The 70,827-nt window shown below is 52.2% G+C and overlaps 4 protein-coding genes and 1 pseudogene across 4 annotated transcripts; 3 read left to right on the forward strand and 2 right to left on the reverse strand.

Annotated features, from left to right (window-relative positions):
* Positions 1–7,521: 7,521 nt before the first annotated feature.
* LOC113995811 (olfactory receptor 14J1-like) lies at positions 7,522–8,439 on the forward strand (the record flags this gene model as incomplete). The annotated part of the gene is made up of 1 exon (XM_027736279.2): positions 7,522–8,439. A coding segment is annotated over exon 1 (918 nt), but the record flags the coding sequence as incomplete, so codon positions are not given.
* Positions 8,440–14,657: 6,218 nt separating this feature from the next.
* Positions 14,658–15,679, reverse strand: LOC113984046 (annotated as a pseudogene).
* A 9,660-nt stretch (positions 15,680–25,339) lies between these two features.
* Positions 25,340–26,035, forward strand: LOC120324873 (olfactory receptor 14C36-like; the record flags this gene model as incomplete). The annotated part of the gene is made up of 1 exon (XM_039389528.1): positions 25,340–26,035. A coding segment is annotated over one exon (696 nt), but the record flags the coding sequence as incomplete, so codon positions are not given.
* A 7,638-nt stretch (positions 26,036–33,673) lies between these two features.
* On the reverse strand, positions 33,674–34,294 carry LOC120324871 (olfactory receptor 14J1-like; the record flags this gene model as incomplete). The annotated part of the gene is made up of 2 exons (XM_039389525.1): positions 33,674–33,685; positions 33,830–34,294. Coding segments are annotated over 2 exons (477 nt in total), but the record flags the coding sequence as incomplete, so codon positions are not given.
* A 10,287-nt stretch (positions 34,295–44,581) lies between these two features.
* LOC120324872 (olfactory receptor 14J1-like) lies at positions 44,582–45,541 on the forward strand. Its single transcript, XM_039389526.1, has one exon. The coding sequence runs from the start codon at positions 44,582–44,584 to the stop codon at positions 45,539–45,541; it is 960 nt and encodes a 319-aa protein (XP_039245460.1).
* The last annotated feature ends 25,286 nt before the right edge of the window (positions 45,542–70,827 follow it).

Genomic DNA, 70,827 nt, shown 5'->3' on the forward strand with positions numbered 1-70,827 from the left:
GGATGTGGTGCTTAACATTCAAGAAACAATAGAACTGCAGCTCATTTATTAAGGTATCATCTCAAAATGTTCACTCTTGCTCTGTACATACATGCCACAAGGACTGTAGAAAGCTTGCAGTATCCCAGGAAGTACATGTGGTATTTTATCAGTGTAAATATGGATAAGATTTTCAAGATTTCTGCTGGCAATACTCCATAACTAAAGTAAATTTTCCCTTTGGTGCTGCACTAGTTTATGATTTAATTGTTACTGACATTCCACCAGTCACATTATTAGCTTCACCAAAGGAAAGGGAAATAATCCTGTATTAATTAAACAGAGCAACTGAATTCCCTCACTCATCTTATCCTTGGCTGTCTGGGACAGTGATGTACTTCAATGTCCTTGAAAATAAAACAAGGAGAAAATATGGAGTATTTGTTTGAGACCAGATAAACTGAAGGTAGTTCAGTAACATGGAAAGGCAATTGCTGTTATTTCACAGAGACATTTCTTTGTATGCTGGAACTGAGGGGAGCAGCAAAAGCTAAAAGCCTTGCTCTGTGTCTTTGTGAACACACTGTGGGTAAGTTCAAAGGAGCATTCAGAGATTGTGTTGTGTGAGCCTTTTTCCCTCAGATCAAAACAAGGAGTAATTAATGCTAAATCCAGCAGGTGGCTTTCAAGTAACAACTTGGTCCAGTTTGTCCAACTGTGTACAAACAGGTGTGGAAAATTTGGAACTTTAGAAGGGTTAGTTTTTTACCTCATTGGCAGGATATCCAGGGGTGCACCAAGTGCCTACCAGTGAGATTTAGCATTAATTACTCCTTGTTTTGATCCTGGAGGAAAAAAAGCTCACACAACACAATCTCTGTGGACCCAACAGAGAAAACATGCCCAGGGTCTTGTTAGAGCACAAACCTGCAAACAGGGATGACAGGTCAGAGAATCACAGAATCATCAAGGTTGGAAGAGACCTTCCAGATCTTCTAGTCCAGCTGTCAACCCAGCACCACCAGAATCACCCCTAAACCCCATCCCAAAGCGCTACATCCAGATGCCACCTGAATGCTTCCAGAGACTGCACCACCTCCCTGGGCTACTTGTTCCAATGCCTGAACACTCTCTCAGTGGAAAAAGGGTTTTTGAATATCTAATATGAACCTTGCCCAAAGCAATTTAAGGCCGTTTCCGCTCTTCCTGTCACTAAAGGCTTTAAAGAAGAGACCGATTCCCACACCCACTAAAACCTCCTTTCAGGTCATTGCAGAGAGCAATGAGGTGCCCCCTGAACCTCCCCTTCTCCACACTCAACCAGCCCAGTTCCCTCAGCCGTCCCTCAGCAGACATGTTTTCCAGAGCCTTCCCCAGCTCCGTTCCCTTCTCTGGACACGCTCCAGCCCCTCAAGGGCCTTTTGGCACTGAGGGGCCACAACTGGACACAGCACTCCAGGTGGGGCCTCCCCAGTGCCCAGCACAGAGGGGCAATCAGTTCTCTGCTCCTGCTGGCCACACTCTTCTCCACAAAGGCCACCATGCCCTTGGCCTTCTTGCCCCCCTGGGCACACTCTGCCTCATATCCAGCCCCTGTCAAGCAGCACCCCCAAGTCCCTTCCTGCTGAGCAGCTCTCCAGCCCCTCTGCCCCCAGCCTGGAGCGTTCCAGGGGGTTGTTGGGAGCCAAGGGCAGGCCCTGACACTTGGCCTTATTGATCCAGCCTGTCCAGATCCCTCTGCAGAGCCTTCCTGCCCTCCAGCACATCCACACTCACACCCAGTCTCCCAAACAGAACAAAGTCTGACCACCAGCAGTCCAGGGTGTCAGTTCTGCTGCCCCCTCCTTCCTCCACCCAGAATGGAAAACTCCATCATTTTGGGGTCTCTGTGCCCGTCGGCTCCGACCACCACATCCCCCACCAGTCACAGAATCATGGAATGGTTTGGGTTGGAAGGGACCTTAAAGAGCATCTCAGTCCAACCCCCTGCCATGGGCAGGGACACCTTCCACTAGACTCAGAGCTCAGAGCCCCATCCAACCTGGCCGTGAACACTTCCAGGGATGGGGCAGCCAGAACTTCTCTGAGCAACCTGTGCCAGGATCTCACTACCATCACAGTCCAGAAATTCTTCCTAATATCCCATCTAACCCTTCCCTTTCTCAGTGTGAAGCCATTCCCCTTCTCCTGTCACTCCAGGCCCTTGTAAATAGTCTCTCTCCGTCTTTCTTGTTGGCTCCCTTCAGGCACTGGAAGGCCACAATTAGGTCACTCCAAAGCCTTCTTTTCTCCAGACTGAACAATCCCAATTCTCTCAGCCTTTCCTCACAGCAGAGCTGCTCCATCCCTTTGATCCCCTTGCTGGTCCCCTCCAGACTTGCTCCAACAGGTCCATGTCCTTGCTGTGCTGGAGCCCAGACCTGGAGGCAGCTCTGCAGGGGTGACAACATTACAGCCCTGTGTGTTCCAGCAAGGACACTGTGGAACCTCCTGGAGTAAAGGGACCATTGTGACACTGTAGGGCCTTCTGGAGCCAAAGGAACCCTGGGACACTGTGGAATCTCAAAGAATCAAGGGAGCATTGTGACAATGTGAAAACTCATGGAATCAAGGGGCCATTGTGGTGCTCCAGGGCCTCATGAAATCAAAGGAACCCTGGGACACTGTGGAACCTCATGAAACCAAGGGTTCATTGTGCCATGAAGGGCCTCATGGAACCAAGGGAGCCCTGAGACATTTCAGGACCTCATAGAATCAGGGGCCATTGTGACACTGAGGAACCTCGGGGACTCAAAGGCCACTGTGACACTGCAGGGCCTCATGGAACCAAAGGAACCCTGAGACTTTTCAGAACCTCATGGAATCAAGGGGCCATTGTGATATGTGGGGCCTCCTAGAACCAAAGGAGTCCTGAGACATTTTGCAAACCCATGGAATCAAGGGTCCATTATCACACTGCAGAACCTTATGAAGCCAAATGGACCCTGTGACTCTGTGGAACCTCATGGAATCTAGTGGCCATTCCCACACTGTAAAACCTCATGGATACTGTCAGGTTCCCATCATTAAGAGACACCTCTGCCCAAATTCAGCTGCAAAGGAGACCATGTGCCAAAGTCAGCAGTCCAGCTTTGATTTAACAGTAAATAGGAGGGAGAGAGAGAGAAAGAAATAAAAAGAGAGAGAAGAAGGAGGTGGTGGGAAGCCAGTGAGAGAGGGACAGAGATGAAGTAAATGTATCACACCATGGAGATCCCTGAGGCTCCCACCGGTCCTTCTTCACCCTGCTCTGCTCGGTGGAGGGTCCCCAAGTTGTGCTTCTGGGCTATCACTTTTATACAGCCCAAGCCCTGGGTATTCAGGGGGGTAGATACTGTTCCCACAGCTTGGGCTGGCACCTGTACAAGGACTTGCTTCCTTTCCCACAGCTTGCCACGGTGGGAGTTTTCCCAGTGTGCTTCCAGTCTGCAGGTGGGAATCTTTGTCTGGATGGGTTCCCCAGACCTGCCTTACCAGCCCTGGCTTCCTGTTGGGGCTGTCTGCTCTTTCCCCCACTCTGCACAGTGCAATTCTGTCCTGGGGGCTACTTCCAAAGCTTCACCTCCCTTTAGGCCTTGGAATTAAAGGCCTTCCTGTTTGCCACCAGTGCTTATGTCTTGTGGTGCCTTATGGGATTTTCCTGCTTTGACAGTGTTTTGAGACAGTTCATTGTGCCCTTCAAGTCCTTCCATGTGCACACACACCCCACTCTCACCAGTGTCAGGCCCTCCAAAGAACACAAGCCCTGAGGATTTGTAGCTCCCACTCCAGGGGTTGGCACTTGGACCTCCCTCCGTGCCCAGAGCTCAGAGCTCCCTTGTCCCAGAAAGTTTAAAGAGATTGTGCCTCATTCTGCCAAGACAACCCTTGGAAAAAAGGGTCCCTCTGTGTTTCGTGGGATAAGAGCACTCTATTGTCACCTTCCAAAACCTTGGAGAGGTCCCAGAGATCTCCCAGGAAGGAATTTGGGGCCTCAGGCACATGACCCGTATATAGAGGCTGAGGACTCAGGGGTCAGGGGTGCAAAGATTGAGGACAGTAGAGGAGTAGCCTGAGAGGTCTGGAAGGGGGTGTCAGAGCTGGTGGAACTTTTCTTCCTGTCAGAAAACAGCCTAAGAAAGAACTAGTGCCACCAAGGGCAGCTGGGGTGGCCTAGACTGGTGACAAGAAGTCAGAAATTTCCCTCCAAGGTCAATATTGTGGTGCAATATATCACAAAGAAGGAGTCTGGATGAGCCCCAGGCTTTGTGTGTGCAGGAAGAGCCAGGGAGGACGCAGAGATGTCAGTGCAGGAAGGTGCCAGCCAGGTGGGGCAGCCGGGGGGATGACGACAGCCTGCAGGGAAAGGGGCAGGGCATGGACACCGTAGGACAGCCTGGGCTGGAGAGGAGACAGGGATGGGGAGAAGCTGAAAGGCCCTGACAGAGCCACCTTCTGCAGGCCTTTGGCCAGGGCTGCTGTCTGTGCCCCTGATGCCAGGAGGAGGGGAGTGCCCCTTGCAGCCCTGGGGCCTCATGGCCTCCTTGTCCCTGCTCAGCAGCCTGGCAGGTGCCACCCCATGGTCCTGCCCTTGGCATTGCACATCCCACATCCCAGTGCCCCAGGAAGAGCCCTGAGGAATGAGGCAGGGACAGGATCTGCCTTCCCAGGGGCTGGGGTCAGGGCTTGGTCCTCTGGATTAAGGAAACAAGTCAAGGTTTGTTCAGCATTAGAGCCACCTTTGCCTTGCTTGTCCATCCTTGTCATCACTGTCTGCAGTTTTCTGCTCTAACTGGAACCTGGGGACACGTTCTCAGTTGTGTCCCTCAGTGAGACTCATTAGCACTTCAGAAGAAACTTCAGTGTTTCAATCTCACTTTGACTTCCTGAAAAGTTGTTTCATGTAAACAACACCAATCCCCCTGAGGGTCATGAAATGCCTGGGGCTGTTGCTGTGCTGCTGAGCTGGGCCGGGCTCCTGGCACACAGGGAGCTCCTGGCAAGCGGGCAGTGCTGCAGAGAGACAGCTCTGCCCAGGAGCAGCTCCTCTGCACAGCCCAGCAGGGCTGAGGGCACTGCCTGCAGCCAGGAGAGAAGAGAAGCAAGGCAGAGGGAGGTTAAAGGCAGTGGAAAGATGGGAGGTGTTCAGCTGAGACTTCCCTTGGGGACACAATTTCACAGGCTCTACAGAGTGAGTGTACAGATGTAGGGCAATGTCGCTTGTGTGCCTGGAGGACTCTCCTGAAGCTGCACATCCCACAGCCTTGGGCATCTGTCAGGACTCTCCCAGGTTCTCTATTGCAGAGGGGGAGGATGTGCTCCAGGACTGGGCTTCCCTGAGACACCATCAGAGGGACAGGGCAGGACAGCTCTTTCTCCCATGGCTGGCTGTGGGGTGTGAGGGTGGGGGTGCAGCCAGGGGTGCCCAGGGCTGTCCTGCAGAGCAGGGTCCCCGTGCTCCAGGGTTCTTTGTGACAGGGCAGGGACTTTGCTGCCTGCCAGGGTCAGCAATAACCCTACGTGGCCATTTGCCCTCATCTCTACAGGGAGAAGCTGGAAGTGGAGGGAGAGAAGCCCAGCAGGGCCCAGGTAGGGTCTTCCTGCCCTTGAACGAGTGCTGTGTGGGGTCAGGGCTGCTCACAGATCCAGATCACACCAGGACCTTTCCAGGGGAACTTTAAAAGGGGAAGGACAAAGCACAATTATTATGAAGGAAAGGAACTTCTCTGAGTCAGTGTTTTCAGTTTCCAACTCCTGAGGAATCTGGGGCTTGAGAAGTGGAAAAGGAGCTCTCATGTTGGACAAGTCACTGAGACTCCTGAGCTGTAACTTTGAATGAACAGTGGAGCTGAGAGCAGCTTCCTAAAGTGCCTTCAGCCTCTCCTCTGCCTTTGACAGAAGCAGAATCACTTTTGATGGAATCATCAGTTTTTTTCTGACCTATTTTTTTCTACCTGCAAACAAGAAGAAGTGCCCAGTCAGTGCCCTGCAAACAGGCAGGGTTCTGTAGGGCCAAGGTGAGTGCACAGAGGTTGGAATGGGATCTGTGAGTGCTGACAGGGCGAAGTCATGGCACAGGGAAACAACTGAAACACCTCCAGTGTCATGGAATGTTTAGAGATCCCCATATGACCCCTCCAGTGCAGAGCCCTCCCTCTGAACAAGCCCCCTCCCCTCCTCTCCCACCCAGACGAGCCTCTGCCCTCAGGGCCGGGGGGTCCAAGGGCTGAAGCCCCTCCTGTGCAGGCAGAGCTGCAGCAGAGCCGTGGGGCAGCTCTGCAGCCCCGGGCCCAGCTCCCTGAGCAGAGCACAGGGCTGGGAGCAGGTGCCTGGCCCTGCTGGGCTCTGGGAGGTGGCACAGCTGGCTCAGGGTGACCCTGTCCCGAGTGCCTGGTGGGCTCTGCCCCTGCCTCTCCCAGCCCCACCCTCCCTGTGCTGGGCCTTGTTCCTCTCCTGTCTGTGCCAGGGTTCTTGTTCCCTTGGTGGTGCTGTGGGGCTCTCTGGGCAGGGCAGTTTGAGCTGCAGAGTCACCCCCTGCCCTTGTGGGTCCTTTCCTGCAGCCCCATCCATGGGAACAAGTGTCCCAGCTTTCCTCTGCCCTGGGGGCTCTGGGCAATGCTGTCAGTGTATCCAGGGAAGGAGCTGAATCTCCCTGAATCAAATGCCATCATCAGGATACTCGGCTGTCTCCCTAAAGTTTCATTTCAAGCTGGCAGCTTCCCTCCAGGATGAACACCTGTCTGTTGTCTTTGTGTTATCTGAAAGCCCCAGGGTAAAGCACAGAATTCAACAATGTAGAAAATGCTGTTGGGTTGGGGAAATGAGCCATGTGTGTTTTTGGCTACCAGTGTGGTGCTGAGACCTTGAGAAAGGGACAGACATTTGAGGGTCTGTGGTGGATCCATCTGCTTTCATTAGTACCTGGTGTTTTATAAGGGAAACACTGGGGTGTGATCATCATCCCTCTGAGAAAGTGAAAGCCCAGAGAATCCTGGAACACAAAAGAGTGACAGACCACATCCCCTCCCTCCCCACTGATCCCTCTCCCTCACAGAACTCCCTTTGTTTCCCCAAGGGCAGCAGAAATGATGAGATTTCTGACATCCCAGAATAGTCACCAGGGGAGATACAGGGGGAGCTGTAAAACCCTCCCAAACTCTTACCCTGCCTTTACAACTACACTGGGGGTGCAGATGCTGACAGGCCCTTCCACATTGGCAGAGGTTTCACAGGACAGAGTTGAGCATCAGCACAGGTCCCTTCCCCTGCCAATTCTGCAGAGTGGGGCTGAATTCAAGAGCCTGTGGGCAAAGGCCCTGGCCTTCATTGCACACATGGCCAGCATAAACCAGGGCTCCATGCACAGAGCTAAAGGAAGGACTGCTAGAAAAAGAAAACTGTCTGTGTGTGACAGAGGGAGGGGAGTGGTGTGTATGGGAATGGCTTTGATTTTGCTCAGACAGGTCCCCCTTTATTGTCACTGTTTTTTCTCCTGTGACAGTTCCTCATGTCCAGAGGCAGCAAATGTCCAACAGCAGCTCCCTCACCCAGTTCCTCCTCCTGGCATTCGCAGACAGGAGGGAGCTGCAGCTCCTGCACTTCTGGCTCTTCCTGGCCATCTCCCTGGCTGCCCTCCTGGCCAACGGCCTCATCCTCAGCACCGTAGCCTGTGACCACCACCTGCACACCCCCATGGGCTTCTTCCTGCTCAACCTCTCCCTCACAGACCTGGGATCCATCTGCACCACTGTCCCCAAAGCCATGCACAATTCCCTCTGGGGCACCAGAACCATTTCCTACCAGGGATGTGCTGCCCAGGTTTTTCTCCTCATATTCTTTTTTAGAACAGAGTTTTATCTCCTGACTGTCATGTGCTACGACCGCTACGTTGCCATCTGCAAACCCCTGCACTACGGGACCCTCCTGGGCAGCAGAGCTTGTGCCCACATGGCAGCAGCTGCCTGGGCCACTGGCTTTCTCAATGCTCTGCTGCACACAGCCAATACATTTTCTTTGCCCCTGTGCCAAGGCAATGCCCTGGGCCAGTTCTTCTGTGAAATCCCACACATCCTCAAGCTCTCCTGCTCACACTCAGGCTACCTCAGGGAAATTGGGCTTCTTATGGTTAGCGCCTGTTTAGTGGTTGGTTGTTTCATTTTCATTGTTTTCTCCTATGTGCAGATCTTCAGGGCTGTGCTGAGGATCCCCTCTCAACAGGGACGGCACAAAGCCTTTTCCATGTGCCTCCCTCACCTGGCCGTGGTCTCCCTGTTTGTCAGCACTGTCGTTTTTTCCTACCTGAAGCCCCCCTCCCTCTCCTCCCCCTCCCTGGACCTAGTGGCGTCAGTTCTGTACTCGGTGGTGCCTCCAGCAGTGAACCCCTTCATCTACAGCCTCAGGAATCAGCAGATCAAGGATGCCCTGAGAAAAATGATGACTGGATGCTTTTCAGGAGCAATAAAGTGCCATTTTTCTGGTGTGTAGCATTCAGAATGGGACTCTATAATGGACCAACCTTCCTGGTCAGGTTTTTCCTGGAGGTCCTCGGCTTCTTCTTGCAATAATTTCCTGTGCAATTAAATATTATTGTGCATCTGCCTTCTAATTTATTGTCTACCCATTAAATTTGATCCAGAGATGTAAAAATGATGAATTGTGCTCTCTGAGTATTTAAACAAAATAAAGGACCCTGTAGTGCCTTCTTTGTCCAAGACCCTTCTTCTCAGATGTTCCCAGAGGACAGCACACTGCAGGACAGGGTGTATTTGCAAACAGGAAGGGGACAATAATCCCAGCCCAGCAGCACTGCCAGGGAGCATCAGGGCTTGGTCTTTGCAGAGCTGCTCTCTTGCCACTTCCACACTGTCCTCCTGAGCCCCTTTCTCACCGTAAGGCCTGAGTGCTCTCTGAGCACAGTCCTGGGGGCTGGAAGCCCTTGGAGCACAGGCAGGGACAGGCCCTGGGAACTTGTGCAGCAGAGCTGGGCTCCCTTCCAGCATCTCCAGGATGCTGTGGGATCTTCTGAGGCCACTGCATGGACTGGGTCACTTCTTCTGGGACCTTGCTCCAGGGCTGCAACTCTCCTGCAGTGTCACCATGACACTGCTGCTCTCTGCTTTCCAGGTTCCATTTTCAGATCCAGTCTTCCCCTCCTGTTCCCAGGGACATCCTGGGAGTGCTTCAGAGCTGCCATCCTGGGGCAGCTCCTGCCCAGCGTGGGCAGGCACAAGGTCTCTCCAGCTGCTCCTCTCCCCTCCCCAGTGCCACTGTTTTCTGCAGCCTCCTCATCCTTGCCCAGCACAGCCCTCCTGGCACAGTTGGACACAGCCCTTGTTCTACCCCCTCCTCAGGCACCTGCCCAACCCCCTCAGCTCCAGCCTGATGGCCAGAAACCTTCAGGGCAGGGAGGCACTGGGGAAAATGCTGAGGAAACCTTTCAGCTGCACTCTGATCCAATTGGAGGGGTTGGTCTCGAGGAAGAAATCCCTTCTAATGCTCCACAACCACCAGGACAACCTGTTTTGTGTCCTGGGAACTCCTCTAGAAGTGTGGGATGTTGAAAAGGTTTTGGTGTCAGGGCTATTGAGAAGGCTGGGCAGTGTCACTGGGAGACCTCTCCCAAACCCTTGGAAAGGCCAGAGCCAGCCCAGAGCTTCCTGGGGTCTTGGCAAAGGCAGACATGGAACCAGTCTGCAAACAGGGCAGCAAGGAGGGTTGGGAGAGTTCCAGACTGCTCAGACTCAGCAGGGAAGGGGATAGGGCAAGTCCTCCTGCAGCCATTCCCAGGCATGGGAAGGACAAGGCAGGGATTGCAGAACCCCTGTGGGAGGGAATAGAAGAGGATGTTGTGTGCCCATACTGTTTCAAGGCCTTTGACATGGTCTCCTGTGGTCTCCTTATGGCCAGACTGGTGAGAGCTGGGCTGAATACATGGCAGATGTGGTGGGTGGGAAGTTGGCTGAATGACGAGTGTCAAATAAAATCCATGGTACAAAGTCCTCTTGGCAGTAACTTCCTGGTGATATCCCTCAGTGACCAGCCCTTGAACACCACTGTAGAAATTCTTTCTTATCTCTCTGTACAATGGGACAAAATGTATTTTCATTTTGTGGATGATGCCAAATTTTAGGGAGCCCTTGAGCAACCTGTCCTGGTTTAAAGACACATATTGGGGTGGGAACTCCAATAAAATGAACTCACTCCTCTTTTATTCCCCACCACTACAGGGAGACAAAATATAAGGAGGTATAATTGAGAAAATAAGAGTTTACTGACAAGAAATAGAGCAGCAAAACCAGCAATACCAACAGAACAGTTCAAAGCAACAGCAGAGAGAGAAATTGCCTCCTCTCCACCCCCCTGGCCCAACTCCCTTTTGTAAACAGATAAAACCCGGGATCAACACGTGCCTCCCTTCCCCCTTTTCCTCCTGAAAGAATAAAGAACAAAAAACAAATCCACGGGAAAGAGGGGGAAAGCAAAATGTGGGAAACTCTCTTTTCTGAGATCAGTTGTGCTGCCCAAGAACACACTGACACCAGAGGTGTCCAAGCAGGGCAGCGGGGGGGAGGCAGTGGCTCTGCTTGATTCCATGGAGTTCTGGGGAGGCACAGTGGCCCCTTGATTCCATGAGGCTCTGAGATATCTCAGGGTTCCTTTTGTTCCAAAGAGACCCCGCATGTCACAATGGTCCCTTGGTTCCATGAGGTTCCACAGTGTCCCTGCATTCCTTTGGTTCCATGAGGCCCTGCAGTGTCACGGTGCCACTTGATTCCGTGACATTACAAAGAATCAGAATGGCCCCTTGATTTAAGGCCAACTGCACATGGGGCTGCCTTAGGGGGAGTGTGGGCACCCAGAGAAGGGAGTTGTCACCCCCCTGGACTCAGCCCTGGGGTCACCACATCTGGACTGGTCTGTCTGTCTGTGAGGTTCCCCATCCTGGAGGAATGAGGAAGAACCGGAGAGGGTCTAGAGTAGATCTGACAGGATGGAGCTTTTCTCCATATTGAAAATAGAAAGAAATCTCCACAAAGAGCAACACTGATGGTTCAGACTGAAGGTGAGGAAAAAGAACTGTCAGTCAACGGGGACCCTTGTGCTGCAAGAGCTCACCCAGAGGGAGTCAGGATCAGCCCATGGCTTTGTGTTCCAGGGAACAGCCAGAGCTGGTGCAGAGCCATCAGGGAGGGTCTAGAAATGCTGCTGGGAGGGGGTGGGAAAGCAGGAGGGGTGTGTGCAGCCTGCAAGGCCAGAGCAGCAGCAGGGCCAGGGCAGGACAGCCTGCAGGAGAGATGGCCAAGGGCTCTGGCAGGGCTGCAAGGCCCAAAGGCACCCAGGCCTTTGTCCCCTTGCCTCTGGCAGCTGCCTCTGCCACTCAGGCCACCACAAGCCACTTTCCTGGCAGGTTCTGCCCTTGGGTTCTGCCTCGCCCCTCCCTCAGCAGCCTGGCAGGGGTTGCCCAGTTTTGGGCCTTTGTTGTTCCTCCCCCTCCCATCCCAGTGCCCCCCAAACAGCCCTGAGCCAGCCGGGAGGGACAGGATCTGCTGGGCCAGGGCCTGGGGCTCAGGCCTTGGCCTTTGTGCTCCACAAAACCAAGGCAGGCTTTGCTCAGCATTGCAGGGGCCTGCCCAGAGCCTTTGTCTGCCTGCACTCCTGGCCTCCAAGGAGCTGCTCCAAGGAGTCCCTGGGGAGGCTTTGGCAGTGCCTGCCCTCAGTGGGGCCCAGCAATGCTTCAAGGCACTTGGACTTTGGCTTCTGACTTCTTCAGCAGCTGCTTCAATCTTCTCTCAGTACCTCAGGATCATGGGCTGGGCTGCAAACACACCGTGGGGCTCATTAAATTCCAGAAATCCCTCAGGATCTCTTTGTTTTCATTTAATTGTCTTCAAGGCAATTTCAAAACAAGTCTTCCAAGTTTTTACTTTTTTTGCTTTAATTCAAGGATGGATATTTTGTAGTTCAAAGAAGAGGTGATAGAGGTGTTCTCCAAGTGATCTTGATGGTGAGTGTCTCCTCAGGAGATCCAGAGTGACCCTGGATGATCAACATTTCTCCTCACCCCCCAACCTCACCAGTTCTGACATGGCCCATCTTGGACTGACAGCTGATGCAACTCCAAACACACTAGGAGACTCATTAAAAGACTGAAAAACAAATTATTTTCATTCCTTTAATTGTCTTCAAGTCTTCAAGACTTCTGGAGCTAATTGGAGTTGTTTTGTAGTTTAGCTAAGGAGGATGACTTTAAAGTGAAAGACATGAAAAATATATATTTTTTGATGAAAGGGAATGATTTACACAGAGCCTTGGGATGCAAGAGGGTCAGGGCACAAACGAATTGGATCCAAAGATAAGGGGAGAAAAGACATTAGTAGCACTTAATCATTGACCAATTGAACAGTTATCAGGTGATTCAATAGCATGTGCTACAATTTTAACAGTGACTGAATTATAGATTCACAATAACAACCTTCACACCACAGTCAATTCACACCCACACCCAGGCAGAGATGTGTGGACACATCAAGAGCTGGGGGTGGAAAGGTCCCTCTCCCAAATTCTCCTTGTTGTCAGGAAACACTGCCACAAATCCCTTTGTGTTTGCCAACAGACCAGGGTCCCAGCTGGAGGAGTGTTTGTGGAGGGGGATCAGAATTGTCCTGGGCACCAGCGAGGGTCTTTGGAGTGTCACAAACTGGAGGGTTCCCGAGCTGGGAGAGGTTGCCAGAGGTGTCCCACTGAGAGGGAGGTGCTGGGGAGCTGCCAGGGCCTCCCTCAGCCCCGCTGGGTGTGGGCTCCCAAGGGGACTGGCTTTAGTGATCTGCTGAATTTCCATCCTGGTGTCAGGAATGACTGGAGTTTCCAAACTATTTGGGAATTGTATCCAAACTGTTCCATTTGGGTTAGGATTCAGTCAGGGAATGTTTCAAGGCTTTCATGGGGTGACTCATTATTCTGTGTTCCGCAGCTCTTACACCCATCCAAATCTGGCAGGATGCTCTGATAATACCTAAACAATGGTCAGAAAATGCAAACAATGCACACTCTCTGTGATGAGTTACTGCTGGTGTCAAGGTACTGTTTTTAATGCTGAATTATGCTAAACCCAAAATGTTTCATGAAACTTCAAACACACATCCTGCTTTTTCAAGCAGGATTTGACAGAGAAGCTGCTCCCTGGCCTGCAAATATGTCTGGCAGTCAAACCCTTGACAACTGTAAAAGCCCCGTCCAACTTTCCTGTGGCAGATTCTTCCACAGACTTCCTTGAAGTGTGTGGAGCTTCTTCCATGAAGCAGGGACAGCTCTTCATGGTCACTGCCCAGGGGTTAAGTGAAAGAGAGAGAACTACTCCCTGTGGTTGTGGGGTGAGTTACCTCAATCTCTGCTTCAGGATTGTTTCTTTTTGCTGGTTTTGATCCAATTGCTTTAATAGAATGACTTTGATCGACTACAATATCCTATCTTACACTATACTGCTAGGAGTTTTTTGGCTTTTATTCTGTGCAGTAAATAATTCTGATTGAGGTCTTTTGTCTGTTCACTTGTCTGGTAAATTTTCTGTTCTTTTGACATAATAAATAATTCATTTTAAAGAAATATTTCTGATTTGCCATCACTAAAACTTGCAGGACAAAGTGATTGAATCACACCTCTAGAATTCCTTCAATTGAAATGAAAATCTGAGTCTTAGATTGGATCCAGCCACCCCCAGGCTCCTCTCTGAGAAGGAATTTAGAAAGCAAGGGGGTCCTTTGTGCACCTCGTAGCTCAACGAGACGGCTTCTGCCATCAACTTTGTCTAAGCCTTCCACCCCCCAGCCCCAAGCTGTGACACATGGGCATGTCTTGTGCATGCAGTGCAAACATGGACTCCTGAGCTGGTCATTTACTGTCCCTCCTTGGAGGGAAGAACAAGCCCAATGGCCTGGGGTGAGAGGCCAGTGCTGGGAGCGGCGCTGGCTGTGCCAGGGCACTGCTGGGTGCCCCCACCCTGAGCACTCCCCCCCTTGTGCTGGTCACTGCTGGTTTCCTCTGCAGGGCGTTGTGTTGGGCACATCCTGGAGAGCAAAGTGGAAAGCAGAGGGAAGCTTTGAGGCCCTGCCCTGAGGAGATGCCCCTGCAGGATGGCAGTGCTGCTGCAGAGGTCAGCTCTGTGCCAGCAGTGCCCGTGGCTGTCCCTGCCTGCAGTCCCTGGACAGTCCTGCAGCAGGACTGGCACCGACTGCCAGAGCACTGAGGCCTCCACCAACACAGGGCTCTGCAGGACAGTGTGGAAGGGAAGGGAGAGGAGGCCAGGCAGGAGAAGGGCTGCTGCTCCCTGGCAGTGCTGCTCTGCTGGGACTCTTTTCTGACCCAACTCTGCACAGAGGCACCGACCCTGCAGCTGCAGAGAAGTCAGAGAGGAAAGATGTCAGGCAAACAAGTCAAGGCAGCGTTTTTTCTTTATTTGGTTGAAGCAGACAGTGAATACAATTCCCAATTTGTGCAGTCTCTGGGCCAGGCTAGAAAGGCAAACGCTGAATTGAAAATGGTGTATACAGATATATAAATATATATATACTTTTATATATATATATTTATATACATAAAGATTTTTTAGTGTGAACAAATTCTCAGAAAATTAACGCCCCTACCAGGAGTAAAAAATAGAAAAGTTATGGTGGACCTTTAAAGAAGTCCATAACAGAATTGGCCTTTAATGAGACAGATAACATGCAGAAGAAGGAGAGTTTATTGCTTCTGAAAAACACCCAGTTATCAGTTTCTTCAGGGCATCCTTGAGCTCCTGGTTCCTGAGGCTGTAGATGAAGGGGTTCAGTGTTGGAGGAACCACCGAGTATAGAACTGACACCACCAGATCCAGGAATGGGGAGGAGATGGAGGGGGGCTTCAGGTAGGCAAATATGCCAGTGCTGAGGAACAGGGAGAGCACGGCCAGGTGAGGGAGGCACGTGGAAAAGGCTTTGTGCCGTCCCTGCTGAGAGGGGATCCTCAGCACAGCCCTGAAGATCTGCACATAGGAGAAAACAATGAAAATGAAACAACCAAATATTAAAAAGAAACTAACCCCAAGAAGCCCAATTTCCCTGAGGTAGCCTGAGTGTGAGCAGGAGAGCTTGAGGATGTGTGGGATTTCACAGAAGAACTGGCCCAGGGCATTGCCCTGGCACAGGGGCAGGGAAAATGTATTGGCTGTGTGCAGCAGAGCATTGAGAAAGCCAGTGGCCCAGGCAGCTGCTGCCATGTGGGCACAAGCTCTGCTGCCCAGGAGGGTCCCGTAGTGCAGGGGTTTGCAGATGGCAACGTAGCGGTCGTAGCACATGATGGTGAGGAGGGAAAACTCTGCTGCAAATAAGAATATGAGGAGAAAAACCTGTGCAGCACATCCTGCATAGGAGATGGTTGTGGTGTTATGGAGGGAATTGTGCATGGCTTTGGGGACAGTGGTGCAGATGCAGCCCAGGTCTGTGAGGGAGAGGTTGAGCAGGAAGAAGCCCATGGGGGTGTGCAGGTGGTGGTCCCAGGCTACGGCGCTGAGGATGAGGCCGTTGGCCAGGAGGGCAGCCAGGGAGATGGCCAGGAAGAGCCAGAAGTGCAGGAGCTGCAGCTCCCGCCTGTCTGCAAATGCCAGGAGGAGGAACTGGGGCATGGAGCTGCTGTTGGACATTTGCTGCTTTTTAGCACAGGGTCTGTTCAAAAAAGGAAAGGACAGGGAACAGTTAAGACAGAGCTCTCCATTGCTACAAGAAATCAATGTGTAAAATGTCACTCCATTGCTACAAGAAATCAATGTGTCAAATGTCACCAAATGCACTGCCAAGGAGTCAGTTTTGCTGTGCTCCAGGGGGAAATGGAATTTTTTGGTAGAGCTCTCATACAAGGAATGTCAGATGTAACAGACCTTGAGTACAAAAGTTCCATCTCTACTGTAATGACTCAGAAGAGCTGGGGCTGCAGAGCAGAAGCTTAGTCTGTCCTTAGAATAATTGTACCTGTGTTTTCCATTTTTACCATCACACCTGGCAAAGTTCTTTTCCACTGCAGGAATCCTCATTTCTATGGCCCAGCACACAATTCCCAGCAGAGCTGCAGGGAAGGGCCCCCAGATCTGCCTGAATGCCCCCTCCCCCAGGCCTTGGGGGCACTTATCCCCCACTGCCTGCCCAGGGCTCTGCTTCCTGGAGCTGTCCCTGCCAGCAGCTGCTTCCCTGGGCCCAGGGCTGAAAAAGTGACACTGATGCTGTCTATAAGACAGTTTTGATGTCTGACACTCTCAAGTTCAATCTCCTCTAATCTAACGGAGTTCAAGTTTCAGTGTCTCCTCCTGTGCTCAGAGATTGATTTCCCTGTTGCAGTCAGCACCCAGACAACCCAGAGTATAACACTGAAAAAACTGGTTCATTCTCTTTAAGGTACCTCCTGTCTGTCTGTGCCTCTTGCAAATACCTTCTGGGAAATTTCCTGCTTTGATCTGGAGCTGTGACCAGCCCTCATCCCTGCAGCCCACTTTGGAGATCAGAAGGACTCTGCCCTGCTCTGCCCTCCCAGGAGTTGTTCCTTCCCCACAGCCCTTCTCCCCCAGCCCCGTGGCAGCTCCTTGGCCGGGCTGAGAGCTGACCCTGGCAGGCAGCAGAGTCCCTGCCCCAGCACACAGAGCCCTGGGGGCAGGACCCTGCTCTGCCCCACAGCCCTGGGCACCCCTGGCTGCACCCCCACCTTCCCACCCCACAGCCAGCCCTGCCACAGGGAACCTTCTGGCCCTGGGCCTCTGAGGGGGCAGCAGCAAGTCCTGCTCTGCAGCAGCTTCTCCTGCTGCACCCCAGCAAATCCAGCAGAGCCATCCTGACAGCTCCTGCCACTGCTGCCATTTGGCAGCTGGGAGAGGCACTTGCAGGAACTCACCTGCACTGCTCTGCAGCCACAGCCTGACCGTGGCAAAGGGCTGGCAAGGTTCCTGCCCTGAGCAGCTCTGCCCTGTCCTCCCAGCCCAGGATCCCTTGAACCTCCTGCTCCCTTCTCCTCTCTGCCCTTGCTGCCTGCAGCTCCTGCCCTGCTCTGCCATATGGCCACTTCCCCTGCACTGCAGCAACTGGGAGAGTCCTGCTGAAAGATCCTAGAAGCTGTGGGATGTGCCAGCTTTAGGAGATGCCTCCAGGAAGAGAAGTTGAACTTTCCTACAGCCAGAGAATTCTTCGTTCAATACCTGGGAAGGTTTCTGGCATAGTGAGAGCTCAGTCACCTCCCAGCCCAGGCTGCCTCTCATCTCTCTGCCTTCTCTCCTGTGCCCTGGGTGCTGCAGGCAGTGCCCTCAGCCCAGCTGGGCTGTGCAGAGGAGCTGCTCACCAGCAGAGCTGTCTCTTTGAAGCTCTTCTTGCTTGCCAGGAGCTCCCTGTGTGCCAGGAGCCCGGCCCAGCTCAGCAGCACAGCAACAGCCCCAGGCAGCCCTTGCTCTGCCCCTCTGGGCTCCCTCCAGCTGTCCCTGGGGCTCCAGGGGAACCTGCTGGCACACAGCTGAAGGAAATAATGATGTTCCTTCTCTCACCTGGGCACAGACACTTCTTTCAGCACTGTCATTTTACCAAACAGACACAGAGTTAAGTCCAAGAGTCCCCTTTTTCATGTCCCATCATTAGACAGGAAACCCAGACAGTGCCCAGGAGGGATCTCCTTCACCTGCACTGAGGGAAGGGACTCAGCTGAGTCAACAGAGGTGTCTCCTTGTGGCTCTACAGACCTGGGGCCACAAGGACACTCAGCTCCCTCCACAACCCCCCTGGGCTGGGATTCCTCCTGCCCCACTTCAGTGGGCCCAAAACAGGCCCCTGCAGGTGACTCCTTGTCCCAGCTCCCATGGCAATGAATGAAGACCAAAGCCAGGAGTGACCTGCTGGGACACAAAGCCCTGGTTCCTTCTGAGGGGCCAGAGGTGACTGAGATTCCTGCTGGGAACTGCAGGCTCCAATGGAGCAGTTCCTAGGGACAGGGCAGCAGCTGTGGGATCTTCTTGGAGGCTACTGGGACATTGCTTTGGCCAACTTCAGTGGCAGAAGGTGCTTACAGGTAGGACAGGGGAACCTGTCACTGTTCCTTCTGTCCAGGGCAGCCCCTAGAGGTGTTCAGGTGACCAAATGGAGTCAGGTGGCACAGGGAGAGAGGTCTCTCTCCTGTTCTTTAGCAGGGTATTTTCTACATGTCCTCAGAGTACAATGGCCATTGTCTCCTGGACATCCCTTCATTGCTGAACCTAATTCAGGGCAGCTGAGCCTGGATTGAACAGCCAAAGAGGGGCCTGTAGTGCCAGGGGAGGTGCCAGGGCTCTGCAGCACAAGTGCAGCAGCTGCCATGGACAGCACAGGGCCTGTGCAGGGACCCCATCCCCATTCCCAGCAGTTGTGTGACAGGCACCACCCAGGGCTTCTCAGACACATTGGGGGCCTTTGGGGCAGGGAGTGAATCCCAGCCCTGCAGGGACACAAAGGCTGTCCCTTCTCTGCCCAGCCAAGGCCGGGCCAGGCACGAGTCCAAAGCACATCAGCCCAGGCTGTCCACACTTGTTCCCTCCCTCTGCTGGCTCTGCTCTCCCCCAGCATTTCAGCAGCATGTGCTGATCTCCTCAGGGATCAGGCCTGGGATTTTCCCCCTGGGCCTGAGTCCCATCACGTCCACCCCCAAGGCCATTGTCAGCAAAGCCTCTGCACAGCCCAGCTCTCGGGGCTTTCAGAGCAGCTTTCCCCACTGCAAGTCTGTTCTTACCCCGGTGCCCCCGCTGAGGGGCTGCAGCCAGACAGGCCCCAATGCCCTGCGTGTGGGGCACAGGCAGGAGGAGCTGCAGCCCCAAGTCCCTCTTCATTCCACTTGCAGGCAATAACAGCCCAGGCCTGCTGAGACAGTTCCCAGGTTGCAGGGCTGTGATGGGTTGGGAGAGAAGGCCAAGGAGACACAGGACAGAAAGAGCAGGAGAGAGGTGTCCTCAGCGGGAAGGAGCTTCTGGGACCTGTGGAGCTGCTCTAGGGGATGCACAAATTAGGTGAACTTTTTTGGTTGAGGGTGAGAGGAGAGAGTGGTTTGGGTGACCTTGTGGAGTGAGACAAAGAGCCCATTCCAGTTGTCTTTGATAACCCTGGAATTCACTGGAAAGGCACCATGACAGGATGCAAAGAGTCCCAGAGGTTTCTGCAGAGTCTTGGTCAAGACAGCCCTTGGCACACAGGCCTTTAGAGCACAGCTGGCAGGTTGGTGGACAACAGGGAGGCTCATCTGCATCTGCTTCTCTCCAAGAGGAACCAAGAGGTTCCCTTAGAAACTAACCATAGTAATAGGAATGTATGCTGGTTGCCATGGTAACTGACTATAGCAATGGAAATGTATCCTGGTTGCCATGGTAACCAACCATAGCAATGGGAATGTATGATGGTTACCATGGTAACTGACCATGGGAACAGCAATGTATGATGGTTACCATGGTAACAGACTGTACCAAAGGGAAATATGATGGTTGCCATGGTAACTGACCGTAGCAATTTGAATGTATGATGGTTACAATGGTAAACAACCGTAGCAGTGGGAAGTATGATGGTTACCATGGTAACTGACTGTAGAAATGGGAATTTATGCTGGTTTCCATGGTAACCGACCATAGCAGTAAGAATGCATGATGGTTGCCATGGTAAGTGACTGTAGAAAGAAAAATGTGTGCTCGTTGCCATGGTAACCAACCATAGCAATGGGAGTGTATGATGGTTGCCATGGTAACCGATCATAGCAACAGCAATCTATGATGGTTGCCACAGTAACTGACCATAGCAATGGGACTGTATGATGGTTTCCATGGTAACTGACCTTTGCAGTGGGAAATATGTGATGCTTGCCATGGTAACTGACCATAGCAATAAGACTGTATGATGGTTGCCATGGTAACTGACTGTACCAGCGGGAAGTATTATGGTTCCTGTGGTAACTGACCGTAGCAATGAAAATGTATGCTGGTTGCCATGGTAACCAACCATAGCAATAAGAATGTATGATGTTTGCCATGGTAACTGACCCTAGCAACTGGAATGAATGATGGTTGCCATGGTAACAGACCAAAGCAATGGAAATGTGTGATGGTTACCATGGTAACTGACTGCAGCAAGGGGAATGTGTGATGTTTGCCATGGTAAGTGACCCTAGCAACTGGAATGAATGATGGTTACCATGGTAACCAACTATGGCAATGGGAATGTATGCTGTTTGCCATGGTATCTGACCGTAACAGTGGGAAGTATGATGGTTGCCATGGTAACTGACCATAGGAACGACAATGTATGCTGGTTACCATGGTAACGGACTGTACCAGTGGAAAGTATGTTGGTTGCCATGGTAACTGACTGTAGCAAGGGGAATGTGTGATGTTTGCTATGGTAACTGACCCTAGCAACTGGAATGAATGATGGTTGCCATGGTAACAGACCATAGCAATGGGAATGTATGCTGTTTGCCATGGTATCTGACCATAGCAGTGGGAAGTATGATGTTTGCAATGGTAACTGACTGTAGCAACGGGAATGAATGATGGTTGCCATGGTAACTGACTATAGAAAAGGCAATGTATACTGGTTGCCATGGTAACGGACTGTACCAGTGGAAAGTATGTTGGTTGCCATGGTAACTGACTGTAGCAATGGGAATGTATGGTGTTTTCTGTGGGAACTGACCGTAGCAATGGGAATGTATGTTAGTTGCCATGGGAACTGACCGTAGCAACGAGAATGTATGTTAGTTGCCATGGTAAACGACTATAGCGACGTGATTGTATGATGGTGGCCATGGTAACCTGCTGTAGCAATGGGAATATATGGTGGTTCTTATAGTAACTGACCATGGGAATGGGAATGTATGCTGGTTGCCATAGTAACTGACCATAGCAGTGGGAACTATGATGATTGCCACGGTAACTGACCATAGGAATGGGAATGAATGATGCAATGTAGCATGTAGCAATGGGAATGTATGATGTTGACATGGTAACTGGCAGTAGGAACGGGAATGTATGATGGTTGCCATGGTAACTGACCATAGAAACTGGAATTCAGATGGTTGCCATGCTAACTGATCATAGCAACGCCGCTGTATGATGGTTGCCATGGTAAGTGATTGTTTCAGTGGGCCATATGATGGTTGCCATAGTAACCGACCACAGCAATGGGATGTGTGATGGTTCCCACAGTAACCAACCGTAACAGTGGGAATGTATGGTGGTTTCCGTGGTAACTGACCATAGCAACAGGAGTGTATGATGATTGCCTTGGTAACTGACCACAGCAATGGGACTTTACAATGATTGCCTTGGTAACTGACTGTAGGAATGGGAATGTATGATGGTTTCCATGGTAACAGACCGTAGCAATTGGATTGTATGCTGTTTGCCATAGTGACCGACCGTAGCAACGCGACTGTATGATGGTTGCCATGGTAACTGACAGTAGCAATGGGACTGTATGATGGGTGCCAGGGTAACTGACCGTAGAAATGGCAATGTATGATGTTTGCTATGGTAACTGACAGTAGGAATAGGAATGTGTGATGGTTGCCATGGTAACTGACCATAGCAACGAGAATGTATGATGGTTGCCATGGTAACCAAGCATAGCAATAGGAATGTGTGACGGTTGCCATGGTACCTGTGTGTAGCAATGGGAATGTATGATGGTTGCCATGGTAACTGACCGTACAAACAAGAATGTATGATGTTTGCCATGGTAACTGACTGTAGGAACGGGAATGTGTGACGGTTGCCATGGTAACCAATTGTACCAGTGTGAAGTATGATGGTTGCTGTAGTAACTGACCGTAGAAACGGGAATGTATGATAGTTGCCAAGGTAACTGTACCAATGGGAATGTGTGATGGTTACCATGGTAACTGACTATGGCAATGAGAATGCATGCTGGTTGCCATGGTAACCAAGCATACCAGTGGGAATGTACATATGTTGCCACGGTAACTGACTGTAACAATGGGAATGTGTGATGGTTGCCATGGTAACTGACCTTAGCAATGGGAATGTATGGTAGTTGCTGTGGTAACTGACCGTGGCAATGAGAATATATTTTTGCCATGGTAACTGGCCATAGCAGTGGGAATGTATGATGGTTGCCATGGTAACTGACCATATCAACGCGACTGTGTGATGGTTGCCATGGTAACTCACTGTAGCAATGGGAATGTGTGATGGTTACCATGGTCACGAACCGTAGTGACAGGCATGTGTGATGGTTGCCATGGTAACCAACTGTAGCAATGGGAATGTGTGATGGTTGCCATGGTCACTGAGCATAGCAATTGGAATGTATGATGTTTGCCATGGTAACTGACTAGAGCAATGGGAATGTATTATGGTTGCCATGGTAACTGACTGTGGCAATGAGAATGTATTCCGTTTACCATGGTAAGTGACTATAGCAATGGGAATGCATGCTGGTTGTCATGGCAACTGTGATTTCCTTAGACTATGAGCACAATATTTTCATCTGCAAAAACATTAGTGAGTGCCCAGAGATCTCACAAGATGGGGTTTAAATGTCTCAAGCACATGAGCACTAGAGAGGGGCTAAGGAGCTGTGGCCTCAATGGTGTGGAGACTGAGGACAGCACAGGACAGCCCTCAAGGGGCTTGAAGGGAGGATTTAGAGATGGTGGATCCTTTTGATATAGCAGAAAAGAGCATGAGAAAGAAAGAATTAATGCCAAGTGCAGCTGGGGAGGTCCCAAGTGGATGTGAGGAAAAAGGAATTTCACTCCATGGAAAATGCTGTGCTGCAACACGTCAGCCAGGAGGAGTCTGGATGAGCCCAAGGCTTTGTGTGTGCAGGAAGAGCCAGGGAGGACGCAGAGATGTCAGTGCAGGAAGGTGCCAGCCAGGTGGGGCAGCCGGGGGGATGACGACAGCCTGCAGGGAAAGGGGCAGGGCATGGACACCGTAGGACAGCCTGGGCTGGAGAGGAGACAGGGAGGGGGAGAAGCTGAAAGGCCCTGACAGAGCCACCTTCTGCAGGCCTTTGGCCATGGCTGCTGTCTGTGCCCCTGAGGCCAGGAGGAGGGGAGTGCCCCTTGCAGCCCTGGGGCCTCATGGCCTCCTTGTCCCTGCTCAGCAGCCTGGCAGGTGCCACCCCATGGGCCTGCCCTTGGCATTGCACATCCCACATCCCAGTGCCCCAGGAAGAGCCCTGAGGAATGAGGCAGGGACAGGATCTGCCTTCCCAGGGGCTGGGGGTCAGGGTTTGGTCCTCTGGATTAAGGAAACACATCCAGGTTTCCTCAGCATCAGAGCCACCTTTCCCTTGCTTGTCCATCCTTGTCATCACTGTCTGCAGTTTTCTGCTCTAACTGGAACCTGGGGACACGTTCTCAGTTGTGTCCCTCAGTGAGACTCATTAGCACTACAAGAAACTTCAGTGTTTCAATCTCACTTTGACTTCTTGAGAAGTTGTTTGAACTTCCTCTCAGGGACTGAGTCTCATGTAAACAACACCAAACCCCCTGAGGGTCATGAAATGCCTGGGGCTGTTGCTGTGCTGCTGAGCTGGGCAGGGCTCCTGGCACACAGGGAGCTCCTGGCAAGCAAGAAGAGCTTCAAAGAGACAGCTCTGCTGGTGAGCAGCTCCTCTGCACAGCCCAGCAGGGCTGAGGGCACTGCCAGGCCAGCTCAGGGACACCAGCAGGGCACAGACAGAGCTTCAAGGGGCTCAGCACTGGCAGGAGGGCTGAGAGCTCCCTGCAGGAGGAATCTTGGCAGGGCTGCACAGGGTGAGTCTGTGGCTGCAGGGCAGTGCAGGGGCAGCTCCTGGAGGCATCTCCTAAAGCTGGCCCAGACCCAGCTGATGGGATGGGTGAGCAGGGGCTGTTTTGGGGCACTTTGGAAGAGCTGTGAAGCCGGGGGTGCAGTCAGGGGTGCCCAGGGCTGTGGGGCAGAGCAGGGTCCTGCAGCCCAGGGTGCTGTGCTGGGCAGGGACTCTGCTGCCTGCCAGGGGCAGCTCTCAGCCAGCCCAGGGAGCTGCTGCCAGGGCTGGGGCAGAAGGGCTGTGGGCAAGGAGCAAACCTGGCAGCTGAGGGAGAACCTTTTCCATGTCTCAGTGTTACAGGGTCAGACCTGCTCACAGCTCCACACCACTACACCATATTGAATGGAGAATTTTTTGCAAAGCTCACAAAAGACAGGGGCTACAGGAAAGGAATTAGTCCTGAGGTGTGTTTCCTGCTTAGGCATTGTAGCAGAGACATTGTTCTCTCAGTTCAAGAGGCTGCACTGAAATTCCAACTCTTTTACTCTCTAAGGTGAATATTTCAGGCAGTCTCAGAGATGAGCACAGGATCCTGGGCAGTGCTGAGCCTTCCTTTGGGGGTGGGCACTCTCCTGTCCCAGCCCTTGGCTTCCCTGTGGGAGGGCTCCTGTCCTGCTCTGTCCAGCACAGCTGCACCTCTGGGCTGGCACAGGGGACACTTCACAGAGCTGCCCTTTCAAGCAGCGCTGCCCTGCTCTCAGCACAGATCCTGGTGGGCTTTTTAAAGATGAATCTGTGTGTGAAGTCCTCTTCAAGGCAGCCCAAGGGAAAGTGCAGGGCAGATGGGAAACAGGCTGAGAGGCACTGCAGCTCTCCTGGCTCTGCAATAAGCAAGGGAGAGCTCAGCCCTTCTGCCTGTCCTGGCTCAACACTCTTCAGATTTCTAATCAGAAAAATTTACCCCTAACGCCCCCCCCCCACGTGTTATGACTGTAACCAAAAAACCCAGTCAAAACTATTTTAAGGATACACTCTGCCTCTCTTCTGCAGACCAAATTTCTCCAAGACAACAGTACAGGAATTGAACTCTTCCATCAAAGGTGGGTTCCATGTGACATCCCCTGTGATCATGAGAGCTGTCCCAAACCAGCTCCATGTCTGCACTGCAGCAGAGCAAAGCTGAGTCCTTGGCAGCACATGGGCAGAGCTCCTGCTCCTCACAGAACCCTCAGAGAGCACAAATCAGAGAAAAGAAATGCCTTGACTTGGAGGGGATTTCCCTGAAAACTGCACTGGCTTTGCTGAGAGGGGGCTGTGTTAATTGTTCCCTGTGCTTTCCTTTTCTTAACAGACCCTGTCCTAATGAACAGCAAATGTCCAACAGCAGCTCCCTCACCCAGTTCCTCCTCCTGGCATTCGCAGACAGGAGGGAGGTGCAGCTCCTGCACTTCTGGCTCTTCCTGGCCATCTCCCTGGCTGCCCTCCTGGCCAACGGCCTCATCCTCAGCGCCGTAGCCTGTGACCACCACCTGCACACCCCCATGGGCTTCTTCCTGCTCAACCTCTCCCTCACAGACCTGGGCTCCATCTGCACCACTGTCCCCAAAGCCATGCACAATTCCCTCTGGGACACCACAACCATCTCCTACACGGGATGTGCTGCACAACTCTTTTTCTTTTTCTTCTTCATCTCAGCAGAATTTTCCCTCCTCACCATCATGTGCTACGACCGCTACGTTGCCATCTGCAAACCCCTGCACTACGGGACTCTCCTGGGCAGCAGAGCTTGTGCCCACATGGCAGCAGCTGCCTGGGCCACTGGCTTTCTCTATTCTCTGCTGCACACAGCCAGTACATTTTCCCTGCCCCTGTGCCAGGGCAATGCCCTGGGCCAGTTCTTCTGTGAACTCCCACACATCCTCAAGCTCTCCTGCTCACACTCAGGCTACCTCAGGGAAATTGGGCTCATTGTGGTCAGTGCCTGTTTAGGGTTTGGTTGTTTCATTTTCATTGTTTTCTCCTATGTGCAGATCTTCAGGGCTGTGCTGAGGATCCCCTCTCAGCAGGGACGGCACAAAGCCTTTTCCACGTGCCTCCCTCACCTGGTCGTGGTCTCTATTGTTATCAGCACTGGTATGTTTTCCCACCTGAAGCCCCCCTCCATCTCCTCCCCAACACTAGATCTGGCACTATCAGTTCTGTACTCGGCGGTGCCTCCAGCACTGAACCCCCTCATCTACAGCCTGAGGAACCAGGACCTCAAGGATGCCCTGAGGAAAATGATGACTGGATGCTTTTCAGGAGCAATAACCTGCCTCTTTTCTTCTGCAGAACATTCCTTGTGTAACCCTTTACTGGCCCAGCCTGCATTCTAAAGCTTTTGAGAATGGCAGTGGGGGAGTCTTCTTATAATTTTTCCTCTTTTAATGTTCTTAACACAGAAATTTATTTTTCATCCCTTATCTAATTCACTCTCCACCTCTTTGTTTTGACCCACAATTGTGTAAATGAGGAATCATTCTCTGTGTGCATTTAAACAAAATAAAATTCCTGCAGCAAGGTATTTGTCAAACATCCTGCCTTTGTTATTCTGTACATGAGGAATCACAATCACTGAGTACAATAAAGGAGGGGGCTGTACCAGAGCCAGGGGTGGGCTTTCCAGGAGGGTGTCCTGAAGAACTCTCCAGCCCACAGGCTGCATGGAGTGGAGTCCTGCCCTGCCCTTTGTGCCATTGGAAACAACCCATGGTCCTGCCCAGCCTTGTTCTTGGCTACTGAGCCTTCCAGGACTATGGCAGAGGGTGGAGAGGAGTGATCCCCATCCTGCTGGGTCTGCTCCCCACCCTGACCAGCATGGCCAGTGCAGGGTCAGCCCGAGGTGCCACAGCCCCTCCCTGTGCAGAGCAGCACCTCCAGCTCAAGGCCCTGCAGGGATCCCAGGCTGGGATCTGCAACTGGCCAAGGCAGCCTGGACACACTGACCTGGGCAAAGGGATGTCCCTGGAGAAGAGCAAGGCAGCATTTCTGGGCCTGCAGAGAGGAATCCCTGACACAGAGAAAGCTCTTTCTGCAGCCCCCCTGGGGACAGGCTGCTCTGTCCCTGGTCCAGGACTCTGGGCTGGGCTGGGCAGAGGGGTTGGCACTGAGGGGCACAGTCAGGCTGTGCTGGGCATCTCCTGGAGGTGACACCAGGGCTCCTGCAGTTTCCCTGACCTCCATTTCCTCCTGCCATGCTGAGTGTCCAGCCCCTGAGCTGATGGGGATGCTGAGACTCCTCTCTGTGCCCCAGGAGCTGCTGTGGCCTTCAGAGGGGCTGGGGCTGTGGGGGGAGTGCCCAGAGCTCTGCAGCACCCTGGGCTGGGCACTGCTGTGGGGCCAGACCAGACTGGGCTGTTCCACCAGTTGACCTCTATAATGAAATCACTTCTAATTTTCTCCTGAAGAACCATGAGAATATGTGTTGTGTCCTGAGCACTAATCTGGAACTGTGGGATAATAGAAAAGGTTTTGGTGTCAGGGATATTGAGAAGGCTGGGCAGTGTCACTGGGAGACCTCTCCCAAAGACTTGGAAAGGCCAGAGCCATCCCAGAGCTTCCTGGGGCCTTGGGAAAGGTAGACATGGAACCAGTCTGCAAACAGGGTAGCAAGGAGGGTTGGCAGAGTTCCAGACTGCTCAGGCTCAGCAGGGAAGGGGATAGGGCAAGTCCTCCTGCAGCCATTGCCAGGCATGGGAAGGACAAGGCAGGGATTGCAGAACCCCTGTGGGAGGCAAAAGAAAAGGGATGTTGTGTGCCCAGACTTTTTCAAGGCCTTTGATGTGGTCTCCTGTGGTCTCCTTATGGCCAGACTGGTGACAGCTGGACTGGACAAGTGAAACATGTGGTGGGTGGGAAGTTGAATGACTGATGAGGGTCAAAAGTCATGGCACAAATTCCTCTTGGCAGCAACTCCCAGGTGACATCCATCAGGGACCAGCCCTTGACCATTCCTATGGAACATCTTTATTATGTCTCTGGGTGATGGGATGAAATGCACTTTCCACTCCTTTGTGGATGATACCAAGTTGCAGCGAGTCTGTGAGAAACCTCGTCCAGTTAATGGTGACTTGGACAAAAATGTGGTCAAGATGACTGAGTTGGATAAACTTGTCCTGCCATCAGGTGCCCAGCAAGGCCCAAGATAATGAAGAATAAACTCATGGGTCAGAGGAAAGGAAAATCAAAAGGAGGGAAAAAGACCAAACCCAACCAAACCAAACCCAAACAAACACAGAATGACAGAATATGCTGAGGTGGAAGGGACCCACAAAGATCATCCAGTCCAACCCAACTCTTCCATTGCCATCTGCCCCCACCCCAGCAGGCTCTGGAGCAAAGCACGGCTGAGGTCCAGCACAGCTCTGCTCTGACAGAAAGAACCTGTAGTCAGGGACAGGAAAGAAGACAAAGTTTGTTTGACCAGCCTGAGGAATAATGGGATCAATGACCTCCTGTATCCCTGGTCACTTGAATGACCCTGTGGATCAGGTTTGGTAGCAGGGAGGGGGCTGCAGGTTTCCCTTAGGGAAGAGGAGATCAAGAGTTGACTCTGTGTCAGAGAGAGCCAGTTTCAAGTGGCTCCAAAATGGACCAGCCACTGCCCAAAGCTGAGCCAAAAAGCAATTCCAGAGGCCCCTGTGTGATAACCCTTTGGAGAAAGGATAAAATCCAGGGTGCTGGGACCCAGAGAGGAGTGAGAGAAATGGGGGAGAAACAACCCTGCAGGCACCAAGGGGAGTGGAGAAGAAGGAGGAGTGAGAGAGCCTTGGTGGGCACCTGGCAGCCAAAAGCCAACCCCCCAGCCCTGAGAGCCACAGCTCAGCCCAGCACAAAAGCTCCTTTAGGTCTGGAGGTTCTTTGCAGCAGCTTTTTAGCAGAGCTGCCAGCTGGGCCATCAAAGGGGATGCTCAGCTGGGTCTGAAACCTGTGGGATCCTTGTCAGCCTTGGCTCTGTAGGAAAGAACTATAGAATCCGAAATAGTTTGAGTCAGATGGGACCTTTCTAGGTCATCTAGTCCAACCCCCATGCAATGAACAGGGACATGTTCAACTAGATCAGGTTGCTCAGAGCCTTTTCTAACCTGGCCTTGAATGTTTCCAAGGGTGGGGCTTCTATGACCTCTCTGGGTGATCCGTGCCAGTGTTTCACCACCCTCAGTGTAAAAAATTTCTTCCTCACATCTAGTTCCAATCTGCTCTTTTTTAGTTGAAAACCATTATCACTTGTCTTATTACAACTAAGTCTGTGCCCATCCTTCTTATAGGTATGATCTCAGGAGCTCCTGACAAACCTTGACCAAACCAGCTGAGCAATGAAGTGTCCCTGGACTGGACCAGGGTGTGGTGAAGTGTCCCTGGACTGGACCAGGTGCTCCTGGATGATAAAGGTGGGAACAATCCCAGGTGGAACAGTTGGGGAACATAGGATAATCAGTCATCCCATGAAAGCCTTGGAACATTCCCTGCCTGAATTGTGACCCAAATGGAACAGTTTGGATACAATTCCCGAATAGTTTGGAAACTCCAGTCATTCCTGACACTAGGATGGAAATTCAGCAGATAACTAAAGCCAGTCCCCTTGGGAGCCCACACCCAGCGGGGCTGAGGGAGGCCCTGGCAGCTCCCCAGCACCTCCCTCTCAGTGGGACACCTCTGGCAGCCTCTCCCAGCTCGGGAACCCTCCAGTTTGCAACACTCCAAAGACCCTCAGTGATGCCCAGGACAATTCTGATCCCCCTCAACAAACACTCCTCCAGCTGTGACCCTTGTCTGATGGGGAAAAAAAAGGGATTTGTGGCAGTGTTTCCCTGACAACAAGGAGAATTTGGGAGAGGGACCTTTCCACACCCAGCTCTTGATATGTCCACACATCTCTGCCTGGGTGTGGGTGTGAATCGACTGTGGTGGGAATGTTGTTCTTGGGAATCTATAATTCAGTCAGTGTTAAAATTGTAGTAAGTGCTATTAAATTGCTTGAAAACTGCTCAACTGGTCAATGATTAAGTGCTACTAATCTTTTTTTCCCCCTTTGTCTTTGGATCAAATCCTTTCCGCCCTGACCCTCTTGCATCCCAAAGATCTGTGGAAATCATTCCTTTTCATCAAAAAATATATATTTTTTTCGTGATGTCCACTTTAAAATCTTCCTCCTTAGCTAAACTCCAATTAGCTCTAGAAGTCTTGAAGACTTGAAGACAATTAAAGGAATGAAAATAATTTGGTTTTCTGTGTTTTAATGGGTCCCACAGTGTGTTTGGAGTTGCATCAGCTGTCAGTCCAAGATGGGCCATGTCAGAACTGGTGAGGTTGGGGGCTGAGGAGCAAGGTTGATCATCCAGGGTCAGTGTGGATCTCCTGAGGAGACACTCAGCATCAAGATCACTTGGAGAACACCTCTATCACCTCCTCCCTGATTTAAAAAATATCCATAATTGAACTAAAAAAAAAAAAGTACAACCTTTGAAGACTTGTTTTGAAATTGCCTTGAAGACAATTAAAGGAAGACAAAGAGATCCTGAGGGATTTCTGGAATTTAATGAGCCCCACGGTGTGTTTGCAGCCCAGCCCATGATCCTGAGGTACTGAGAGAAGATTGAAGCAGCTGCTGAAGAAGTCAGAAGCCAAAGTCCAAGTGCCTTGAAGCATTGCTGGGCCCCACTGAGGGCAGGCACTGCCAAAGCCTCCTCAGGGACTCCTTGGAGCAGCTCCTTGGAGGCCAGGAGTGCAGGCAGACAAAGGCTCTGGGCAGGCCCCTGCAATGCTGAGCAAAGCCTGCCTTGGTTTTGTGGAGCACAAAGGCCAAGGGCTGAGCCCCAGGCCCTGGCCCAGCAGATCCTGTCCCTCCCGGCTGGCTCAGGGCTGTTTGGGGGGCACTGGGATGGGAGGGGGAGGAACAACAAAGGCCCAAAACTGGGCAACCCCTGCCAGGCTGCTGAGGGAGGGGCGAGGCAGAACCCAAGGGCAGAACCTGCCAGGAAAGTGGCTTGTGGTGGCCTGAGTGGCAGAGGCAGCTGCCAGAGGCAAGGGGACAAAGGCCTGGGTGCCTTTGGGCCTTGCAGCCCTGCCAGAGCCCTTGGCCATCTCTCCTGCAGGCTGTCCTGCCCTGGCCCTGCTGCTGCTCTGGCCTTGCAGGCTGCACACACCCCTCCTGCTTTCCCACCCCCTCCCAGCAGCATTTCTAGACCCTCCCTGATGGCTCTGCACCAGCTCTGGCTCTTGCCATGTGCCCTTGGCCTTCTGAACTTGGATCCTGAGCCCCTGTGCCACAGGACATCCCTGCCAGAGCCCAGGCCCTTCTCCTGGGGGTCACTGCAGAGCTGAGCAGATCCAGGTCACCTCCCGTTCCTCTGCCAACCCCCTGGGCCTGCTCTGGGCCCTCCAGGTCCTTGCCCTGCTCCCAAGGGCTGTGGGGGTGCTGAATGGTCAGGGCTTGGGGTTTAGAGTTCAGGATTGGGATTAGGCAGAACTTTGGGAGGTTTGTTGTTCTGCTGGCAGTTCATGATTAGGGGAAGAGCTTTTTGGGCTGGAGTTCTGGGATTGGGCTTTTTCTGGTTTGGAATTAGAGCAGTGGATTCCTTTCCATGGGAGGAGCAGCACTTTTGGGTGGTGTTGAGGCTTGAGGTTACAAAGTGCATAAAGGTCCATCAGGAGTGTTTGCACAGTCAGTGTTTCAGCACCCTCAGCATTCCCTGAACCTGGTTTTACCTCGTCAAAATCTTTCCTCTCTCTTGGTCAAGCCCCTGATTCCTTCCCCAATCTTCTTCTTCCTTTTGTCCCAATTCTTCCTAACCTCCTCAGAACTTCCATCAGGATGGGCTCAGCTTTGTGATGATGCTGTGCAACCTCATGGAATCAAAGAGCCACTGTGAAACTGCAGAACCTCATGGAATTACGGGGCCATCGTGACCCTGGGGAAAGCCATGGAATCAAGAGGTCACTGGGGCACTGCAGGGCCCCGTGGAGCCAAAGGAACCCAGGGACAGTGGGCAACTTGATGAAATAAAGGGGCCACTGTGACACTGCAGAAACCCATGGAATCAGGAGGCCATTGTGGCACTGCAGGGCTTCTTGGAAACAAAGAAACCCTGGGCCAGAGTGGAATTTCATGGAATCAAGAGGCCATTGTGACACTGGGGAACCTCATGGAACAAAAGGAATCCAGGGACACTGTGGGACTTCATGGAATCAAGGGGCAGTTGTGACACTACAGGGCCTTATGGATCCAAGAGAACACAGGGAAATTGTGGAATCTCATGGAACCAAGGGACATGTGGGGCCTCATGCAACCAAAGGAACCCTGAGACATTTTGGAAGCTCATGAGAAAAAATGTCCATTGTGGCACTGCAGGGCCCCGTGGAAACAAAGCAACACAGGGACACTGAAATGTGGTGGAACCAAGGGGCCATTTTGACATGTGGGGCCTCATGGAAGAAAAGGAACCCTGAGACATTTTGGAACCTCATGGAGCCAAGGGACCATTGTGACCCTGAGGAACCTCATGGACTCAAGGGGCCACTGTGACACTGCAGGGCCTCCTGGAACCAAAGGAACCCTGAGACATCTCAGAGCCTCCTGGAACCAAGAGCCCTCTGTGCCTCCCCAGAACTCCATGGAATCAAGCAGAGCCGCTGCCTCCCCCCCACCGCCGCACGGACCGGAGTCGCCGGCTCTGCCCCGCTTGGACACCTCTGGAGTCAGCGTGTTCTTGGGCAGCACAACTGATCTCAGAACAGAGAGTTTCCCAGATTTTGCTTTGCCCCCTCTTTTCCCCAGGGACAGGGCAGCCTCTTTCCATGGCCCCTCTGCTCACACAGGGTGTCCTGCTCTTCTCCTGGCACATCCCATCTCCCCTCAGAGCCTTTCCCCAGGGGAACACGTCTGTGCTGGCCTGAGCAGCCCTTCCTGCACCCCCTGCCTGTGCTCCCCACAGCCCCTGAGCTGGGGGGGCTGCTCTGCAGAACACGGGGGCTCTGGGGCCCATGGCCATGGGGGACTCTGTTGGGCTGTGCTGCTCCAGCTGGGAGGCAGAGCCAGCTGATGGTGCTCCCTGCACTGACCACCTCCCACAGACGCTCCTGTGTGGCCATGGGGGGGGCTCAGAGGGGCCCTGCCTTGTTCCAGAGCTGGGACATGGCTTTGGGGGCTGATCTTGATCCACCTGTGGAAGTTCACTGAGGGCAAGAGAAGGCACTTGCAAGAGTTTTCCCTGTACTTGCTGTGTCCCCTGGGCTTGCAGAGCTCTGTTTGCCCCTTCACAGCAAGATTTAGTACTTTATCTCTGGGTGACTCCACCCTGGGCAGGATTCTGCTCCAGGGCTCCATTCCGTGCTGACTGGATGGGACGGGCTGTCCCTGCAGATCCTCTGTGCTCTCCTGCACTTCCTGAGTTCCTACAGACAAGTCCTCACCTGCCATCAGAGCCCTCACAAGCTGCAGAGCCCCAGGCAGGTGACTTGGAGATCATTTGTCACCTCCATTGGCCATTGGCCACCAACACACAACATCTGAACCAGCCCTCAGTCCCTGCAGTCCCAGTGGGTCCCTGACCTCCCTGCACTGTCTCCATGAGAAACAAGCAAAGCAACAAGACTTTTGAGAATCTATTCCTTTCTGACACTCAGAGATTGTGATTCCTCATGTACAAACTAACACAGGCAGGATGTTTGAAAAATACCTTGCTGCATAAACTTTCATTTTTAAACATTTATGTTTAAATGCACACAGAGTATGATTCCTGATTGGTACATTTTGTGGGTGAAAAAAAAGAGGTACAGAGTGAATTATATGGGATGAAGAATAAAATTTCAGTGTTATTAACATTAACAGATGAACAAAAAAGGAAAGCCCCCCACCACTATCAAAAGCTTTAGAAGGCAGGCTGGGCCCAAAATAAGTTACACAATGAGTGTTCTGCAGAAGAAAAGATGCACTTTATTGCTCCTGAAAAACATCCAGTCATCATTTTCCTTATGGCATCCTTGAGCTCCTGGTTCCTCAGGCTGTAGATGAAGGGGTTCAGTGCTGGAGAAACCACTGAGTACAGAACTGACAGGGCCAGATCCAGGGATGGCGAGGAGATGGAGGGGGGCTTCAGGTAGGAAAACAAGACAGAGCTGAGAAACAGGGAGACCACACCCAGGTGAGGGAGGCATGTGGAAAAGGCTTTGTGCCGTCCCTGCTGAGAGGGGATCCTCAGCACAGCCCTGAAGATCTGCACATAGGAGAAAACATTGAAAATGAAACAACCGAACCCTAAACAGCAACTAACCCCAATGAGCCCAATTTCCCTGAGGTAGCCTGAGTGTGAGCAGGAGAGCTTGAGGATGGCAGGGATTTCACAGAAGAACTGGCCCAGGGCATTGCCCTGGCACAGGGGCATGGAAAATGCATTGGCTGTGTGCAGCAGAGAATAGAGAAAGCCAGTGGCCCAGGCAGCTGCTGCCATGTGGGCACAAGCTCTGCTGCCCAGGAGGGTCCCGTAGTGCAGGGGTTTGCAGATGGCAACGTAGCGGTCGTAGCACATGACAGTGAGAAGGGAAAACTCTGCTGACATGAAGAAATAAAAGAAAAAGAGCTGTGCAGCACATGCCTTGTAGGAGATGGTTGTGTTGTTCTGGAGGGAATTGTGCATGGCTTTGGGGACAGTGGTGCAGATGGATCCCAGGTCTGTGAGGGAGAGGTTGAGCAGGAAGAAGCCCATGGGGGTGTGCAGGTGGTGGTCCCAGGCTACGGCGCTGAGGATGAGGCCGTTGGCCAGGAGGGCAGCCAGGGAGATGGCCAGGAAGAGCCAGAAGTGCAGGAGCTGCAGCTCCCGCCTGTCTGCCAGTGCCAGGAGGAGGAATTGGGGCATGGAGCTGCTGTTGGACATTTGCTGCTTCTTAGCACAGGGTCTGTTCAAAAAATGAAAGGACAGGGAACAGTTAAGACAGACCTCTGTGAAAAAGCCACTCCATTGCTACAAGAAATCAATGTGTCAAATGTCACCAAATGCACTGCCAAGGAGTCAGTTTTGCTCTGGTCCAGGGGGACATGGAATTTTTTGGTAGAGCTCTCACACACACAGGGAATGTCAGATGTAAGAGACCTTGAATACAAAAGTTCCATCTCTACTGTATTGAATCAGAAGAGCTGGGGCTGCAGAGCAGAAGCTTAGTCTGAAGTTAGAATAATTGTACCTGTGTTTTCTATTTCTACCATCACACCTGGGAAAGTTCTTTTCCACTGCAGGAATCCTCATTTCTATGGCCCAGCACACAATTCCCAGCAGAGATGCAGGGAAGGGCCTCCAGAGCTGCCTGAATGCCCCCTCCCCAAGACCTTTGGGGGCTCTTGCCCCCCACTCCCTGTCCAGGGCTCTGCTGCCTGGAGCTGTCCCTGCCAGCAGCTGCTTCCCTGGGCCCAGGGCTGAAAAAGTGACACTGATGCTGTCTATAAGACAGTTTTAATGTCTGACACTCTCAGGTTCAATCTCCTCTAATCTAACAGAGTTCAAGTTTCAGTGTCTCCTCCTGTGCTCAGAGATTATTTTTCTCTGTCACAGTCAGCACCCAGACAACCCAGAGTATAACACTGAAAGAACTGGTTCATTCTCTTGAAGGTACCCCCTGTCTGTCTGTGCCTCTTGCAAATACCTTCTGGGAAATTTCCTGCTTTGATCTGGAGCTGTGACCAGCCCTCATACCTTCAGCCCACTTTGGAGATCAGAAGGACTCTGCCCTGCTCTGCCCTCCCAGGAGTTGTTCCTTCCCCACAGCCCTTCTCCCCCAGCCCCGTGGCAGCTCCTTGGCCGGGCTGAGAGCTGCCCCTGGCAGGCAGCAGAGTCCCTGCCCCAGCACACAGAGCCCTGGGGGCAGGACCCTGCTCTGCCCCACAGCCCTGGGCACCCCTGGCTGCACCCCCACCTTCCCACCCCACAGCCAGCCCTGCCACAGGGAACCTTCTGGCCCTGGGCCTCTGAGGGGGCAGCAGCAAGTCCTGCTCTGCAGCAGCTTCTCCTGCTGCACCCCAGCAAATCCAGCAGAGCCATCCTGACAGCTCCTGCCACTGCTGCCATTTGGCAGCTGGCAGAGGCACTTGCAGGAACTCACCTGCACTGCTCTGCAGCCACAGCCTGACCGTGGCAAAGGGCTGGCAAGGTTCCTGCCCTGAGCAGCTCTGCGCTGTCCTCCCACTCCAGGATCCCTTGAACCTCCTGCTCCCTTCTCCTCTCTGCCCTTGCTGCCTGCAGCTCCTGCCCTGCTCTGCCATGTGGCCACTTCCCCTGCACTGCAGCAACTGGGAGAGTCCTGCTGAAAGATCCTAGAAGCTGTGGGATGTGCCAGCTTGTTGAACTTTCCTACAGCCAGGCAAGTTGAACTTTCCTACAGCCAGAGAATTCTTCGTTGAAATCCTGAGAAGGTTTCTCCCATAAGTGAGAACTCAGTCACCTCCCAGCCCAGGCTGCCTCTCATCTCTCTGCCTTCTCTCCTGTGCCCTGGGTGCTGCAGGCAGTGCCCTCAGCCCTGTTGGACTGTGCAGAGGAGCTGCTCACCAGCAGAGCTGTCTCTTTGAAGCTCTTCTTGCTTGCCAGGAGCTCCCTGTGTGCCAGGAGCCCGGCCCAGCTCAGCAGCACAGCAACAGCTCCTGGCAGCCCTTTCTCTGCCCCTCTGGGCTCCCTCCAGCTGTCCCTGGGGCTCCAGGGGAACCTGCTGGCACACAGCTGAAGGAAATAATGATGTGCCTTCTCTCAGCTGGGCACAGACACTTCTTTCAGCACTGTCATTTTACCAAACAGACACAGAGTTAAGTCCAAGAGTCCCCTTTTCATGTCCCATCATTAGACAGGAAACCCAGACAGAGCCCAGGAGGGATCTCCTTCACCTGCACTGAGGGAAGGGACTCAGCTGAGTCAACAGAGGTGTCTCCTTGTGGCTCTGCAGACCTGGGGCCAGAAGGACACTCAGCTCCCTCCACAACCCCCATGGGCTGGGATTCCTCCTGCCCCAATTCAGTGGGCCCAAAACAGGCCCCTGCAGGTGACTCCTTGTCCCAGCTCCCATGGCAATGAAGGAAGACCAAAGCCAGGAGTGACCTGCTGGGACACAAAGCCCTGGTTCCTTCTGAGGGGCCAGAGGTGACCGAGATTCCTGCTGGGAACTGCAGGCTCCAATGGAGCAGTTCCCAGGGACAGGGCAGCAGCTGTGGGATCTTCTTGGAGGCTGCTGGGACATTACTTTGGCCAACTTCAGTGGCAGAAGGTGCCCACATGTAGGACAGGGGAACCTGTCACTGTTCCTTCTGTCCAGGGCAGCCCCTAGAGGTGTTCAGGTGACCAAATGGAGTCAGGTGGCACAGGGAGAGAGGTCTCTCTCCTGTTCTTTAGCAGGGTATTTTCTACATGTCCTCAGAGTACAATGGCAGTTGTCTCCTGGACATCCCTTCACTGCTGAACCTAATTGAGGGCAGCTGAGCCTGGATTGAACAGCCAAAGAGGGGCCTGTAGTGCCAGGGGAGGTGCCAGGGCTCTGCAGCACAAGTGCAGCAGCTGCCATGGACAGCACAGGGCCTGTGCAGGAAGCCCGTCCCCATTCCCAGCAGTTGTGTGACAGGCACCACCCAGGGCTTCTCAGACACACTGGGTGCCTTTGGGGCAGGGAGTGAATCCCAGCCCTGCAGGGACACAAAGGCTGTCCCTTCTCTGCCCAGCCAAGGCCGGGCCAGGCACGAGTCCAAAGCACATCAGCCCAGGCTGTCCACACTTGTTTCCTCCCTCTGCTGGCTCTGCTCTCCCCCAGCATTTCAGCAGCATGTGCTGATCTCCTCAGGGATCAGGTTTGGGATTTTCCCCCTGGGCCTGAGTCCCAGCACGTCCACCCCCAAGGCCATTGTCAGCAAAGCCTCTGCACAGCCCAGCTCTCGGGGCTTTCAGAGCAGCTTTCCCCACTGCAAGTCTGTTCTTACCCCGGTGCCCCCGCTGAGGGGCTGCAGCCAGACAGGCCCCAATGTCCTGCGTGTGGGGCACAGGCAGGAGGAGCTGCAGCCCCAAGTCTCTCTTCATTCCACTTGCAGGCAATAACAGCCCAGGCCTACTGAGACAGTTCCCAGGTTGCAGGGCTGTGATGGGTTGGGAGAGAAGGCCAAGGAGACACAGGAGAGAAAGAGCAGGAGAGAGATGTCCTCAGCGGGAAGATGCTTCTTGGACCTGTGCAGCTGCTCTAGGGGATGAACAACTTGGGTGAACTTTTGTGGGTGAGGGTCAGAGGAGAGAGTGGTTTGGGTGACCTTGTGGAGTGAGACAAAGAGCCCATTCAAGTTGGCTTTGATAACCCTGGAATTCACTGGAAAGGCACCACGACAGGATGCAAAGAGTCCCAGAGGTTTGTGCAGAGTCTTGGTGAAGACACCCCTTGGCACACAGGCCTTTAGAGCACAGCTGGCAGGTTGGTGAACAAGGGGGAGGCTCATCTGCATCTGCTTCTGTCCAAGAGGAACCAAGCGGTTACCATAGTAACTGACTGTAGCTATGGGAATGTATGCTGGTTGCCATGGTAACCGACCATAGCAACAGGAATGTATGCTGGTTGCCATGATAACTGCCCATAGCAATGGAAATGTCTGATGGTTGCCATGGTAACCGACCATAGCACTGGGAATGTATGATGTTTGCCATGGTAACTGACTGTAACAACAGGAATGTATTCCGGTTGCCATGGTAACTGACCATAGGAATGGGACTTTATGATGGTTGCCATGGTAACCGAGCATAGCAATGCGAATCTGTGATGGTGCCATGGTAACAAACCTTTACAATGGAAATATGTGATGTTTGCCATGGTGACTGTAGCAACAGGAATGATTGATGCTTGCTGTGGTAAACGACCATAGCAATGGGAATGTATGATGGTTACCATGGTAACTAACCATGACAATGAGAATGTATGATGGTTGCCATGGTAACTGACTGTACCAAAGGGAAATATGATGGTTGCCATGGTAACTGACCGTAGCAATTTGAATGTATGATGGTTGCCATAGTAACTGACTGTAACAACTGAAATTTGTGATGGTTGCCATGGTAACTAACTGTAGAGAAAACTGTATGCTCGTTGCCATGGTAACCGACCATAGCAACGGCAGTGTATAATACTTCCCCATAGCAATTGGGAAGTATTATGGTTCCTGTGGTAACTGACTGTAGCAATGGAAATGTTTGCTGGTTGCCGTGGTAACCAACCATAGCAATAAGAATGTATGATGGTTGCCATGGTAAGAGGTGAAAGCAATGGAACTGTGTGATGGTTGCCATGGTAACTGACTAACGCAATGGGAAATGTATGATAGTTGCCATGGTAACCAACCATGGCATAAAGAATGTATGCTGGTTGCCATAGTAACTGACTGCAGCAATGGGAAGTATGATGATTGCCATGGTAACTGACTGTAGCAATGGGAATGTATGCTGGTTGTCATGGTAACTGACAATAGCAATGGGCCTGTATGATGGTTGCCATGGTAACCAACTGTAGCAATGGGAATGTATGATCTTGCCATAGTAACTGACAGTAGGAACGGGAATGTGTGATGGTTGCCATGGCAACAGACTGTAGCAACACGACTGTATGCTGGTTGCCATGGTAGCTGACCATAGAAACTGGAATTCAGATGGTTTCTCTGGTAACTGATCATAGAACGTGGCTAAATGATGGTTGCCATGGTAACTGATTGTAACAGTGGACCATATAATGGTTGCCATGGTAACCAACTGTAGCAATGGGGATGTGTGATGGTTGCCATGGTAACCGACCATAGCAATGGGAATGTGTGATGGTTGCCATGGTAACCAACCAGATCAATGGGAATGTATGATGGTTGCTATGGTAACCGACCATAACAGTGGGGATGTATGGTGGTTGCCATGGTAACAGGAATGTATGATGATTGCCTTGGTAACTGACCATAGCAATGGGACTTTATGATGATTGCCATGGTAACTGACTGTAGCAATGGCAATGTGTGATGGTTGCCATGGTAACTGACTGTAGCAATGGGAATGTGTGATGGTTGCCATGGTAACCAACTGTAGGAATGGGAATGTATGATGGTTGCCATGGTAACTGACCATAGCAAGTGTATTGTATGTTGGTTACCATAGTGACCAAACATAGCAATGCGACTGTATGATGGTTGCCATGGTAACTGATAGTAGCAGTGGGACTGTATGATGGTTGCCAGGGTAACTGACTGTAGAAATGACAATGTATGATGGTTGCCATGGTAACTAACTGTAGCAACGGGAATATATGCAGGTTGCCATTGGTAACTGACTATACCTCTGGGAAGCATGATGTTTGCCATGGTAAGTGACCGTAGAAATGGGAATGTCTGGTGGTTTGCCATTGGTAATCGACTGTACCAGTGGGAATTATGATGGTCATCATGGTAACCGACTGTAGCAATGGGAATGTATGCTGGTTGCCATGGTAACTGTCCATAACAATGGAAATGTCTGATGGTTACCATGGTAACCGACCGCAATGACGGGAATGTATGATGGTTGCCATGGTAACAACCATGGCAATTGTAATGTATGATGGTTGCCATGGTAACTGATCGTAGCAACAGGAATGTCTGATAGTTGCCATGGTACCTGTGTGTAGCAATGGGAATGTATCATGTTTGTCATGGTAACTGACCATAGAAACGGGAATGTATGCTGGTTGCCATGGTAACCAACCATAGCAGTGGGAATGTATGATTGTTGCCACGGTAACTGACTGTAGCAATGAAAATGTGTGATGGTTGCCATGGTAACTGCCCTTAGCAATGGGAATGTACGGTAGTTGCTGTGGTAACTGACTGTGGCAATGAGAATATATGCTGTTTGCCATGGTAACTGACCACAGCAGTGGGGATGTATGGTGGTTGCCATAGTAACTGACCGTATCAATGCAACTGTATGATGGTTGCCATGGTAACTCACCATAGCAATGCGACTGTATGATGGTTGCCATGGTAACTCACCGTAGCAATGGGAATGTGTGATGGTTGCCATGGTCACTGACTGTAGTGACAGGAATGTATGATGGTTGCCATGGCAACAAACTGTAGCAATGGGAATGTGTGATGGTTACAATGCTCGCCGACTGTACTGACAGGCATGTATGATGGTTGCCATGGTAACTGACTGTACCACTGGGAAGTATGCTGTTTGCCACAGTAATTGACTGTAGCAATGGGAATGAATTATGGTTTGCATGGTAACCGACCATAGCAATGACAATGTATTATGGTTGCCATGGTAACTGACTGTGGCAATGGGAATGTACTCTATTTGCCATGGTAACTGACCATAGCAATGGGAATGCATGCTGGTTTTCATGGCAACTGTGATTCACTTAGACTATGAGCACGATATTTTCATCTGCAAAAACATTAGTGAGTGTCCAGAGATCTCCCAAGATGGGGTTTAAATGTCTCAAGCACATGAGCACTAGAGAGGGGCTAAGGAGCTGTGGCCTCACTGGTGTGGAGATTGAGGACAGTACAGGACAGCCCTGAGAGGGCTTGAAGGGTGGATTTAGAGATGGTGGATCCTTTTGTCAGAGCAGAAAAGAGCATGAGAAAGAAAGAATTAATGCCAAGTGCAGCTGGGGAGGTCCCAAGTAGACATGAGTGTATCGGGGAGGGGTTACTTTATCAGGGAAAAGGTCTGAGATATACAGACACGAAAAACGGACACCGTTGCTAGTTCAACAGAAAAAAACAATATTTATTACAAAAAGGTGGCCAAGAAAATGAACAAACCCAAAAGGGGGGAACGAGGAGAGGAATAAGCCCCCAGCACGATCTCCCCAGTTACCCAGCTGTTGCCCATAAAGTTATCTTACCAACCTAGCATACCTATAATTACCCACAGCAGGAGCAGCATCCTCGGAGAGTCAGTAAGTTAACAAGCTGGTAAGTGCCAAAAGGCAACGTTGTCCTTGAACTAAACTAGCTCTCGCCAAGGAAGCACTATCTGCTTTTTAAACAATTAATTGAGAGACCACAACCTCCCAGGTGTGGCCAGCACCACCCCGCCAGAGGCCCTCAGTCCCACCCCCGGTTATGTCAGTGCATCTCTTCTGTGCACGTGTGAGAACGTTGGAAATCCACACACGCATGCACAGAGTGTTTTGGGGGTCTACCTTAACTGAGTCTGGGGTCAAGCCTTCCTCACTTCATCATCACTTTCTCCTCCAAATGCCCTTGACGGAAAAGTAACCAATCACAGAACACCAATTTAAACAGTTTATACAAAAATCTCTCTTCAAGGACAACTTTCCCATTTATCAGTGCTTGCTTTCCCATAACTTGGCAGGGAAAGAGCAAAGCTTTCACAGGTGGCAGGGCCAAACACAGACCAAAAGTATCAGCATAAATTCCCCCTGGTACACATGAGGAAAAAGGAATTTCACTCCATGGAAAATGCTGTGCTGGAACACGTCACCCAGAAAGAGTCTGGATGAGCCCAAGGCTTTGTGTGTGCAGGAAGAGCCAGGGAGGACGCAGAGATGTCAGTGCAGGAAGGTGCCAGCCAGGGGGGGCAGCCGGGGGGATGACGACAGCCTGCAGGGAAAGGGGCAGGGCATGGACACCGTAGGACAGCCTGGGCTGGAGAGGAGACAGGGAGGGGGAGAAGCTGAAAGGCCCTGACACAGCCACCTTCTGCAGGCCTTTGGCCAGGGCTGCTGTCTGTGCCCCTGATGCCAGGAGGAGGGGAGTGGCCCTTGCAGCCCTGGGGCCTCATGGCCTCCTTGTCCCTGCTCAGCAGCCTGGCAGGTGCCACCCCATGGTCCTGCCCTTGGCATTGCACATCCCACATCCCAGTGCCCCAGGAAGAGCCCTGAGGAATGAGGTAGGGACAGGATGTCCCTCCCAGGGGCTGGGGTCAGGGCTTGGCCCTTTGGATTAAGGAAACAAGTCAAGGTTTGTTCAGCATCAGAGCCACCTTTCCCTTGCTTGTCCATCCTTGTCATCACTGTCTGCACTTTTCTGCTCTAACTGGAACCTGGGGACACGTTCTCAGTTATGTCCCTCAGTGAGACTCATTAGCACCAGGAGAAACTTCAGTGTTTCAATCTCAGTTTGACTTCCTGAAAAGTTGTTTGAACTTCCTCTCAGGGACTGAGTCTCATGTAAACAACATCAAACCCCCCTGAGGGTCATGAAATACCTGGGGCTGTTGCTGTGCTGCTGAGCTGGGCCAGGCTCCTGGCACACAGGGAGCTCCTGGCAAGCAAGAAGAGCTTCAAAGAAACAGCTCTGCTGGTGAGCAGCTCCTCTGCACAGCCCAGCAGTGCTGAGGGCACTGCCAGGGCAGCTCAGGGACACCAGCAGGGCACAGACAGAGCTTCAAGGGGCTCAGCACTGGCAGGAGGGCTGAGAGCTCCCTGCAGGAGGAATCTTGGCAGGGCTGCACATGGTGAGTCTGTGGCTGCAGGGCAGTGCAGGGGCAGCTCCTGGAGGCATCTCCTAAAGCTGGCCCAGCCCCAGCTGATGGGATGGGTGAGCAGGGGCTGTTTTGGGGCACTTTGGAAGAGCTGTGAAGCCGGGGGTGCAGGCAGGGCTGCCCAGGGCTGTGGTGGGGCAGAGCAGGGTCCTGCAGCCCAGGGTGCTGTGCTGGGCAGGGACTCTGCTGCCTGCCAGGGGCAGCTCTCAGCCGGCCCAGGGAGCTGCTGCCAGGGCTGGGGCAGAAGGGCTGTGGGCAAGGAGCAAACCTGGCAGCTGAGGGAGAACCTTTTCCATGTCTCAGGTTTACAGGGTCAGACCAATACATCATAGTGAATGGAGAAGTTTTTGCAAAGCTCACAAAAGACAGGGGCTACAGGAAGGGAATTAGTTCTGAGGTGTGTTTCCTGCTTAGGCATTGTAGCAGAGACATTGTTCTCTCAGTTCAGGAGGCTGCACTGAAATTCCAACTCTTTTACTCTCAGAGGTGAATATTTCAGGCAGTGTCAGAAATGAGCACAGGACCCTGGGCAGTGCTGAGCCTTCCCTTGGGGATGGGCACTCTCCTGTCCCAGCCCTTGGCTTTTCTGCAGGAGGGCTCCTGTCCTGCTCTGTCCAGCACAGCTGCACCTCTGGGCTGGCACAGGGGACACTTCACAGAGCTGCCCTTTCAAGCAGCGCTGCCCTGCTCTCAGCACAGATCTTGGTGGGGTTTTTAAAGATGAATCTGTGTGTGAAGTCATCTTCAAGACAGCCTAAGGGAAAGTGCAGAGCAGATGGGAAACACACTGAGAGGCACTGCAGCTCTCCTGGCTCTGCAATAAGCAACGGAGATCTCAGCCCTTCTGCCTGTCCTGTCTCAGCACTCTTCAGATTTCTAATCAGAAAAATTTACCCCTAACCCCCCCCCCCCACGTGTTATGACTGTAACCAAAAAACCCAGTCAAAACTATTTTAAGGATACACTGTGCTTCTCTTCTGCAGCCCAAATTTCTCCAAGACAACAGCACAGGAATTGAACTTTCCATCAAAGCTGGGTTCCATGTGACATCCCCTGTGATCATGAGAGCTGTCCCAAACCAGCTCCATGTCTGCACTGCAGCAGAGCAAAGCTGAGGCCTTGGCAGCACATGGGCAGAGCTCCTGCTCCTCACAGAACCCTCAGAGAGCACAAACCAGATAAAAGAAATGCCTTGACTTGGAGGGGATTTCCCTGAAAGCTGCACTGGCTTTGCTGAGAGGGGGCTGTCTTAATTGTTCCCTGTGCTTTCCTTTTCTTAACAGACCCTGTCCTAATGAACAGCAAATGCCCAACAGCAGCTCCCTCACCCAGTTCCTCCTCCTGGCATTCGCAGACAGGAGGGAGCTGCAGCTCCTGCACTTCTGGCTCTTCCTGGCCATCTCCCTGGCTGCCCTCCTGGCCAACGGCCTCATCCTCAGCGCCGTAGCCTGGGACCACCACCTGCACACCCCCATGGGCTTCTTCCTGCTCAACCTCTCCCTCACAGACCTGGGCTGCATCTGCACCACTGTCCCCAAAGCCATGCACAATTCCCTCCATAACACCACAACCATCTCCTACATGGGATGTGCTGCACAGTTCTTTTTCTTTTATTTCTTCATCTCAGCAGAGTTTTCCCTCCTCACCATCATGTGCTACGACCGCTACGTTGCCATCTGCAAACCCCTGCACTACGGGACCCTCCTGGGCAGCAGAGCTTGTGCCCACATGGCAGCAGCTGCCTGGGCCACTGGCTTTCTCTATTCTCTGCTGCACACAGTCAATACATTTTCCCTGCCCCTGTGCCAGGGCAATGCCCTGGACCAGTTCTTCTGTGAACTCCCACACATCCTCAAGCTCTCCTGCTCACACTCAGGCTACCTCAGGGAAATTGGGCTCATTGGGGTTAGTGCCTGTTTAATATTTGGTTGTTTTGTTTTCATTGTTTTCTCCTATGTGCAGATCTTCAGGGCTGTGCTGAGGATCCCCTCTCAGCAGGGACAGCACAAAGTCTTTTCCACGTGCCTCCCTCACCTGGCTGTGGTCTCCCTCTTTGTCAGCACTGGCGTGTTTTCAAACGTCAAGACCCCCTCCATCTCCTCCCCATCCCTGGATCTGGTGGTGTCAGTTCTGTACTCAGTGGTGCCTCCAGCACTGAACCCCTTCATCTACAGCCTCAGGAACCAGGAGCTCAAGGATGCCCTGAGGAAAACAATGACTGGATGCTTTTCAGGGGCAATTATGTGCCAGGTTTCTGATGTGTAGCATTCAGAATGGGACTCCTTAATGACCCGGCCTTCCTGCTCAGGTTTGTCGTGGAGGTCATCAAGTTGTTCTTGCAATAATTTTCTGTGCAATGAAATATTATTATGCATCTGCCTTCAAATTTAGTGTCTACTCATTGAATTGGACCCAGAGATGTATAAATGATGAATTGTACTGGCTGAGTATTTAAACAAAATAAAGGACTCCGCAGTGCCTTCTTTGTCCAAGACCCTTCTACTTAAATGTTCCTAAAGGACAGCACACTGCAGGACAGGGTGTATTTGCAAACGGGAAGGGGACAATAATCCCAGCCCAGCAGCACTGCCAGGGAGCAGCAGGGCTTGGTCTTTGCAGAGCTGCTCTCTTGCCACTTCCACACTGTCCTCCTGAGCCCCTTTCTCGCTGTAAGGCCTGAGTGCTCTCTGAGCACAGTGCTGGGGGCTGGAAGCCCTTGGAACACAGGCAGGGACAGGCCCTGGGAACTTGTGAAGCGGAGCTGGGCTCCCTTACAGCATCTCCAGGATGCTGTGGGATCTTCTGAGGCCACTACATGCACTGGGTCACTTCTTCTGTGACCTTGCTCCAGGGCTGGAACTCTCCTGCAGTGACACCATGACACTCCTGCTCTCTGCTTTCCAGGTTTCATTTTCAGATCCAGTCTTCCCTTCCTGTTCCCAGGGACATCCTGTGAGTGCTTCAGAGCTGCCATCCTGAGGCAGCTCCTGCCCAGTGTGGGCAGGCACAAGGTCTCTCCCCCTGCTCCTCTCACCTCCCCAGTGCCACTGTTTTCTGCAACCTCCTCATCCTTGCCCAGCACAGCCCTCCTGGCACAGTTGGACACAGCCCTTGTTCTACCCCCTCCTCAGGCACCTGCCCAACCCCCTCAGCTCCAGCCTGATGGCCAGAAACCTTCAGGGCAGGGAGGCACTGGGGAAAATGCTGAGGAAACCTTTCAGCTGCACTCAAATCCAATTGGAGGGGTTGGCCTCAAGGAAGAAATCTCTTCCAATTCTCCAGAACCACCAGGACAACCTGTGTTGTGTCCTGGGCACTCCTCTGGAAGTGTGGGATATAGAAAAGGTTTTGGTGTCAGGGATATTGAGAAGGCTGGGCAGTGTCACTGGGAGACCTCTCCCAAACCCTTGGAAAGGCCAGAGCCATCCCAGAGCTTCCTGGGACCTTGGCAAAGGCAGACATGGAAGCAGTCTGCCATCAGGGCAGCAAGGAGGGTTGGCAGAGTTCCAGACTGCTCAGGCTCAGCAGGGAAGGGGATAGGGCAAGTCCTGCTGCAACCATTCCCAGGCATGGGAAGGACAAGTCAGGGATTGCAGAACCCCTGTGGGAGGGAATAGAAGGGGATGTTGTGTGCCCAGACTTTATCAAGGCCCTTGACATGGTCTCCTGTGGTCTCCTTATGGCCAGACTGGTGAGAGCTGGACTGAAGAAGTGGAAGATGTGGTGGGTGGGAAGTTGGTGAATGAAGAGTGTCAAATAAAATCCATGGTACAAAGACCTCTTGGTAGTAAGTTCCTGGTGAAATCCCTCAGTGAGCAGCCCTTGAACACCACTAGAGAACATCTTTTTTAGCTCTCTGTACAATGGGTTAAAATGTATTTTCAAGTCCTTTGTGGATGATGCCAAATTGCAGGGAGCCCTTGAGCAACCTGTCCTGGTTTAAAGACACATATTGGGGTGGGAACTCTAATAAAATGAACTCAGTCCCCTTTTATTCCCCACCACTACAGGGAGACAAAATATAAGGAGGTATAAGTGAAAAGAATAAGAGTTACTGACAAGAAATACAGAAGCAAAACCAGCAATACCAACAGAAGAGTTCAAAGCTACAGCAGAGAGAGAAATTGCCTCCTCTCTCCCCCCCAACCCAACTCCCTTTTGTTGGGAGATGAAACAGGGATCAACATGTTTCCCTTCTCCCTTTTCCCCCTGAATGAACAAAGAACAAAAAAGAAAACCATGAGAAAGAGGGGGCAAAGCAAATGTGGGAAACTCTCTGGTCTGAGATCAGTTGTGCTGCCCAAGAACACGCTGACTCCAGAGGTGTCCAAGCGGGGCAGAGCCGGCGACTCCGGTCCGTGCGGCGGCGGGGGGGAGGCAGCGGCTCTGCTTGATTCCATGGAGTTCTGGGGAGGCACAGTGGGCCCTTGGTTCCAGGAGGCTCTGAGATGTCCCAGGATTCCTTTTGTTCCAAAGAGACCGTGCATGTCACAATGGTCCCTTGGTTCCATGAGATTCCACAGTGTCCCTGCATTCCTTTGGTTCCATGAGGCCCTGCATTGTCACAGGGCCACTTGATTCCGTGACATTACAAAGAATCAGAATGGTCCCTTGATTTAAGGCCAACTGATCATGGGGTTGCCTTGGGGGGAGTGTGGGCACCCAGACAAGGGAGTTGTCACCCCCCTGGACTCAGCCCTGGGGTCACCACATCTGGACTGGTCTGTCTGAGTGTAGGGCTCCCCATTCTGGAAGGATGAGGAAGAACTGGAGAGGGTCTAGAGGAGATCTGACAAGAAAGAGCTTTTCTCTGCATTGGAAATACAATGAAATCTTCACAAAGAGTAGACTGGAAAGTTCAGACTGAAGGTGAGGAAAAAGAAATGTCACTCAACGGGGACCCTTGTGCTGCAAGAGGTCACTCAGAAGGAGGCAGGATCAGCCCATGGCTTTGTGTTCCAGGGAACAGCCAGAGCTGGTGCAGAGACATCAGGGAGGGTCTGGAAATGCTGCTGGGAAGGGGTGGGAAAGCAGGAGGGGTGTGTGCAGCCTGCAAGGCCAGAGCAGCAGCAGGGCCAGGGCAGGACAGCCTGCAGGAGAGAGGGCCAAGGGCTCTGGCAGGGCTGCAAGGCCCAAAGGCACCCAGGCCTTTGTCCCCTTGCCTCTGGCAGCTGCCTCTGCCACTCAGGCCACCACAAGCAACTTTCCTGGCAGGTTCTGCCCTTGGGTTCTGCCTCGCCCCTCCCTCAGGAGCCTGGCAGGGGTTGCCCAGTTTTGGGCCTTTGTTGTTCCTCCCCCTCCCATCCCAGTGCCCCCCAAACAGCCCTGAGCCAGCCGGGAGGGACAGGATCTGCTGGGCCAGGGCCTGGGGCTCAGCCCTTGGCCTTTGTGCTCCACAAAACCAAGGCAGGCTTTGCTCAGCATTGCAGGGGCCTGCCCAGAGCCTTTGTCTGCCTGCACTCCTGGCCTCCAAGGAGCTGCTCCAAGGAGTCCCTGTGGAGGCTTTGGCAGTGCCTGCCCTCAGTGGGGCCCAGCAATGCTTCAAGGCACTTGGACTTTGGCTTCTGACTTCTTCAGCAGCTGCTTCAATCTTCTCTCAGCACCTCAGGATCATGGGCTGGGCTGCAAAAACACCGTGGGGCTCATTAAATTCCAGAAATCCCTCAGGATCTCTTTGTCTTCCTTTAATTGTCTTCAAGGCAATTTCAAAACAAGTCTTCAAAATTTGTACTTTTTTTGTTTTATTTCAATTATGGATATTTTGTAGTTCAGAGAAGAGGTGATAGAGGTGTTCTCCAAGTGATCTTGATGCTGAGTGTCTCCTCAGGAGATCCACACTGACCCTGGATGATCAACCTTGCTCCTCACCCCCCAGTCTTACCAGTTCTGACATGGCCCATCTTGGACTGACAGCTGATGCAACTCCAAACACACCGTGGGACCCATTAAAACATTTGAAAACAAATTATTTTTCTTTCTTTAATTGTCTTCAAGACATCAACAACTAATTAGAGTTGTTTTGTAGTTTAGCTAAGGAGGAAGATTTTAAAGTGGACGTCACGAAAAAAATATATTTTTTGATGAAAGAGAATGATTTACACAGAGCCTCGGGATGCAAGAGGGTCAGGGCAGAAAGGATTTGGACACAAATATAAGGGGGCAAAAGAGATTAGTAGCATTTTATTATTGACCAGTTTAACAGTTATCAAGTGATTCAATAGCATTTGTTACAATTTTAACAGTGACTGATTGGTATATTCACAACAGCAACATTCCCACCACAGTGAATTCACACCCACACCCAGGTAGAGCTGTGTGGACACATCAATAGCTGGGTGTGGAAACGTCCCTCTCCAACAGTGTTCTTGTTTTCAGGGAAACACTCCCCCAAATCCCTTTGTGTTTCCCAACAGACAAGGGTCACAGCTGGAGGAGTGTTTGTTGAGGGGGATCAGAATTGTCCTGGGCACCAGCGAGGGTCTTTGGAGTGTCACAAACTGGAGGGTTCCCGAGCTGGGAGAGGCTGCCAGAGGTGTCCCACTGAGAGGGAGGTGCTGGGGAGCTGCCAGGGCCTCCCTCAGCCCCGCTGGTTGTGGGCTCCCAAGGGGACTGGCTTTAGTGATCTGCTGAATTTCCATCCTGGTGTAAGGAATGACTGGAGTTTCCCAAATATTTTGGAATTGTATCCAAACTGTTCCATTTGGGTTACAGGTCAGGTAGGGAATTTTCCAAGATTTTCAGAGGATGACTGATTATCCTGTGTTCCCCAGTTCTTACACCCATCCCAGTCAGCTGGATGGTTTATTGACAATGTGTCCCGAGGGGCGGCACCTCCGATGCCATAGAAACCCCTCCCCTGGATTAGGAAACCTTTGGAATTCAGGAGCTGTTCCAGTGGAGCATGACAATGAACAGCAATTTCCCTAAAGCCCAGAGCCCAGCAGAACAAAGGCAGGCCCCATCAGTGTCAGAGCAAAGGTCCCCCATCCCTGTGTCCCTGTGGCCGCTGAGGCGGCAGCGCAGGCCCGAGGCGGTGCCGGGTCCCGGTGCAGCCGGGGCAGAGCGGCGGCTGCGCGAGCGGCAACCCCGGCGGTGAGTGCGGCAGCCCCGTGGGAGCGGCGGCTTCGGGCACAGACGCCGGCGGCAGCCGCTGTGGCTCGTGGAACCGAGTGGCCATTGGGACACTGCAGGGCCTGCTGGAATCCAGGGGCCGGTGGGACACTGGGGAGCCTCTTGGAGCCAAGGGAACCCTGGGATATTCTGGAACATCCTGGAATCAAGGAGCCATTGTGACAGTGAGGGGCCTCATGGAACCAAAGGAACCCTGACAGTTTTTGGAACCTCATGGAATCAAGGGACCTTTACTGGCAGGATGCTCTGATAATACCTAAACAATGGTCAGAGAATGCAAACAATTCAAGGTCTCTGTGGTGAGTTACTGCTGCTGTCAAGGTGCTGTTTTTAATGTTGAATTATGCTAAACCCAAAATGTTTCATGAAACTTCAAACACACATCCTGCTTTTTGAGCTGCTCCCTGGCCTGCAAATATGTCTGGCAGTCAAACCCTTGATAACTATAAAAGCCCTGCCTAACTTTCATGTGTCCGAATCTTCCACAGACTTCCTTGAAGTGTGTGGAGCTTCTGCCATGAAGCAGGGACAGCTCTTCATGGTCACTGCCCAGGGGTTAAGTGAAAGAGAGAGAACTACCCCCTGTCCTTGTGGGGTGAGTTACCTCAATCTCTGCTTCAGGATTGTTTCTTTTTGCTGGCTTTGATCCAACTGCTTTAATAGAATTACTTTAGTAGACTGTCCTGTCCTATCTTACACTATATTGCTAGGAGTTTATGGCTTCTACACTGTGCAGGAAATAATTCTGTTTAAGGTCTTTAATCTGTTCACTTGTTTGTTAAATTGTCTTTTCATTTGTCATAATAAAAAGTTTATTTTATAGAAATATTTCTGATTTGCCATCACTAAAATGTGCAGGACAAAGTGACTGAATCACACCTCTATAATTCCTTCAACTGAAACCAAAATCTGAGTCTGAGATTGGATCCAGCCACCCCCAGGCTCCTCTCTGAGAAGGAATCTAGAAAGCAAGGGGGTCCTTTGTGCACCTCGTAGCTCAATGAGTTCAGCACAGAGTCCCCCTGCACACACACAAACACACAGGCATGGGAATCTACACACACACTCCTGTTCATCCCTACACAGACATAACCCAGACAGACTCGCAGGGGAACTCCACACACCATTCCCACATCACAACATGAGAACCGTTAGAAAAACATAAAATATGTGCACCAACCATCACTGCACTGAAGCACTCACAGGATGGGACACCTGTGTCCACTTCTGAAATGTTACAGCCATTCTACACAGCCTTTATTTCCTGTCAGCTGAGTATTCTATCAGCTGCATTCTAAGATGAAACTCCAGGCACATGAACAGCTGAATCTGTTCCACATTTAAATGCTGTTGCACATTTTTAAATGGAGAAAGTAGGGAAACTGCTCAGTGTTCAAATGAATGAAACAGAGTGAGCCACAAAAGGCAAAAGTACCTAGTGTACAGCAGCTTTGTGGAGTTACAGATCTGCTCAATTTTTTATGTTTGGCATTCAGAGACCATGTTTAAATTTATTAAACTACTCCCGTTCTGCTCCCCCCCCCTTTTTTGAAGTGTTTCAATTGCCTTTCCTTCTTCCAACACCTGTGACAACTGTTAAAACAGTCAGTAAAATTAAGTCCCCTCTATAATCCTTTAGTCAACGTTACATTGTAATCAGAGGTTGAGGGAGATTTCCTGTTACAAATGCACTGATTCATTTAAACTTAATTAACTGACACATATGTCAAAATGAGTAGATACATTTATTGCATGTTAGCTCATTAACTATTAGTAATTATTAGTGCTATTGTTATTGCTGAAAGAGCAAAAATTCAAGACTGCAGCTGTCTTTAAGTTATTGCATTCTTTAACATGCTCTGCCTTCAAATCAAAGCATACCTAGTGATGGTCAGACAGATGTCTCTGCACTCTCAAAATGTTCAGACAATTTTTAGCTCGAATCCTCTCTCCCCTCACGCATAACACAAGAACTGCAGAAACCACAATACCTATTTCCTATGTCCTTATGCTCACATGTGCATATGCAGGTCACAATATATAGTCAAATCACAATTACTATGGATATTATTAATGTGTCAAACTGTAGGGTTTGTTAATTGAAGCAGATATGTTTCTGAATGTTAGTTCTTTCTCTGTGTCCATTCAATCCCATACATTCAATCTCAAGCCCTGCACTCACACAATATACTGAGAGTGTTTTAAGATGGCTTTTAATTGAGCCAAAGAGGAAGAAAAAAATTAGTTTGAATCTTGCACCAGAGCCAAAAAGACATGTGCCCCAATTTCACTGAAATGCATCTACTCTAAGAGGCTTATCTAAACTAATCCTTCAAATCAGCTGTAAGAAGGTACATTCAAGAAAGCTCCTTTCAAGGAGATGGGGAGGGGACAAAGCATCCACAAAAAAAACCAAAACACCACCGAAAAAAGCCCAACCTAACACCCAACTTATCGTCTCTTTATATATTTTATAAAAAAGTGTCACTGTAGTAAAAACTGTAGAAACTGCATTCTTACATTTCTGAAGCTATCTTATACTACACACAGTGCACTGATCTATAAACCATATCTGAAAGGGGACCCTCCTCTGTTTATTTTCTGTTATTTACCCCGGAACATCACAGTGGGTTTTCCCTGTGCCCCCTTCCCAAACTGTGCTCCCCCAGCCAGGCTGTTTGCTGCTTCCCGGATCATTTCAGCACCGTGGGATCGCCGCCATTCCCTTTTCCTGCCTGGCTCAATTCCCCCAGCCCTGCGCTGTGCAGGCAGTGAGGACAGCGAGTGGGCAGCTCCCAGGGCTGCGGGGGCAGCAGGCAGAGGGTGGGGGCGGGCAGCAGCCTTGGAACAAAGCCTTGGAAATCTTTGATCCATACACGGGATGACTGGAACCATCACTTCCATCAGGGTTATCTCTACGTGCTGCCTTTATGTCCTCTAACATCTAATGCATGATTTTTAAAACAACAGATGAAAGGGGTTGCACTTTTTAAAGGTGCAAGGAACACTCAATTCAACCCTCACAGTTGAATAAATAACACTCCAATAAATACCCACATCAGAAAAGCATCTCTTTTAAGTCCTGAAAACCAGAAAAGGGACTTTCCACATGGGTGTCCTGTCATCCAGAACTATTAGGGAAGAATTCAAGAGAATAAAGAAGTCTAGAAGTGTTCTGTCCAAGATCCAGGTGAGATTCTCGCTCTTCTAACATTTCACTGACCTAGGAAGCAAGAATTTGTCACAGAATTAATAGTGGAGAAAAATGAGACCAGTGAAAGATCCTGAGCTCAGGAGAACCTGACTGTGCTGGGGAATCAGAGCTTTCACCCTGGGAAATGAACTGCTCTGAAAGAGTGGGAAGAAACCAGGAACAAAGGCTGAGTTCAAATGCTCAGGAGTAAACAAGTCCTTCCTCACTGAAAGGTCTGAGCAACCCTTAACTCATCTCTAGACACCCATGGAAATAAAACAGCCTGACCTTGAACTCAAGGGAAACAAAGACAAATTCCATGGCTTTAGCTGGAGCAAGTTTGGGGGGGGGGATGTGTCATATCTCTATGACATCACATGCTCCCCGTGACATCACAACCTTCATGTGAGAGGACACTTCCCTTATGACATCATATCTCCCTTATGATGTCATATCCATCATATGATATCACATCCTTCCTCTGATATCATAAAATCCCTGTGATGTCACGTCCTCCCCATGACATCCCAGCTCTCCTGTGACATCACACCTCCCCTGTGCCGTCACATCTCTCCTATAATGCCACATACATCATATGGCATCACACCCTTCCTGTGACATCACATCTCCCCTAAGACATCACACCCCCTGTAACATCATAGCTAATGTAACATCCATCATATGACATCATATCTCTCCTGTAATATCATATCATCTCTGTGACATCACATCCTCCCTGTGACATCATGTCCTCCATGTGACATCACATCCGTGCTGTGACATCACCACTCCCCTATGACGTCACATCCATCATATGACACCACATCTCTCCTGTGATATCACATCCTCCCCGTGACATCACAATATCCCCTGTGACATCACATCCTCCCTGTGACATCACATCTCCTCTATGACATCACATCCATCATATGGCATCACACCTCTCATGTGATATCATATAATCCCTGTGATGTCACATCCTCCCCTGTGACATCACATCGTCCCTGTAACATCACAGCTCCCCTATCACATCACATCCTTCCTGTGCAAATACATCCCCCCCATGACATCACAGCTCCCCTGTGACATCACAGCTCCCCTGTGACATCACAACTAACCTGTGACATCACATCCACCCTGTGACATCACATGTCTCCTGTGACTTCACATCCTCCCCGTAACATCACAGCTCCCCATGGCATCGCAGCTCCCCCATGACATCACATCCTTACCTGTGACATCACATCTCTCCTATGACATCACATCCATCATATGACATCACATCTCTCCTGTGATATCACATCCTCCCCGTGACATCACAATATCCCCTGTGACATCACATCCTTGTTGTGACATCAAGGCTCATCTATGACGTCACATCCATCATATGACATCACATCCTTCCTGTGACATCACATCCCCCATGACATTACATCTCCCCTATGACATCAGATTCTCCCTGTGACATCACAGCTGCCCTATGACAACACACCTTCACATCACATCACAGCCCCCTGTGACACCACAGCTGACATCTGTCCATCATATGACATCACAACTTTCCTGTGATATCATATCATTCTTCTGACATTACGTCCTCCCCTGTGACATCACACCTCCCCTATGACATCACACCTCCCGTGTGACATCACAGCTGATGTCACATCTCTCCTGTGATATCATATCATCCCTGTGACATCAAATCCTCCCCGTGACATCCCAGCTTCCTTAGGACATCACATCCCCCATGACATCCCATCCTTCCTGTGACATCACATCTCACCTATGATGTGACATTCATCATATGACATCACATCTCATAGTGACATCACACCTCCCCATGACATCACAGCTCCCCTGTGACATTACCTGCTCCCCTGTGAGTAGTAGGGATTCTATAATAACGTGTCTGTTAGAGGGGCCCTCCTATGACATCAATCCTCCCTATGTCATCACATCCTTCCTATGACATCACATTTCCCCTATGATGTCACATTCATCATATGACATCACATCTCCATTGTGATGTCAGATCTTTGTTGTGACATCAAGGCTCCTCTATGATGTGACATCACATATCCCCTATGACATCACACCTTCCCATGATGTCATATCTCCCCTATGACATCAGATCTCACCTGTGATGTCACAACCATCATATGACATCACACCTCTCCGATATCATATCATCCCTATGATGTCACGTCCTCCTCTGTGACATCACATCCTCCCCATTACATCACAAACCCTCCATATGTCATCACACGCTTCCTGTGACGCTCCCTCATGACGTCACATCCATCATATGACATTACATCTCCCTTGTGACATCACGTCCGCCCCATGACATTACAATACCCCCTGTGACAACACATCCTTCCTGTGGCATCACATCTCCTCTATGATGTCACATCCATCATATGACATCATAGCTCTCCTGTAATATCATATAATCCCTGTGACGTCGTGTCCTCCCCGTGAAATCGCATCATCCCTGTGACATACATCCTTGTTCTGACATCACATCTTCCTTGTGATATCACATCCTTGTTGGGACATCAAAGCTCCTCTATGATGTCCCATCTATCATATGACATCACATCCTCCCTGCGACATCACATCCAGTCACATCCAGATCCATCCCAAGGCTGGGGGTGTGTGAGACAGGCAGAACCACAAATGCCTGCACAGCCCAGAGCAGTCAGTGTGGGGCTGTGCTTGCTGCTGCAGAGACCCCCAGGGAACAAACCCAGGTAGGAGTTTGGGGGGCAGTGGCTGTGTCCCTAAGGAGGACACTTGCCTTATTATTGCTTATTATTTGTAATATCTTATAGATCTATCATACAACACCAAAGGATGGATTCTATAGAATATGTGCCATAGATATTTGGGTTGGGTCTGGCTGAGCTGCAGTTCAGTTCCCCACAGCAGCCCTCCCAGGGCTGGGCTTGGCATTGGCAGCTGGAAGGGGGTTGAGAACACCCCAGTGTTTTGGCCACTGCTGAGCACAGCACCAGCACTGGGACATTCCTTCCTTAGCTGAGGGCAAGACCCTGGCAGGGGACCCAAGCAGGCCAGCTGAGCCCAACTGAGCCAAGGGACATTGCAGCCCATGGGAGGTCAGCTCAGCTCTAAAAGCTGAGGCAGGGAGCAGGAGGGGGGCATTCATTGTCTGATGGCTGCCTGCTGAGGAACCGTCCCGCAGACCCAAGCCCTGCTCCTCGGGAGTGGCCGACCATGGCTGCTCATGGGAAGCAGAGAACAAACCCTGCTGTCTTTGGCTTCTGTGCGTGCAAACTTTGCTTTGCTTTTTACTTTACAAAAAACTGCCTTATCCCAACACACTATTTTGTATTTCCACCTTACTCTCTCCCCTGTCCCACTAGGAAGGGGAGTGATAGAGTGGCTGGGAGGGCACGTGGTGTCCAGCCAAAGTCAACCCACCACACACCTGAACACTTCCAGAGACTGCACCACCTCCCTGGGCTACTTGTTCCAATGCCTGAACACACAGTGGAAAAAGGTTTCTTTAATACCTAATATGAACCTTGCCCAAAGCAATTTAAGTCCATTCCCTCACAACCTTTCACGATAACCTTGGCAGAGAAGACCAACTCCCACCCCACTAAAACCTCCTTTCAGGTCATTGCAGAGAGCAATGAGGTCCCCCCTGAGCCTCCCCTTCTCCAGACTCAACAAGCCCAGTTCCCTCAGCCGTCCCTCAGCAGACATGTTTTCCAGAGCCTTCCCCAGCTCCGTTCCCTTCTCTGGACACGCTCCAGCCCCTCAAGGGCCTTTTGGCACTGAGGGGCCAGAACTGGACACAGCACTCCAGGTGGGGCCTCCCCAGTGCCCAGCACAGAGTCAGTTCTCTGCTCCTGCTGGCCACACTCTTCTCCACAAAGGCCACCATGCCCTTGGCCTTCTTGCCCCCCTGGGCACACTCTGCCTCATATCCAGCTGCTGTCAAGCAGCACCCCCAAGTCCCTTCCTGCTGAGCAGCTCTCCAGCCCCTCTGCTCCCAGCCTGGAGCATTCCAGGGGGTTGTTGGGACCCAAGGGCAGGCCCTGACACTTGGCCTTCTTGATCCAGCCTGTCCAGATCCCTCTGCAGAGCCTTCCTGCCCTCCAGCACATCCACACTCACACCCAACGTGGTGTTGTCCACGACTTTCCTGAGGGGGCACTCGATCCCCTGGCCCAGATCATCCACAACGATGTTAAACAGGAACAGCCCCAACCCTGAGCCCTTGGGAACCCCACTAGTGACCAGCCCCACCTGGATTTCCTTCCATTCCCCACCACTCCCTGGCCCATCAGACACTTTGTCACCCAGCAAACAGTTCCCTGGGCAAGCCATGAGCAGCCAGTTTGTGCAGGAGATGCTGGGGGAGATGGTGCCAAAGGCCTTCTGGAATTCCACAGAGACACATCCCAGCCTTTCCCTCAGCTGCTGAGCAGGTCTTTTGTCAGAGAAGGAGATGAGGTTGGTCAGGCAGGACCTGCCTTTCCCAACCCCACGCTGGCTGGGCCTGATCCCCTGGTTGTCCTGCCCGTGCCATGGGATGGCACTGAGGAGGATCTGCTGCATGGACTTCCCTGGTCCTGAGGCCAATGGGACAGGCCAGGAGTTCCCCAGATGCTCCTTTTGGCCCTTCCTGGGGATGGGCATCCCATGTGCTTGTTGCCAGTCAGCTGGGACTTGTGCAGTTGTGCAGCACTGCTGGGCAATGAGTGAGAGTGGCTTGGCCAGCTCTTTCTCCAGCTCCCTCAGGACTCTTGGCTGCATCCCATGTGGGCCCAGGCACTTGGGGGGGTCTCACTGGCAGAGCAGGTCACTGACCATTTCCTCCTGCATTGTGGGGGCTTCACTCAGCTCCCCATCACCAGCTTCCAGCCAAAGCCTGCCTGCCAGGTGTCCAAGGGGTCAGTTCTGCTGCCCCCTCCTTCCTTCCCCCACAATGGAAAACTCCCTCATTTTGGGTCCCTGTGCCCCAGACGGCTCCAACCACCACCTCACCCACCAGTCCCAGAATCGTGGAATGCTTTGGCTTGGGAGGGGCCTTAAAGAGCATCTCAGCACCCTCAGAGTCAAGAATTCCTTCCTACTATCTCCTCCAACCCTTCCCTCTATCCATGTGAAGCCACTGCCCCTTGTCCTGTCACTCCAGGCCCTTGTCCAAAGTCTCTCTCCATCTTTCCTGTTGGCTCCCTTCAGGCACTGCAAGGCCACAATTCGGTCACCCCAAAGCCTTCTCTTCTCCAGCCTCAACAATCCCAATTCTCTCAGCCTTTCCTCACAGCAGAGCTGCTCCATCCCTCTGATCCTCTTGCTGCTCCCCTCTGGACTCGCTCCAGCAGGTCCATGTCCTTCCTGTGCTGGAGCCCAGAGCTGGAGGCAGCTCTGCAGGTGGGGCAGCATTACAGCCACGCATGTTCCAGCAAGGACATGGTGGAACCTCATGGAACCAAGGACCATTGTGACACTGCAGGGCCTTCTGGAGCCAAAGGAGCCCTGGGACACTGGGCAATCTCATGGAATCAAGGCAGCACTGTCACCCTGGGAAAACTCCTGGAATTCAGGGCCCATTGTGACACTGCAGCTCCCCATGGAACAAAAGGAACCCTGGGACACTGCAGAAACTCCTGGAACCAAGGGAACATTGTGATATTGAGGGGGTTGATGGAATCAGGAGACCATTGGGACAATCCAGGGCCTCATGAAATCAATGGAATTCTGGGACACTGTCAAACCTCCTGGAACCAAGGGTTCCTGGTGACATGTGTGTCCTCCTGGAACCAAGGGAGCCCGGAGATATTTCTGAACCTCCCAGAATCCAGGGGCCATTGGGACCCTGCAGAACCTCCTGCATTCAAGTGCTCCTTGTGAAACTGCAGGCTCTCCTGGAACCCAAGGATTCCTGGAACACTGCAGAGCTCACGGAACCAAGGGGCCACTGTCCCACTGCAGCTCCTTCTGAAGCACAAGGGACCCTGGGACAGTGGGAAATCTCCGAGAATCCAAAGGGCATTTTGGGACTGCAGGGCCTCATGGAACTAAAGGAACCTTTGGAGACTGTGGAAGCTCATGGAATCCAGGGGCCATTGGGACATGTGGGGCCTCCTGGAAGCAAAGGAACCCTGAGAATTTTTATGGGAACAAGTTAAGGCAGGAGCTGCAACTCTCAGTTAATCAGGATCAACAAGGAGTGTTTTGGCCTTGACTGGTGTTTTCCATCCAGAGAGGGTTGTTTGCCAAAGTGGAAACCACTTGGAATGCTCTGCATGGCAGCCTGTGTTTTTCTCTGGTGGCTGAACACAGCCAGCACATGAGGGGAGGGGAATGTGTGGGATCAGGGCACTGCTTTGGGGCCCTGCTGGGAATTCCAGTGGACTAAAAGACAAAGCCCAGGCACTGTTTCCAAAAGAACCCCAATGAAAGGGGGACGCCGGAAAGATGGGAGGACAAGTACTGAAATGGAACTCTGTGTGTGCAGCCTCATTTTCTCCGTCAGTGCCCACAGGAGAGGGAGCAAAAAGTGGTGATTTGGACCCAAAAACTGTTCGGGGGGAAAAATTAGGATTAGGGGGACAATGCGAAAATGGGAGAAACAGGGAAAAGGGTGGAAAAGGGAGGGTGGTCTGGTGGGTCTGACGGTCCCATGGGGGTCTTTGGGCACAGGCAGGTTGGCAAAGGGGGTGACCCCCCTGAGCTCCCAACTTCCTGTGGGGTGCTGGGGGCTGATGGATCCAATCTCAGCCTTGAATTATGCCAACATTTTCAATTCAAAGGAATTACAGAGGTGTGACTGAATCATTTTTGTTCTCCAGCTTTAATGATGGCAAATCAGATCTATTGATAGAAAGGAATTTATTTAGGGTTACAAATGATCAGACAAAAGATCTTCATCACAATTATTTACCGCACAATAGAAACACTAAAATTACCAGGAGTACAGGATAAGATAGGACAGTGCTCTACACTAAAGCAATTGTTGAAGCAATTCTACTCAAGCTGGCACAAAAGCAAGAATTCTTAATTAGAGATGGATGGAACTCCCCCAGACCAACGCTCGTGGGGAGATCTCTGCTCTCAACCTCCAGGAGTGATCTTGGGGGGGTCCCCAGCCAAGGCAGGAATCTCAACTCACTCCCCAAGACGGGTTCTGTTGGAAGAACTTGTCCCTGGGAAAGTGGACTGGCCCTTTGTGGTGGAAAGGGATGGACTGACAGTCACTGGACTCCAGGGGTTGCTTCACCATCAGGGGGTTCATTCAAGGTGGAAGCGCTGGCCAAAGCTCTTCCCGCAGTTGGGAAACTCAAAGGGCTTCTCTTACTGGTGGGTCCGTTGGTGTTTGGTGAAGTTACCACTCTGGGTGAAGCTCCTCCCACACTCCCCACACTTGTAGGGCCTCTCCCCGGTGTGGATGCGCCGGTGCGTGACGAGGTGGAAGTTCCGACTGAAGCCCTTCCCGCAGTCGGTGCAGCGGAAGGGCCTCTCATCCGTGTGCGTCCGCTCGTGCTGCAGGAGATGTGACCTGGTCTGAAACCTCTTCCCACATTCCCCACAATGATAGGGCCGTTCCCTGGTATGGATGAGTTGGTGGGTGTGGAGGGTGGAGCTGCAACTGAAGCCCTTCCCACATTCCCCACATGTGTACGGCCATTCCCCACTGTGGATGTGCTTGTGCCGGATCAGGTTGGAGCTGTCACTGAAGCTCTTCCCACATTCCCCACACTTGTAGGGACGTTCCCCAGTGTGGATGCGCTGGTGTTTGTGGAGGTTGGAGCTCTGCCTGAAGCTCTTCCCACATTCCTCACACATGTAGGGCCATTCCCCAGTGTGGATGTGCTGGTGGATGAGGAGGTGGGAGTTCTTCCTGAAGCTCTTCCCACATTCCAAGCACCTGAAGAGCTTCTCCCTGCTGGGAGGCTGCTCAGGGACCACCAGCTCAGAGCTTCCTCTCAAGCTCTGGCCACCTTCCCAGCACAGGCTGGCTCTTTCCTCCTCAGAGCACCCTGGGATGGCTTTGGAGCCCCTCCTGCGGGGGGATCTCCGGCCCTTTTCCTCCCCGCTGCCTTCCTGCGCCGGGGCGCCCTTCAAAACGGCCTCTCCCACCAGGGTCTCACGGGGGGATTTGTCCTCCGGGCTCTCCGTCCTCACCTCGGGGCCTGGGGCAGGAAGCAAGAAGGACAGGCAGGGGATTTGCCTCCGGCCCACAGGGAAGGCCAAGGACATCCCCCCAACTCCGGCCCCGGCAGGACGGCGGCGCCAGCGGGGTTGTCCTGCAGCCGGGGCCACGCTCGGCTGACAGAGCCAGCACAACACCCGCCCAAAGGGACACTGACTTCCTCCTCACCTGCCTGGGGGGACCAAGGCATCTTCCTCTTCCTCGCAGCCTCCTCCTCCATCCGCCCAAGCTTTGGGAAGGACAAATCCTGATGGGGGGGAAAACAAGGGCTGAGCGCGTTGGCTTGGGGGTTCCTCCTGCCCAAGTCCATCTCTAGAACTCACCGGGCATCCTGTGACCATAAAAATCTCCAAAATACCAAGATTCAGACAATATCAAGAAGACCCTCGCCCCCCCAAACTGCAAAAAGTTACAGTTAAGCCAAAAAATACTCCAAACTATGAACATGCAGCGCAAAAAAATTCTCCCAGAAATTCCTCCTCTCTGGTCTCTTCCCTCTGGGGTTCAGAGGGTCTCCCCTGACTGACCCTCTGACTCCTCTGGGGTGTTGGGGGTCCCAAGAGTTCCTTCTCCTCTGACTCTCACCTTCGGGGTGCCATATTCCCAGACATTCTCCCCTTCCACGGTTTCCACTTTGTTGTCCCAGGGATCCCAGGGGTCCCCACTGTCCAAGTTTCCCCTTCTCCACGCCCCCCGTTTCAGGCTCCCTTGGGTCCTGGGGCTCCTCCTTCTCCGTGCTCCCCCCTCCAGGCTGCCGGGGATCCCCCAGCTCTGCCATCTCCCCGCTCCACCCTCCACACTCGGCAGCTCCCGGGCTCCACACCCACCCCCGGCACTCCTGGGGGGCCCCAAACCCGCTGTGTCCCCCCCGCTGGCACCGGGCTGACAATGGAGCCGGCGGGGCCTGACCCAGCAACACCAACCCCCACCATGGGGGGGACCCACATCCCCCTGCCCACCGCCGGGGCTCTGCCACCAACCCAGCCTGGCACCCCCAAAAAACACCTCCTGCCCACCCCCAAGAGCACCCAGGGGTGGAGCAAGAACAGGAACAGCAGGAAAACAATTGCCCCCCATCCCATGGGTGCCCGGGAATGGGAAACTTGTACTAGATATCCTGGGGGGAGCACGGGGGGTCAGGACATACTGAGGCTGCCAGCACAGATTTCCTTGCAAAGTCTGCAGTGGGTCAAGCTCTGCAGAGGAGATTGTGCCCCATGCATGGGATTGCAGAGGCTCCCTCAGGTCCCCAGCAGGAATCAGCAACCAGGAATAGACACAAAAGGCCCCCCCAAAGAGTTCTGGGGGAGTGTCCTGTAGGGAGGGGACAGTGTCACCCCACCAGGGCAGGGCTGGCAAGTGGGAGGCTGCTCCAGGGCTCTGCAAGAGGCCTCGTGCTCTGCTCAGCCCCAGCAGTGCCTGGTACCAACACCCCCGGCTGCCCCCGGCCCTGGGCAGCTCTGCTGCCACAGGCTGTGCCCTCACCGTGGCCCTGCAATGGCCCTGCCTGTCCCTCACCCGGGGCCCTGCCCGTGGCCCTGTCCCTTGGCTCTCTCTCTGCCAGCTCAGTGTGGGGCACACGGGCTGGGGGTCCCTCCCAAGCCCCCCGGGCAGCCGGCGTTGGCTGGGGGGATGTGAGGGCTGGGCCTGCTCAGCACAGCCCCGGCCTCGTGCCCAGCGCCTCTTTCCTGACCCACACAAGAGCTTCCCGGCCCCCCCCAGGGCTCCCCTGCTGCTGCCTCTGCTCCTGGCCCTGCCTTTGCTGCTCCCTTGGCTGGGGCAGCGGCTGCAGGGGGGGATGGCAGCAGCTTCAGCTCCACGGCACTTCCTGGGGGGAGCTCAGCCCGGGGGGACGGGCAGGGACCTGATGGGGATGGACAGGGGCCCAGCAGGGACAGACAGGGCCTGCAGGGGAAGGCACAGGGACAACCTGGACCCCACACTGCCAGGGCTGTCTCTGCTCCTCCTTGCAGGCTCCGTGGCCAGGCACAGTTTGTGTTCCTGGGTGCCCACCATCTCAGCACTTGGAGACGCTCAAATCAGCGCCCGCAGCTCTGCAGCAAAGCCCCAGCTCACCTGGCACACAGGGGATGGACACAGCACCTGCTCGGGGATGGGCATGCACAGCTTTGTCTCTTCCCCACCACGGGGCTCTCCTTCCTCAGCAGCACCTCTGCCTTGCACTTATTCTCAGCCTCACCTCAGGGACAGCTCTGGGCTCACCTCCCGCCACTTCTCAGCCTCACCTCAGGGCCTGGGCTCAAGGACAGGAACCTGCAGGGAGGGGACATCAGGTGCAAGCTGAGGGCTGCCTGCTTGCACTGGCCTCTGGGCTTCTTTCTCCTTCTACAACCAGCCCACAACTCAGCCTGCTTTTCTAACACCACACATTTACAGACTAACCTTGCAGATAGATATGGACAGACATCTCGATCACCCTGGGGATAGAGCCTCAAGCATGTGCTGCCACAGGAATGGCAATCACAGAATCACAGAATCAGCCACGTTGGAAAAGACCTCCGAGATCATCAAGTCCAACCCTGGATCCAACCCCGCCGTGCTTCCCAGACCATGGCACTGAGGCCACATCCACTCTCACCTTCAACACCTCCAGGGACGCTGACTCCACCCCCTCCCTGCCCAGCCCATTCCAAGCCCTGATTACTCTCTCGGCAAAAAATTGCTTCCCAATATCCAACCTAAACCTCCCCTGGCACAGCTCAAGACCCAGCCCTCTTGTCCTACTGCTGCTTCCTGGCAGAACAGCCCCACCCCCACCTGGCTCCAACCTCCTGGCAGGGACTTGCAGACAGTCAGGAGGTCTCCCCTGAGCCTCCTCTTCTCCAGCCTCAACCCCCAGCTCCCTCAGCCTCTCCTCACACCACTTGTGCTCCACTCCCTTCCCCAGCCTCGCTGCTCTTCTCTGCACCTGCTCCAGCCCCTCCAGGGCCTTCCTCAACTCAGGGGCCCAGAGCTGGACACAGCACTCCAGGGGTGGCCTCACCAGCGCTCACTCCAGACCAACAATCACTTCCCTGCTCCTGCTGACACACTCTTCCTCACACAGCCCACCAGCCATTGGCCCTCTTGGCCACCTGGCCACACTCTGCCTCCTCTTCAGCTGCCTGTCCATCCCCACTCCCAGCTCCCTTTCTGCCTGCCTGCTCTCCAGACACTCTGGCCCCAGCCCGGGGGGCTGACGGGGCTTCCTGTGGCCAAAGGGCAGGACCCGGCCCTTGGCCTGCTTGACCCTCATCCCCTTGCAATCAGCCCATGGATCCAGCTGGGCCAGGTCCCTCTGCAGAGCCCTCCTGCCTTCCAGCACATCAACACACCCCCAGCTTGGGGTCAGCTGCACATTTGCTGATGAAATGCCTGGTTCTGCAGCAGCTGCAGATGCTCAAGGGGCAGCAGGAACAAGTCAGGGGCCTGGGGGGGCCTGGGGGGCTTTGGGGTGCGGGAGGGTCCTGGGGGAGCTGGGGAGGGGCTTTGGGGATTGGGGGTACAAACCAGGACAGACCAGGACAGACCAGTACCTCCTCACTGCTCCCCAGATCTCTCCTGGAGCTGGGCCACCTTGTCGTGGGACACCTGAGCTCCCCCCAGTGCCCTCCCAGTACAGCCCAGTGCCCCCAGTACAGCCCACTGTGTTCCTGCTGCCGGGTGATCCCTTTTTGAGGGTTGGAAGGGATTTGAAGGGGGGCTGGGGGAGATTTGAAGGGATCCGGGGGGATGGTTGGATGGGGATTTGGGGGGTTTTGGGGGTCTTTGATTGCATTTGGGGGAGCTAAAATGGGTTTTGGGGGCATTGGGGCATCAAAGGGATCTGTGGGGGGAGAGGATTAAAGGGAAAACGGAGGTTAGGGGACATTTGGGGGGGCTTAATGGGGCCTGGGGGGGAGAGGAGGGGCTGCACCACAAGCAGGTGATCCCTGATGTCCCGAAGACCCTCCTGGTGTCCACAGTTCCCCCCCTGACACCCCCAATTCCACTGTCCCCAAACCCCATTCCTGATGTCCCCAACGCTCCATCTCATCCCCCTGGACCCTCTGACACCAAACTCATCCCCCCTCCCCACCATGCTCACAGAAAGGCCAAGGGCATCTGGGGACACACTGGGGACAGCTGGGGGGCTTTGGGGGGCACTGGGGGATTACTGGGGGATGCTGGGACACACTGGGGGGAACCAGGGGGCACTGGGAGGGACTGGGGCGTTACTGAGGGACACTGGGAGGGCACTGGGAGGGACTGGAGGTGAACTGGGGCACACTGGGGGGCACTGGCAGAGAACTGGGGAGTTACTGGGAGATTACCAGGACACACGGGGGGACACTGGGAGGTTACGGGGCCAAACTGGGGGTTACTGGGTGCTCACTGCAGGATCACTGGGCCATACTGGGGGGCAGTGGGAGGTCACTGGGACACACTGGCTGGTCACTGAGGGGGTTACTGGGCCATACTGAGGGTCACTGGGAGGTCACTGGGATATACTGGGGGCACTGGGATCCCCTTACCCAGATGTGGTACATCTCCCTCCGGATTTTGGGGGGCATCCCTAGGCCCCCTCCCCTGGGAGCTGGGGGACCCCCTGAACCCACTGCTGGGCTTTAGGGGACCCCCTAAAATCCCCTCAAAACCCCTGAAATCCCCCCCTCGACCCATCGAAACCTCCTCAAGGACCCCTCATCCCTCCCCAGCACCCCCTAAACCCTCTCAGTGACCTGCAAAACCCACTTGAGACTCCCCAAGCCCATTCAGGGACCCCCAATCCCCCTCACGGACCCTCAGAACCGTCTGGGACACCTTAAACCCCCTAGAGCCCCCAAAACTGCCTCGAAGGTCCCCGCAAAGCCCCCCAGGAACCCCAAACCTCCTCACAGACCCCCAAAGCCCACCTGGGACCCCCCAAATCTTCTCAGAAACCAAAACCCCATCAGAGCCGCCCAAACCCCTTCAGGGACCTTCAACCTCCCCCCTGAGTCCCCTCAGGACACCGAACCCCCTCAGGACCCCTCAAAACGTTCCCGGGAACCCCCGAACCCCCCCGCTAAGCCCTCCCGAGCCCTCCAGCCTTCCCACCCACAGCCGCGCTCCCCGCAGCCCCGAGACGATCCCCAGACCCCGCTCTCGCCGCCCCCCGCCAGCTCTCACAGCGAAGTGCAGCGACCGGCACCTTCTCCCCCTCACGCCACGAGGCCAACATGGCGCTCGCTCTGCCCGCCCTCCGCCTTTACAGACCCGCCCCTCAGCCAATCAGCGCGCGGCCCCGGCCCCGGCCCGCCCTCCGCCTGCGCGGTGCATTGTGGGAGTTGTAGTCCTTGCGGCGGGAGGATCGGACTGTTTGGGTTTTTGTTTTTCTGTCTTCTTTTATTTTCTCTTTTTTCTTTCTTTCTTTCCTTATTTCTTAATATTTCTGCGTGCTTCCAATCTCCTTTTCTTGCTTCCCTTTAATTTCTCTCACATCTTTGTTCGTTTTTCTCTTTTCATTTGTTTTTGTTTTTTTCTTTTCAATTTCTGATCTCTTTTTTTGCCGGTTTTTTAGTTCTCTTCTTTCTTTCTTTTCTCTTTTTTTCCTGTTTTTTCTTTCTTTTTTTCTCTTTTTTCTCCTTTTTCTCTTTTTTCTCCCTTTTTTAAAAATTTTTTTTTCTTATTTTTCCCTTTTCCTTTTTTTATACATTGTTTTCTATCAGTTGTTCTTTCAAGGAAGATTTAAACACATATCAAAAGAATCTCCAGGTACATATCTTACAACAACAGATAATCTGCCATTGTTCCAGGTTTGTGAGGATTCCCAAGATCACAAACACCGAGATATCAAGGGTGAAAGTGAAGCAACTTTATCCTGTCCCTTGCCCCAGCCTTCAATCCACACCCAGCCCCGGATTTCTGCAAAGCCGCTGGGCAGGAGCAGGAGATGGAGCTGGTGCTCGGCGGGAGGGGCAGCAACAACAAACCCGGGTCTTTGGCACAGGGGAAGGAATTTAGTGCTTGAGGGGTTACATTCCACAGGCTGCCCTGGGGATCAGCTCATGCTCGGACAGTGAGAACAGCAAGAACATTCCTAATAAAAATGGCAGAGGGAAGGGAGCGGAGGGGGAGCAGGGGCAGGAAAAGGAAGCAGAGCGGTGGAAGATGGGCTGGGGCGGTCGGGGCTGGGGGAAGGCAGGCTGGACAATGCCTTGTTTGGTCCAGCAGCTGGACCAGCTCCAGGGCAGATGTCGGGGGAGCCTCTGCCACAGGGACATGGACAAACAGACGCTACAAAAGCTCTCAGAGGGGTTGGGGGCTCTGGGCGGGGCTGCGCTCTCGCCTCAAGCCAGGATATCCCAGGGCAGTGGAACAGCAATTCCTGTCAGCTCCCAGCAAAGATTATTGGCGTTTGCACTGGGCAAATAGTGACGCTCCAGCTTCTTCTGCTCTTTTTAGAACTTTGAGCTTGCAGTCGGGTAGAAGGGCTGGGGGGGAGTGGGAAGAGACCCACTGAGGGGCACATCTCAGCCCTCAGTTAGATGGAGCTAAACCCCTGATCTTGCTTAGGAAGAGCTGCTGATGCTCAGTTTTCTTCTTTCCCTTCTGCTTTAGTGGGATATTACATTTCCCTGCAGTATTGGTGATAGAATGCTATGTCAGCTGGAATGGTTTGGTTCTTACAGAAAGCATAAATGCATTTTAAGGAAGGTATTTTTACATAGGTGAGGCCTCCAAAAAAAAACCAAAAAACCCCAAAGGTTATATAAGTGCAGAATAAAGTGAACTTTGGGGTTTTCTTTTAAATTCTTGGGTAGAAAAGCCATCCCAGTTAGGGACAGCAATTTATTGCATTGCTGAAAAAAAACCAACAAACAAACAAAAAAAGAAATCTGACTTTGTTCTCTTTCAGATTTGTTTTTGATCATAATAATCCTTCTAGTGAAAAGAGCTAATTTACTATCTCTAGAGGAATGTTTTAGGTGTGATTATCACAATATCACAGCTGCTGAAAAGGTCTAAAATAGGACACTGACCTTGAACGTGTTCCTGCGTTTAGGATGTGGTACTTAGCATTCAAGAGACAATAGAACTGCAACTCATTTATTAATGTATCATCTCAAAATGTTCACTCTTGCTCTGTACAGACATGCCACAAGGATTGCAGAAAGCTTGCAGTATCCCAGGAAGTACATGTGGTATTTTATCAGTGTAAATATGTGTAAGATTTTCAAGATTTCTGCTGGCAACACTCCATAACTAAAGTAAGTTTTCCCTTTGCTACTGCACTAGTTTATGATTTCACTTTTACTGACATTCCACCAGTCATAGTATTAGCTTCACCAAAAGAAAGGGAAATAATCCTGCATTAATTAGAGCAACTGAATTCCCTCACTCATCTTATCCTTGGCTGTCTGGGACAGTGATGCACTTCAGCTTCCCTACAGAAACTTCCACTAAAAAAGAGTTTGGGGTGATAGTGAGAGATCCATATTGAAGGGTGTGCCTGAATTATCTCTGGGGAGGAGACCTTTTTTGGTGGGTGACAGGCAATGTGCCTGTGGCTCCCTTTTTCTGTCTGGGTTTTTTTCCCTTTCTTTTTGTCAGAGGCTTTGGAAAAGGTGTTTTCTCAAGAGAATAATATTCATTTATAGCCATGTGAACCGTTTCTATCCTGTACCAGTGAAGGCAATCATCTAAATACCCAGACCCATGCCCTTGGAAATAAAACAAGGAGAAAATATGGAGTGTTTGTTTGAGACCAGATAAACTGAATGGAGTTCAGTAACAAGGTAAGGCAATTGCTGTTGTTTCACAGAGACATTTCTTTGTCTGCTGGAACTGAGGGCAGCAGCAAAAGCTAAAAGCCTTGCTCTGTGGCTTTGTGAACACACTGTGGGTAAGTTCAAAGGAGCATTCAGAGGTTGTGTTGTGTGAGCCTTTTCCCCTCAGATCAAAACAAGGAGTAATTAATGCTAAATCCAGCAGGTGGCTTTCAAGTCATAACTTGGTCCAGTTTGTCCAACTGTGTCCGAACAGGTGAGGAAAATCTGGAACTTTAGAAGGGTTAGTTTTTTACCTCATTAGCAGGATATCCAGGGGTGCACCAAGTGCCTGCCAGTGAGGAGCACAAGAGACCAGGAGACAGTGACAATATTGTTCTAATGTTGATCTCACTGGAGCACAGAGTGAGATCACACCTGAGTTATGTTTCTTTAATTAGTGATTGGGAATAAAGAGGAAATCACATATTTGATGACACTTTAGGATTTATTTCACACTCTTAGCAATAAGGTATTTTCCAGCTGGACTTTGAATAAGGTTCCATGGTATATTGCAAATTTCTATCTCAAGTTAACAGTCTACTTCTTCCCAAAGAAATTCTCAGCAGCTAACACCCTTTCATCATCTGGCTCTTTCCCTGATGCCTTGAGCTTGTTGCTCCTTTTGGTAAATACCCATTTGACACAATGCACTGGGCAGCTTCTGCCAAGTGCCACTGAATCTCACTTCTTCCCTTGCCTTGAGGTAGTTGTGCTTTAAGAATCTGGCTCTTCTGAAATGTCTACAGTATTTCAATGGGAAGAAGCTTCAAGATGTGCTGTTTGGCACACAGGAAAAATGACCTGCCCAGAGAGCCATGGAAATGTAGGTGCTGCTCAGTAATACCCCTGGACTGGGACAGGCACTGCTGACAATGTTTTCCTTCCCCTCTCTGATTCCATTCCCACTGTTTTGTACAGACTCCTTGGGGTCAGATTTTGCACTGTACAGTTTGATAAGTTAGTGCAGATGTGTGTTTGCAGGCATGTTCTTCTTCTGTATTTCCTGATAACATTCAGTAAACTGATACCTGGCTTCAGCTTTTTTTTCCTCCATAGTACTATTTTTATTTATTTCTATAGAACAGCTGGAGAAAATGAAGGTACACTTAGCCCCAGTTTACTTGCTGCTGTAATCTCTTCACCTTTTTTTCTTTTCCCCTCCCCCAGACTGATGGGTAGCTGTGAAACCCAAGGTCAGGAATGTGGTTGGAATTCCAGGCCCCAGTCTGGGGGAGGGGACACT

This window comes from Pipra filicauda, unplaced genomic scaffold (assembly GCF_003945595.2).
Source record: "Pipra filicauda isolate LSUMZ 115617 unplaced genomic scaffold, ASM394559v2 scaffold736_size123286_pilon, whole genome shotgun sequence".
Taxonomy (NCBI): domain Eukaryota; kingdom Metazoa; phylum Chordata; class Aves; order Passeriformes; family Pipridae; genus Pipra; species Pipra filicauda.

What these genes read in the sequence shown, in the direction of transcription:
- LOC120324872 (XM_039389526.1), top strand. Translation starts at nt 44,582, where the DNA reads ATGCCCAACAGCAGCTCCCTCACCCAGTTCCTCCTCCTGGCATTCGCA.